Raw genomic sequence first — 72089 nt, 5'->3', positions numbered from 1 at the left:
CTTTTCCTTTTCATAGACTTAGAATTGAGAAGAAAGTTATTTTGTTTTCTTCGGTAGCACTAACCAATTTCATAGTCATTTCTTCTTATTTTCTTCCATCTATAAGAAAACAACATCCATTGACAATTATCATCACTTCAAACGTTCAATAGAATAGAAAGGAAATTAAAAAAAAAAAACTTTAATCATCCTTATATATGCTTTTACATATATTAAACTAAATCAAGTCCCACTTATAAGACGTACCCTTTTTGCCATATATCATGGCACCCATTACCGAATTCCATATGTTAAAAGTTATGTTATTCAACAACCTTGTTCCTCAATTGCCCTCCATTCATCAACTAACAACTAATAAGTCTTTTAAATTTTAAATATGATAGTGATACAAGATTTTGATGTTCCACCAAATCATGTGTCATTGTGTCCATAATCTAATCACCATGGTAAAAGACTAGCTCCAATATTAATATTAATATAAAATATTATGAAATTATTTATTTCAAAAATTAAACTAACAAAAAAATATATATAAATTAAATGATTATATTTCTAACATATTTTTTTAAGTAAGAATTTTTTTTTTGGATTTATATGAAATTTGCTTAGAAAAAATATAGAAAATTAATTTTTACTTAGTCAATATTAGCCAATTTTTTTGCCATTCTAAATATTTTTGTTTTTTTAGAGAATTTAAGATTTAAAGTTTATATTTTAAGAATTAGAGTTAAAATTTATGATTTAAGATTTAAAATTTAAAATAAATAATTCTTTTTAAAAAATTGAATGATATTAATTGAAATTAAAAAAATGGCTCTTTGGCATTATTCTTTTGCATAAGTATTTTTACTTTTATATTTGCCTAAAATTCTTTCTTTTAGGATTAACAAAGATTGAACTCAAACTTTTTTTAGTGATAAAAACTTTAATATAATATTATAAGATCACTTATTCTAAATTAATAAAAAAATATAAATAGTTATATTGTTAATATAAAGCAACATATTAAAAAACAGTTTATGATTTTTATAGATCCACATATACACATATGAAAAATTTTAATAGGGATTGAAGAAATATTCTTCACCCATTTACCTATATTCTAATCTAATTTCAAATCAACCTTTTCCATCATTTTGAATAAATAACAAACAATCAATCATCAAATTGAGATAGATGTGCTCCATTATTTTTAAGCTAACTTGGACTTTAATGAGTGTGGTCCTGCCTTCACACTGAGTTGAAGCGTCAAAAGATAAAGTTTAATCTTCTTCAAAAACAAGAAAACTAATCCACAAACCCCTTCGGACCCTTCTAAAGTTTTTGTTTTTCGATTTTCACATATGTACTATTAATTTACCCAAGATTATAATTAATTTAGCCTAAGGGAGTGGCTAATGGCCAAAACCTCTTGTCAACATATTATGGTCATGTGTGGTGTTATTAAATAATAATTATATTTATTTTCATATTTTTTGTTGTTGACATTAATTTGATGACCCCTTCTTAATTTTCCATGCGAAATCGTCGAATGTTTATGGATCATTATAATTAAATTATGCTTATCGTTATATTATATCATTTATTGATAAATTGGAATTTCAACTAATTAACATATAAGATAATACAACATTAATGTACAATAAAAAAGTGACTAATATTAATAATTAATTAAAATTTATTTTCTATATTTATTGATATAAAGTTGATTCATGGTTGAACAATTAACAATGTTGATTGCGATGAGAACGTCTTTGTCTATTTCTAGTTCCTTTGATTTGTAAACTTTACATCTGGATGCATATATATGGACATGGAGATTATTATTGAAGAACATGCAAATATACGTGGAGGATAGAAAACATTGTTGAAAGCAAAAAGCCAATATATCTTCGGATAACGCCAATATCTTTATATAAAAACAATTTTTAAAATTATTAGATAAAAATTACTTAACAAGTAGTTAACATAAAATAAGTATTAATTTTTAGTTATATCTTTATATGAAAATATTTCATGTAAATAGTTATTTATATGACTCTTTCAATGAGGATATTGTAGTTAATTGTTTATTCAATTTAATATATTTCTTTATTACAAATAGTTATTATACATGATACCTAGCTTTTCCTTTTTTGCAGATGGAAGAAACAAAAAGCATATATAGTTTCACATCCACGTATGCACTATATCAATTTATATCTACCATATATATTTGATTTGAACCAAATGAGAACAAATTAAACAAGTATAAATTATACAAGAAAAGAGGAAAATTAAAAAAATAAAAAAGGGATGAGCGAGTACCTGATTGCTATTTTTATATAATTTTAGGGACTTTTACATATAACTATATATATAACATTATTAAAAGAAGTTTGAATGTTTTTATAATTATTTCCATAATTATAAAACTATATCAAACTTATCCAGTTAACAGTTAACACCTTCTATCTTAGCTTCTATATGAATTATGATATTTTGATACTTCGAAGTAAAATATTTATGCACATCCTATCAAATCTAATAAATGAATAAAACACAAAAACTTAAAAATAAAATTAAACCAACTTGAATTAATCGAGTGGCAAATTAGTCTTTAACATATCGAATTAGAAGATATAATGAAAATTACAAAAAAAATATTAAAATATTTGTTAAGAATACAAGAATAATGGAGACTTTATATAAAATATTTTGGGTCATATAAGTTTTTAATTCCTACAATTTATTTTTTTTTTTGCTTTAGTCTCTATACTTTTTTGGTTGTTTGGTCAAGTAAAATTTAAAAATTGTATATTTTAATTTTTGCCATTATTTTGCTTCGTCAAGTGCTAAATTCTGTATTATTAATTAATTAAATATATCATGTCAGTATTTAACAAAATAAATTAACTAAAATGAATAATTTTTAATTTAAGTTTTTATTCGAAAAAAAAAATAGAATCCAAAACTAAAAGACAAGTAGTCTATAGAAAACAAATTCAAAATTATTTAAGCCAAAAAATTTAAGATTATTTTGATAATTCTTCAAGAAAATATAATAACGGATTACAATTAAAGTTTGGTGTATATATATATATATATATATATATATACAAAATTTGAAGAGTATTCTTATTATAGCAAAAACAAACCCTAATTAAAAATAATAATGTGCGGTATATCCTAATTAATTGGACAAAGTCTTCCTTTATTGAGTTATTCCTCGGATCCTCTCCTCTTATCCTTCTACTTCATGGCCTACCACTTCACTTTAACCCCTTTAACTCATCCACCGACAACTCCTTCCATTAAATAACATGTAATATAATCTAAACTAACAATTCAAAGATACATGGAATTATTATTAGCTAACCGATATAATATTTATTTGGCTTTTCCTTTAAATATTTTGGCTCCAGAAGATACAATATAATCATATGCATTTGGACCAAGTATACTATCATCTTTTAAAGTTATTTGCCACTTGCCAATAATTAAGGATATTGAGCTACTAATAAACTTGGTTTGAGGAGTGAAATACAACTTCCCTGATGTGATGGACAAATTTTGTGTATTGTAGAAATTAGTCTATTTATTAACTGAATTTTATAAAAAAAATTAAAAAAATAATAACATTTTTTAATGTTTAAAAAAATATTTTTTTATATTTTATTTAAAAAGAAAAAACTTTTTATTTATCGCCTAAAACTCATATTCTATAGATATGGTAAATTGATATCCACCTCAATCCACTCATATGTGAAAATAAAATGCAAATTATTATTAAAATAATTATCCAAATTCCCAAAATATAATTAAATAATTCACTATACACACATATATACTAACCAATCTTAGATTATTCACTATAATATATCAATAATCTTAAAATCTAACTGATATATTTACAATGTGTATATTATATTATGTTTGGAACATACATGAAAAATTATGAGACGAAACAACTATTGCCTATATTTATTTCATATCCGTACCAAAATTATCAAATTTTATTCATATTCCGTTCTCAAAGAGTAAAAAAAAAATTAATAAATTATAACTCAAATGATATAGTCTCTTATACTCTTCTAAAAAGTTGTGAGTTTGAGTCTCCTTATTTTTTGATAAAAAAAAATCTTGGATTTAATTGCCGCCCCTGGTGGTTATTTTTTTTTATTCGCCTTTAAACAGTTGGGGAACAAATAAAGAAGTTATAGCCAGTTCCAAAGTGTAACCACACCGTCATTTTATAATTAAGAATTGAAAAAATTAATTGTGAACCACCAATAATACAGAGTCAATCACGTCATAAGAAAAAACAAAAGATCAGTCCTCTCACCTTATTACTTTAATTTCGTGCAATGAATAATATATCCTCGGTAGAATAATGTCATTAAAAAGCAAATACAAAAATAATTACCTGTGTTCAAGTAAAATTATAATTACACATACATCACCATTCCAAATGTGTTCAAGTAAAATTACAAGCAAGCAGCAAATCGGTGTGCATTCTAAAATCAAACACATAATATATATGAGCATCATTCAAAGTACTAAAGCTTTTGTGTATAGTTTTCAAAACAGAAATACAAAGAAAAAAAATATATATATATATATATATATAAATAATTTGTCTTCATATGGTTTGTTTTATAATTTTTTTAAGTGACATGTAAAGATAATGAATAAAAATTATTAAATAATTAATTATTTAATTAAATTATTATCTAATAATCATTTATTATTATTTTCACACGTAAATAACTTCGAACCAGTAGTTATTGTTTTTTTAGAAAATTTTAACTTTATATAAAGTTAATAAATAAAAGCCGTTAGATAATATTTTAGTCAAATTTATCAAATTATTTAACGAACTCTTAACTATTAACCTCGGATGAAGTTTAGGGGAATCGAAACGCAATGAATAAAGCTACCTAGTGATCCTTCGAGAAGATGCTGATCCAGTCGCTCCACCAGATCCAAACATGTGTCCATGAGACTGATACTGATGCTGATGCTGATGCCCCATCATCATCATCATATGTGATGGCACAATCCCGCCACCACCAGCACCACCGTCGTTGGTCTGATCAGCACCAGCATGCTGCCTAGTACCTCCTCCAATCAAAGCAGTCCTCTCACCCTCCATCTCCCGATACTTGTGTAGATAGACCTTAAGAGGCTCCACGTACTCCTCAAATCCAAGGGTAGTCATGGCCCACAGCAGATCGTCGCCGTTGATGGTCTTGCGTTTCTCCTTTTGGCACTTATCGGAGGCTTCACCCGTTATGAAGCTTATGAACTCCGACACACACTCCTGCACCGTCTCCTTAGCCTCTTTCGAGATCTTCGCGTTCGCCGGCAGCGCCTTCTTCATGATCCTGCTCACGTTCGCTATCGGCAGGAACCTGTCCTGCTCCCTGAACTCGCTCGTGTTCCCTCCTTGTCCTCCTGACTCGTTGTCCGATTCCGCCATTGAAGCCCACAAAAAGCATCTATATATTAGGGGGAAATTTTAAATTAGGGTTCATGCTGTAGAATGTGTGCAAATATGTATATATAAGTAAGAAGTGAGATTAAATATTAAGCTTTTAAAATGGATAAAGCAAGGAAGGGAAGGTGAAAAAAATTGGCGGGTTGGACTTAAGAGTGCACAAGCCAAGTCACAAGTGAGTGGTTATGTAAATTAGATCATACTCTATAAATTACCGACCCGCACACGTAGTGAAATAAACATTTGATATATCTATTATTTATACTATTTAGTATTTTTATTATTTACTTATATTTTTTTTAAATTGATATATGTTGTGTTCAAGAATTTTCGGATCCAACACTTTACGTTCTAACAATTTTTTAAATATATTTATTGGATAAATTAATTTCTAGCAAATTTAATTATAAGTTAATTAAGTTAAAAAAATTATTTATTTATCTAACAAAAATAATTATCGATAATTTTTAAAAAATAAAAATTTATTAAAAATAAAAATGCCATGTCTAAAATTTTTTAAAAGTTAATTTTAATACATACTATTTAAGATTTAGTTATGTGTAATATTAACAGTATTAAAAGCATATTGCAAGAAAAAAGCATACATTGAAACAATAAAAGAAAAGAAAAAACTTCTATGAGTAGCTCTAGTTATTCTTTTTTTTTTTTTTGGGTGACTGCTCTCGTTATTCATTTGAAATAATTAAGATTTAACCTTTTAAGGTTGTTTGGGGATTCATAATTAATTATAGGTTTAATTATTCTGTTGATTTTTATAGTTTTGCGAAATTTTTAATTAGATTTCTATATTTTTTTTCTTTTTAATTGAGTTTTTACACCAATTTTTTTTTCAATTGAGTCCCTATAATTTTTCCTTTTATTTAGGTTTTTTCACTATTTTTTTTAGTTGAATTCCTATACAATAAAACCAGTTACTATAAAGAGGAATCTAATTAAAAAAATTAATATAGAGATCTAATTAAAAAAAATATAAAAATCTAATTAAAAATTTTATAAAATTATAGAGAATAGCTAATTAAACCTTAATTATATTGCAGCCTGTTGTTAAGAGCGATGTGGATTGTACCATGATTAAAGGTCTTTGAAATATGTAATAAGAAATTGGCATGTGTCCTTTTATGTTTAGTGTTTGATTAATAAGGTTAAAATTAATTAAGAATCAAAGCATCCGTGGTGGATCATTGTGCCATGGCCCAACTGGTTGATAGCTTAACAAAGTTTGATTATGGAGTATATGGAGTAAATTAAATGATGGTGCACTAGGCTTTAATTATGTAATAGGATACTCCAATGAAATTTTTATAGAAAAATTTTAAATGTATCGATATACTAATGTTTCAGTAAATTTTAACAGTTGATCTTAATTATAAAAAATATATATAATATATATAATTAAGATTAATAGTTAAAAAATATCGATATACTAATATATTTGAAAACTTTTTAATTTTATAATTGTCTTTATATAAAAATATTTTTTTTATCATTAAATAATGAATTAAAAAATTAGATTTTGATGTTATAAAAATATTATCTTTATTTAAAATATGACTAAATAAATAAGTTATACTTTTAAACAAAACATATTCATAAAAAGATGATTTTAAGTTTTTAACATCTTTATTTGAATAAATATCAATGTACCATTAATTTTTAATTATTTTTATGCAAACTTTGATGTTGTTACTCTGATGTCTTGCTTTCTTTTTGTTTTGATACTCACAAAAAATTAAACATTAATAAAAATGATCAAAATCAAATAAAAAATATATCGATAAATATTTATATTTAATTAATATCCTATCTTTACCTATTGAAAATGAACCTTGGTTTTTGAATAATAATAATAATAATAATAATAATAATAATAATAATAATAATAATAATAATAATAATAATAATAATAATAATAAAGAGAACAAAAGAAAATATTGGATTTGAAATAATAAGCCTTGTGTAATTGTGTTCGTCTTTGTTATTTGTAATGTTACTTATATATTACAAATAACATTAGTAATAATAAAATAATGAATAGTGAATAAAAAGAAGATTTTAAAAAGTGCAATAAAAGAAGTAGAAAAAAGAGACATATGTTGATGAGTGTGGTAGAGTATATGATTATGAAAACTCAACTTCCTTCTGTAAAACTCTTGCAATCTCAAGTAATTATAGCAAGTACTATTATTAGTTTTGACCAATCATGAGTACAAGTTATCATGACTTGTTCATAAGTTGTTAATCCTTATGTTTTATTTTCAGCTACTTCCTATTTTATAATCTTACAATTTCAATATTGAAAAAGTTTTTCTCTAGTTACATATGTCAATTTATATTTTAAAAATATTCTAAATAGTTTTTGTATAATATTTTTTATTTATTGATATCCTTAATCTTCTTTTATTCATTTGTTATTTATTGAAATTCTTAAAAATAAAATAAATATTTAAATTAATCTTTAAAAAATCGTAAATTAAATATTTTGATTTCTAACAATTTTTTGACAATCGTTTTTATCTGACAAATTAGTGCTTCTATCATTTTCAATCAAATTTTTTATATGGTATTGGATAATAAATAAATTATTAATAAATTTTATTATAGGATAATAAAATTTTTAAAATATTATTATAAAATAAATTACTCTCTTTTAAAACAATGACGAAATAATTTTTTAGAATTTTTAGAGAATAAAAATTTTAAAAAATAAAAATATTTCATCTGAAATTTTTTAAGAATTAATTTAATATACTATTGTTAAAACCATTATAATGGTGGAAAAATTATATAAAAATGTATTTAAAAAATGAGTAAAATGATAATTAGATCCTTAAAAATTTCGATTTCAAATTAATTAGTTCCTAAAAAAAGTATCAATTTAGTCCTTCAGATTAGCAAATGGTAGATACATAATATCCTTTTATTAATTCATTAACTAAAACTTAACGGTGATATTTATATGTACTGTTAATTACTTTCATGTGTCTATCTATGAAAGATAGGTATGTAGAATTATAGATTACAACTTTTGGAACGAAAATTAACTTGTTTTATATTAATAGCATTTGTGATAAATAGAGAATAATTGATAAATGGCATATGAAAATTTAAAAGATAATAAATATTTTACTCTTTAAAATTACATCGTTTTTATGCTCGTAACAGTAACAAAATATGCACTATTGTAAAATATGTGGACAATTTTATTTTGTTTCACACTATTCACTCATTGACAAAAGGATATACATGTATGTCCACGGTTTGCTATATTGGAGGACTAATTGGTATACTTTTTTCTCTTCAAGCACTAATTAATCCATGTTCAACATCTTTAAGGATCTAATTGTCACTTTACTCTAAATAATTATTAAAAAATTTTATATTAATAAAAAATATTATTCGTACACTAAAATTAAGCATCAATGTATTTATATATACGTGGTTTAAATTTATTTTTGGATAAAATATTGTTTTGGTTTCGGCTTATGAGATGAATCTTATTTTGGTTCCTAACATTTTAATTGTCTTATTTTTATCTTAAAATATTTAAAATGACATCAATATTATCCTACTATCAAATCTCTCACTAACAATTAACAGAATCGATGTATTGTTAATAATATTTTTGTTAAAATTACTTTAGATCAACCCTCTTCTCCTAGCTTCACCTTCTCAACAAGTTCAAATCTCATTCTTTTACTCTCTTCTTTCTCTCTTTTTTACACTATTAATTCTCTAAGAAAGGTTAAAGAAAAAAGAAAAAGGGAGAAGAAAAGTGAAGTTTGAATTTTTTGAGAGGATAAATATAGAAGGAATTGAACAAACATAATTTTAACAAAAATATTATTAATAGTACATCAATTTTTTTAAATGTTAGTGAAAAATTTAATAGTGAGATAACAATAATGTCATTTTAAATGTTTTAGGATAAAATTATGTCAATTAAAATATTAAGAACTAAAATAAAATTTATCCCAATTATTTAGAATTAAAATAATACTTTATTTTTTATTTTTAATGTGTATTTATATTTTAATATATATTTAATATTTATAATTAATTTTAGGTAAAAATTTAGTAGCAGTCAACTTCATATGAAATTGATAATTAAAAATCGGGTAAAGTATATTTTTTGTCCCTTAAGTTTAACAAAAGTTTCAAAATTACCTCTAAGTTTTATTTTGTTTCAATTTTATCCCAAAAGTTTTCGATTTGCATCAAATATATCCCTACCGCCTAAATTTTCAAAAAAATTAAGACAAATCTAACAATAATGCATGAAAATTATGCTTGATTGCTTGTGTTGATGGTTATTCTTATGAAATTGTTGTTGAATTGGTCTTAAATTTTTTAAAAAATTAGTCGTTAGGGATATATTTGATGCAAATCGAAAATTTTTTGGACAAAATTAAAACAAAATAAACTTAAGAATATTTTAAAAATTTTTGTCAAACTTCAGAAATAAAAAATATACTTTATCCTTAAAAATTATTTGATAATTTAACTAAATTTTTTTTAATAATTCTCAATTTACGTAAAATTAACTACATTTAAGTTTTTACTTTAATTTTAATAGTTTATTTTAATATACATGTAGTCAAATGGTATATTAATTGAGGGCTTATGAAGTTTGTATGACTGTCTGAGCGGAAGCGAACAGGGAAGGAGCTAAAGGGTCGTCAGCGTTACGAATTTGCGATAGATGAGAGGCATATGATGGCGAATGTGGGTCCCTCTCATTGATTACCGTGGATGCTTCGTCACTCAAATCCAACGGGCACTGTTCACTTGATTGCCACTAATTTTGATGGTCCTGATGTCAATACTTGATTCCCAGAACCACCTTATATTCCACAAATACCATTCCACCTGTCCCTATAATCATCTCAACGTGATAGTTTGGACCCCACTATTATTATTTTTTTTCTTTTAGGGTCACTGTTGATCTAAACCCCTTTCCCTACTAATTACTAATTACTACTCCTACTCGATTAGACCTCTTGATTAATTATAAAGTGTTGTAAAATAAACAAAAAAAAAGTAATAAAATAAAAGTATAAATAAAAAATATTATTATTAATATTTATTAATATTATTATACTACTATAAAGATAATATATTAATATTATATCAGTAGTGAAGAAAGAAAATAAAGAAATACTTTATATAAAAAAGAGAGAGAAAAAAAAAGTATTCACTTTTATTAATGAGTGTATATTTCATTTGCCTCGTTCATACTTAAGCAAACAAATACAACTTTCCACATTTCATTAATTGAGCTTTTGATGGGAATGGACATCTACGTCTCATTCTTATCACAACACTCTCCTTTGGATGCCCATTTAGGATTATTGCCTCATTAAAATTTTACTAAAGAAAAATTCTGTGGGAAAAACCTTAGTGAAGGAAAAAGAGTACAATATCCTTTGTGATGGGGACTGCCTCATTTAATAGAGTAATGTACTCAAAGGAGTTAGAATTCAGTTGAAAGCAGTTGCATAGCCTTTCAATTTGTTAGTCTGTTAGAGAAGTCTGTTGAGTATGCCAAGCTGGCTTTAGTTAGTTATAACCCTAATTTTCTGTTCTGTACCAATATATATACAGCAGAACACTCTAGCACTGTAACTGAAGTTCAATTCACAAGTTTAATTTCAGATTCAATCACAAAATTCTCTCTCTACTCTTCTTTCTCCCTTCTTCTCTATTCAGGCCTGGTACCTTTCATGGTATCAGAGCCAAGCACTTGCAATCATGGTTGAAGAACAAGCTGCGCTGCGACCAAGCTTCACATCCTCTCTGATCTCGATGAAGCTTGACGAGGACAATTTTCTACAGTGGAAAGATCAGGCTGAGTCCACCATCGAAGGACACAACTTGCTGAATCACATAACAGGAGACGGAATACCAGTAAGATTCAAAGAAAACGGTGAATTGAATCCAGAATTCTCGGCGTGGAAGAGACAGGATGCTCTGCTGAAGTCATGGCTCCTAGCCTCAATGACAAAGCCCTTCACCACCAGAATGGTAGGGTGTGTATATGCGTATGAGGTATGGAGACGCCTTGATGATCATTTTACCTCTCAAATCAAAACAAAAGTCATACAATTGAAGCACAAATTGAGCACCATCAAAATTGGAAGTTCTGTCAATGAATATGTACTTGCGTTGAAGAGCACCATAGATGCATTGGCGTCCATTGGAGAACCGATAAGAGAAAGCGATCATGTGAATGTAATTCTAAATGGCCTAACAGAAGAGTATGGATCTGTAATTACATCAGTGGTTGCAAGACCGGTTAGCATCACAGTCGGTGAACTAGAAGCACTCCTACTAACACATGAAAGCATGCTTGAGAGGTTTAGAAGACCAGAAGCGCTAGTCCAGGCTAATCTTGCTCACACAAGAGGAGGATTCAGAGGAGGAAGACCAGGCAAAGGAGGAAGATCCTCATACAATGACAACAACAGGTTTAAGTTAGGAGGACAATTTCAGAACAACAATTTTCAGAGGAACAACTTCCAGAAAAGTAATTTCCAAAATAACAATTTCCAGAATGGTGGCAATTTCCAGAATAACTCAAGATTCACTCAAAGAAGTCACAATGAAAATTCAAGATTCATACAGAATAGTGAGAGACCTGTGTGCCAAGTCTGTGATAAAATTGGCCACACTACCAAGAACTGCTGGTACATATATGAAAGAGACAACAATTATAGAGCTGACTCGAGGCCTGAGTATAGGTCTGAAATGCACAACTCACAAGAATCACAAGCTAGCCAATCCTCCTCCCACCCACCACATGCTCTACTTGCAACTCTAGCAACTATTCATGATTCAAACTGGTATTTGGACTCTGGAGCAACCAACCATATGACCTCAGATCAACAAAATCTGATGGAAAGACAGGCCTATGAAGGATCAGATCAAGTGATCGTAGGAAATGGTTCAAGTTTGCGAATCAACCTTGTTAGAAAATCTCTCTTTAAATCTGATTTGAGCAATAGAGAATTCATTCTACAAAAGTTACTACATGTGCCTGATATTACCAAAAACTATTGAGTGTATACCAATTTTGCTGTGACAATTCTGTCTATTTTGAGTTCCATTCTGACAAATATTGTGTGAAATCCCAGGGAACCAGTGAAGTAGTTATCCAGGGAGTAGTCAAAAATGGAATGTATCAATTTCTGCACTTCAAACCATCAATCAAGTCTGCTTGTGTCTCAACATTGTGCAGCAAGGACAACTTGCTTTGGCACAATAGGTTAGGGCATGCCTCAAATAGTGTAGTGTCCACTGTCCTCAAGTCTTGTAATGTCAATTTTAATTCTAATAAATCAGTATGTGAAGCTTGTTGTGTGGGCAAGTCTCACCAATTGCCTTTTCCTGTTTCTGATTCTGTATACACAGCACCTCTTGAATTAGTGTACTCTGACATTTGGGGTCCTGCTCCCACCCCTGACACTAATGAAAACTTCTATTTTGTTCTGTTCATTGATGCATTTTCCAAATTCTCCTGGTTGTATCTTATTAAAGCAAGGTCTCAGCTCAAATTAGTGTTTATTTCTTTTCAACGTATGGTTGAGTTGCAATTAAATACTAAGCTAAAAATGCTACAAATTGATAATGCTGCTGAATACACTAGTTTATCTAAAGAACTGCAGGCACAGGGAGTTATGCACAGGTTTTCATGCCCTTATGTACATCAACAAAACGGTAATGTTGAGAGAAAGAACAGGAATGTAGTGGAAAAAGGACTTGCAATGCTTGCTGGAGCTGGCATGTCCACAAAGTACTGGGGGGAAGCTTTCTCTTCAGCAGCAAACTTAATCAACCAGCTCCCTACACCAACTCTTGACAACCTCTCACCTATGGAGAAGCTTTTTGGAAAGAAGCCTAAATATGACACTTTAAGAGTCTTTGGCTGTCTTTGTTTTCCTCATCTAAGGCCTTACAACAAACATAAATTGGACTTTCGCTCTGCTCGATCAGTCTTCATAGGATACAGTTCGGTGCACAAGGGCTATAAATACCTCACACAAAGTGGCAAGGTAATAGTGACAAGAGATGTAGTCTTTGATGAAAGCAGATTCCCTTTTAAATAAGAAAATTTTCTTAGCAGCAACTCAAAAAAGGACAGCTCAGAATTCACCAATCATGCCTTACCAAGAATACCTCTTTTACCAAAATTCATGTCCCAAGGAGCCTATCCTTCTACACATCAAACACCTCCCCACATAACCACATCAAATGCCAGCCCAAATACAAATCCAACTATTTCACCTACCAACACAACCCTGCAACCTACCTCATACATACAACACTCAATCAGCCAATCAACATCACCTACACACCACAAACCACAACCTGAAAACCAAATACATCACCCTATGTCACAACCTGTAGCTCCATCTAGTATTCCAATTCCAATTCCCATCTCTGACTTGGAGGTTGATTTACCACCCCTTACAGATAACACTGCTCAATCCACCACCAGCAACATACATCCCATGATCACAAGGAGTAAACATGAAATTTTCAAACCTAAAGCACTACAAGCCACAGCTGAACCTAGAAGTGTCAAAGAGGCATTAGCTCTTCCTGAATGGAAGAGATCCATGAACAATGAATATGAAGCACTGATGAGGAATTCAACATGGAAGCTGGTGCCATTGCCACAAGGGAGAGAGGCTATTAGAAGCAAGTGGGTATTCAGAGCCAAGCACAATGCTGATGGCTCGTTGCAGAAATATAAGGCCAAATTGGTAGCACATGAGTTCTCTCAAAGACCTGGCTTTGACCTCAATGAAACTTTCAGTCCAATAGTGAAGCCAACCTCAATTAGAATAATCCTAACAGTGGCATTGGCAAATGAGTGGAGCATTAGGCAGCTTGATGTCAACAATGCCTTTCTTCATGGTGAGTTGAGTGAAGATGTTTACATGAGGCAGCCCCAAGGGTATGTAGTTGGAGATAGCAGCCTGGTCTGCAAACTTACAAAAGCACTATACGGCCTCAAACAAGCCCCCAGGGCCTGGTACCACAAGCTGTGCACAACACTCAACCACTTAGGATTCAATGCCACCAAATCAGATGTTTCAGTCTTCTCAAGATTCACCAAAGGGACTAGTCTCTTTGTTTTGGTGTATGTCGATGACATCATCATCACTGGAAGCTCAAACACTGAGATAAATCAGGTGATTGAACAATTAAATAGCAAGTTTGCACTCAAGAATTTGGGTGACCTGCATTACTTTCTGGGAATACAAGTCTCAAAAACGAGCGATGATGGACTGCTACTTACTCAGGAAAAGTATGGAAATGATCTACTCTTTAAGGCTGGAATGGATGGATGCAAGCCCTGCCAAAACCCTCTCCCTTCATCAGTCAGGATCTCAAAATTTGGAGGAGCAAATTTTGAAATCCCAAAATGTATCGGTCAGTAGTTGGAAGTTTGCAATACCTGACTATTACAAGACCCGAACTAGCCTATGCTGTAAGCAAAGTTTCACAGTTCCTCCACAATCCTCTCGTTGACCATTGGAAGCTAGTAAAAAGAATTCTGAGGTACATTAGTGGGACTTGCAACTATGGGCTGTATCTACATAGGAGCAAGTCCATGCAAATCACTGCATACAGTGATTCAGAATGGGGTGGTGATCCAGATGATAGAAAATCTACAGGGAGTTTCTATGTCTTCCTAGGCAAAAATCTCATCTCTTGGAGTGCAAAAAAGCAAACAGTTGTGGCAAGATTCATCACTGAGGCTGAATATAGAGCCTTAGCTGACCTGGCAGCTGAGTTAATATGGCTCAAAAACTTGATGATGGAACTAAAGGTAGATTTGCCAGCTCCACCCCTAATGTACTGTGACAACCTCAGTGCAGTTCTGCTAGCTGCAAATCCCATCCTGCACTCAAAATCAAAGTATTTTGAGACTGACCTCCACTTTGTCAGAGACTATGTAACAAAGAAAGTAGTAGCTGTTAGCCACATCCCGGGTTCAATGCAGATAGCGGATGTGCTCACAAAAGCACTACCTAGTGCTGCCTTTCTGCAATTTCGATCGTTGTTGAATATAGAAGAAAATGGGCCGAGTAGTGAAGAAGGAAAATAGAAGACAGGAGAATTCGAAAGAAGGAGTTATGCAGAGGATTCTAGTTGCAGCAACAAACACTCAAATCAAGTGGAAGAATCAAAAGAAGTTGAAAGCAGGGAGCATGATAGAGTAATGTACTCAAAGGAGTTAGAATTCAGTTGAAAGCAGTTGCATAGCCTTTCAGTTTGTTAGTCTGTTAGAGAAGTCTGTTGAGTATGTTAGGCTGGCTTTAGTTAGTTATAACCCTAATTCTCTGTTCTGTACCAATATATATACAACAGAAGACTCTAGCACTGTAACTGAAGTTCAATTCACAAGTTTAATCTCATATTCAATCACAAAATTCTCTCTCTACTCTTCTCTCTCTACTCCTGCTCGATCTGTAGGCCGAGACAAAATTTAGTTCTTCCAAGATCTTTCATCTCAAAATCTTCTTTTAGAATTTTTATAATTGTTGGAATCTCTTCAGGAGTTCCAATGATATTTAAATCATCAACGCACACAGCAATTATAATGAACCCAGATACAGATTTCTTTATGAAAACACATGGACAGATATCATCATTCTTGAATCCATTTTTGGCTAGATACTCAGTAAGATGATTATACCACATTCGTCCAGATTGTTTCAGACCATATAAAGATCTTTGCAATTTGACTAAGTATAACCCTTGCGAATATTCATTGGATGGTTTAGATATCTTTAGTCTTTCAAGAACTTTCATATAGATATCCCGATCTAATGATCCGTATAAATAGGCTGTTACCACATCCATTAAATGCATATGCAGTTTATGATATGCAGATAAACTGACCAAATAACGCAATGTTATCGCATCCACTACAGGAGAATACGTTTCTTCATAATCTATACCAGGCCTTTGTGAAAAACCTTGTGCCACAAATCGGGCTTTGTAGCGCACAACTTCATTTTTCTCATTTCGTTTTCTCACAAATTCCCACCTGTATCCAACAGGTTTTACATCCTCTGGTGTACGAACTACAGGTTCGAAGACTTCACATTTTGCAAGTGAGTCTAATTCAGCCTTCATGGCTTCTTTCTATTTTGGCTAATCATTCCTTTGTCGACATTCTTTGACTGATCTTGGCTCAAGATCCTTACTTTCATGCATGATATTTAATGCCACGTTATATACAAATATTTCATTGACAATTGTCTTATTTCGGTCTCATTTGTTTCCTATAAAGACATAATTTATCGAGATCTCGTCATTTTCACAATTTTCAGGTACCTGAACGTCTTCTGGCGTTAATACTATATGAGAATTTTGGACAGCTGCAGGTGTTTCTACTATGTCTTTTTCAACAGGAATATTATTTACCTCTTTTCTCTTTCGAGGATTTTTGTCTTTGGAATCGACAGGCCTGCCACGCTACTAGCGTGAATTTGCTTCAGTGGCTACTTGTCCTACTGGGACATCAATTCGAATTGGGGCATTTTCCGCTGGTATATAAGATTTAGTTATCCTCTTTGTATTGGAAAATGAATCAGGCAATTCATTTGCTATTCTTTGCAAATGTATAATCTTTTGAACTTCTAGTTCACATTGCCCTGATCGAGGATCTAAATGCATCAACGATGATGCATTCCAATTAAGTTCCTTTTCAGGAAGCTTATTCTCTCTCCCTAATGTTGGAAATTTTGATTCATCAAAATGACAATCCGCAAACCGGGCTTTAAATACATCTCCAGTTTGTATCTCAAGATATCTCACTATAGAGGGAGAATCATATCCAACATATATTCCTAATTTTCTTTGGGGTCCCATTTTGATGCAATTTGGTGGTGCATGGGAATATATATTGCACACCCAAATATTCTTAAATGGAAAATATTTGGCCGCTGGCCAAAAGCTAATTGCATAGGAGAGAACTGATGATAACTCATTGGCCTCAAACGAATAAGTGCTGCGGCATGTAAAATAGCATGCCCCCAAACCAAAGTTGGGAGATTTGTTCTCATAAGCAAGGGTCTAACAATTAATTGGATGCGCTTAATAAGTGATTATGCTAACCCGTTTTGTGTGTGAACATAAGCTATTGGATGTTCAACACTTATTCCATTAGCCATACAATAAGCGTCAAATGCTTGGGAAGTAAATTCACCAGCATTATCAAGACGAATTGCTTTTATTGGATTTTCTGAAAATTGTGCTTTTAATCGAATAATTTGAGCCAGTAATCTCGCAAACGCCAGGTTGCGAGAAGATAATAAGCACACATGTGACCATCTCGAAGATGCGTCTATAAGGACCATAAAATATCTAAAAGATCCACATGGTGGATGAATAGGTCCACGTATATCACCTTGAATCCTTTCTAGGAATTCAGGAGACTCAAATCCAATCTTTACTGGTGATGACTTTAAAATTAACTTCCCTTGAGAACATGCAGTACAACAAAATTCACTAGATTTAAGAATCTTCTGGTTCTTTAGTGAATGTCCATGGGAGTTTTCAATAATTCTCCTCATCATGGTTGTTCTCGAATGACCCAATCTATCATGCAAAGTTATGAATTCATTTGGGCTAGTAAACTTCTGGTTTACAGTGGCATGTGATTCAATTGCACTAATCTTGGTATAATACAACCCAGATGAAAGTGAGGGTAATTTTTCTAATATAACTTTTTTATTTGAATAATGAGTTGTGATACATAAATACTTATGATTTTCCTCATTCATAGTCTCAATATGATATCCATTTCAGCGAATATCTTTAAAGTTCAACAAGTTTCTTCGAGACTTGGTAGACAACAGTGCATTATTTATTATAAATTTTGTTTCTCCAGGAAACAAAATTATAGCTCGTCCGGAGCCTTCAATCACATTGCCTGAGCCAATAATAGTATTAACACATTCTTCTTTTGGCATAAGATGGGTAAAATATATATCACTTTTGAGAATAGTGTGCGAACTTGCACTATCCGCAAGGCATACATCTTCATTACATATCCTTGCCATTCTCTTCAAAGACAAATAATAATAATAAAATGAGTAGTATGCACAGTTAAATTGAATACTTGATTGGAATTATTTTTCTAAAAAATACTGCACATAAAATAATGTCATATACTAAAATTTTATTTTAAAACATGACACATTTAATGATTTCAAAAGTCATAAACATTAATATTTCATTATTTATATACATCATATTTGAAACCTAAATATATAGAAAATAAGACTTAATAATAAGTTCTTTACATTATTTATTTACATGGATACTTAACAGTCTCACATATTAAACTATTCCATCATTGATCAGATGACCAATATTCCCTTCAGGATCCTCAAAGAAATCAGATACATCATAATGGGTGGTGGAATTTTCAGCATCATTTGAAACAAAATTTGACTCTTTTTCTTTGTCGTCCTTTTTCAAAGATGCCTGGTAAAGATCGACTAGGTGCCTTGGGGTACGGCAGGTACGAGACCAATGGCCCTTTCCACCACAACGGAAACACTTATCCTCTGTTGATATATTCTGCCCGATATTTCTTTCTTTATCCAATTTCTAGTGAGATCCTCTCTTTTGAATATAATTCCTTTTCCTTCCATAATTTTTCTTGTAATTAAAACCTTGCCATTTACCTCTTCTAGGGTAATTTGCCACATTTACTTCAGGAAATGGGGCGGCGCCAGCTGGGCACGCTTCATGATTTTTCAAGAGCAACTCATTGTTGCGTTCAGCAACAAGAAGACAAGAAATTAACTCAGAATATTTTTTAAACCCTTTTTCTCGATACTGCTGCTGCAGGAGCACATTCGAGACATGGAAGGTTGAGAAAATTTTCTCCAACATATCATGATCAGTTATCTTTTTTCCACATAAATTTTATTCGTGAGGTGATTCGAAACATTGCAGAATTATATTCATTTATAGATTTAAAATCTTGTAGACGCAAGTGCGTCCATTCATATGGAGCTTGAGGAAGTATCACCGTTTTTTTATGATTGTACTTTTCTTCAAGGTCTTTCCAAAGATCTGCAGGATCTTTTTAATGTGAGATATTCATTTTTCAATCCTTCGTCAAGATGACGACGAAGAAAAATCATGGCTTTGGATTTATCATTCTGGGATGCATTATTTTCAGCCTTAATGGTATCTTCAAGATCCATTGAATCAAGATGAATTTCTGCATCTAGTATCCATGATAAATAATTGTTTCCAGATATATCAAGACCATTGAATTCAAGATGAGAGAGTTTCGACATAATAAAAATTTGTTACCTAAGTCTTCCTAAAAATTTGATCAGAGCCTCGTGCTGATAACGTGTTGTAAAATAAACAAGGAAGAAGTAATTAAATAAAAGTATAAATAGAAAATACTATTATTAGTATTTACCAATACTATTATACTACTATAAAGATAATATATTAATATTATATTAGTAGTATATATGAAGAAATAAAATAAAGAAATGCTTTATATAAGAAAGAGGAAAAAGAGAGAGAGAGGAAGTATTAACTTTTATTGTTGAGTGCATATTTCATTTGCCTCGTTGATGTTTTTATAGGCAAACAAATACAACTTTCCACATTTCATTAATTGAGCTTTTCATGGGAATAGGCATCACGTCCCATTCTTATCACAACATAAAGTGTGATTTCCATGTAATTTTATTATTGAATTTTATCCAATCCTTTTTAAAGTAACATATTATTTATTCTGTATAATATGTCATTTTTTAATTGGTTAATTAAGTTAATCATAATTATATTATTTTATAATTAAATTATTTTTTAAAATAAATAATTATGCAAATTTTTAAAATATTAAAAATTGAAACATTATTTTTTTTAAATTATTTTCAGAAGATGTTTCTTAACCTTCTGTAATAGCTTTTAGCCTTTAGCTCCTTTCCCATTTCTTCATCCTCGTCGCGCCTCCCAAACAGTACCGCCTCGTTGATTATAATCAAATTATAAGCCAACTGAATAATTAACAAAAAACTATTAGGAAATTTCAAGAACGCAGAGAAAAAAGAAAACCAACCTGTCTAAGCACGGCAAAGCAGACTTTGGCCAGAGATGACAGCAGCGACAGACGAGGATGCGACGACGAGAGACGTGTAACGACCCAATTCCCAGTAAGTCATGATCATACCAGAAATCAAGTGTCACCAACTTGTTCACATGAAATCTTTACTATGTATTATTAAACCTGTAATCGGGTTAGCGTACTATCGAGTTTTGGATAAACTTTTATAAGAAAACTTGCAAGGACAACTAATTAAACATACACAAGCATAAGCATACAGGTACTGTCGTATATATATATATATATATATATCATAAGTTAACATACCACCCTTTATAAATATTACTATGTACAAATCAACACTCCGGGCCCTGGTTCATACAGAAAACCTCTAAGCTGGCGCCCGAACTAGCCTAGTCAACTATGTACACCCTACTCTCTCAGTGAGTCTAATCAAAAGTGAGAGATTAACACAAAAGCTAGGCTAATACAAAAAAAACTATCAAAAGGCACAACCGCAGCTCCCAGGCCTCCGGTATCATCGTCAGAGGAGATCACAACCACATCAGAACACTCCTCAGGGGTCCTCGTCCTCGTCATCGGAAATCTCTATAATCTCAGGAGGGGCGCTGGCACTCGTGCTATTGGTCTGACCAGCACTCGCCGGTCCACTAATAGAGGCGGTAAGCGGCTCCTCAGAAGATGGCTCGGATGAAGATACTGAGATCTGCTCCACTGGGATGTCCTCCTCCGGTACATGCTCTGGAAAATGCTCCTCCATGGGCTCAGGCTCAGGGTCCGCCTGATCCGCAGGCTGATCGGGATGCTGGTGAGGCACCGGTCCATCATGAAACGGGTGAAATGGAGCATCCGGGTGGAGCCACTGCAGTGGGAACTCATAGGGCATGTCGGGGTTAAACTGTGGAGTGTCAATCGGGTGATGGAAAGGATGATCACGCAGAATGTACATACGAGTCCTAATCTCCGCAGCTACTACATAAAACCTATGCTGTACAATATCCTCGTATATATAAGGAGGGTCCATCTCGTAAAATATAACTCCGGTCTCCATCTGAAGGGGAGGAAGAAAAGGGGTAAGAACTGGGGGGTTCTTAGTAGGGTCGAGGGTAGTTAGTTTAGTCAGGGTTACCACAATTCAAGTAATTCATAATGAACTATACAAGAATTACAGAGAAGCATCTAATTACCACAATTCAGAGTAACAGTGAGGAATGCATAAACACAGGAAGGCAATCACAGATAATTTTACCATATCAAATAAAATGCAAATGCACAACAAGGATGATGCATGTCTGGTCCTATCGCAGGTAATGAGCTCATTTGTCGGTTTCGACCCGCGTCCGACGCAAACTCGCAAGTCAGATAAGGCATTCCAGCGGCATAACCTCTGCAGGTTTCTACTCCTTGCAGGCGCTGATTCTCCAGCTGAAGTATGCCGAACATGACCTCTGCAAGTACTTGCAGGCGCTGATTCTCCAGCTGAAGCATGTGCCACTTTCTCTTGGAAGCCATTCCATATACACGGGATTTCCGTACAATTACTCACACATCAAGCCCACGGCTTAACTTTTTCACAAACGACACTATAACTATTTACTCTCCGTCACCCTCTTGTGACCTTTTAATTATTTCATAATCACACGTGCCGGTTTGTCTTCTCTCTTTCTTTTAAAACCAAAACTAATCCCCCTTTTTATTTTCAAATCAAACTTAAACATAGTAATTTTTTAAAAATAAATCAAAAATCAAATAATACCATTTCTCAAATCCAATCTTTTTCTTCTAAATAAATTTCAAATCAATTCTTAAGATTTATAGCAAAATTTCGGCGGCACCTCCCCCTAAAATCCGGACTCTGCCACCCTTCTCGGGTTCCATCCAAACCATTTTCCACACTCTTTTCAAATCATTTTCAATAAATCAAACCGACAACTTTTAACATTTTCAAATTATCCTACCGTAATCCAGAAATCACAATCATCAGAATAACTCAGTTCCTGGCTGCACTTAAACCCTCCAAACCTCAAACTTATCACAAATATCAATATAAATTCAACTGACAAGTAATCACTACATCAAATATCAATTTAACCGATGAAAATTTATCAAAACCCTACCTTCGTACGTAATCGAAATACTCGAAACTCTAGAGAAACTTTCTGACCGTGCTGCTGAAGGGAAAAACGTCCGGAATCCTCTATACCTCCTAGAACTCCAGTTGGCCAAGCTCAAGGGATAGGGGAGCTACGTCACCGTCGATTTCCACCAGACAAAAGTAACGCCAACACGTAGAGGAGGAAGATACGAACACTTTTACCGGATTAGATTTTTTATTGGAGTTTCGGATCGCAAGAAATCGAAACCAAAAGTTTTACGGTGCCATGGTTCCTCTCGTTCTCTCTCACGGTTTTCTTTCTCTCTCGGTGCTTTCTTTCTTTTTCTTTCTTAACGCTAAAAGGGAGAAATGAGATGCTGAAGATGATGATTAATGAAAATTAGGAAGCTTAGGTGTCGTTAGATTATACATATATAAACAAATATGTGTCATGAAAGAAAATATCATTGGTTTTATAATATAGATGCATGCATGCATAAGCCATGTGTTGGCTTTTCTTAACTTTACTTTCTTAATGGCTTCGGTCATTAATATAATAATAACAACAACGGTAAAAGATTAACTTAATTTTTGCCTATCAAAATAGTTTTTAATAAATAGTTCAAACTAATAAAATAAGTTATATTTAAATTAAACTTCAATAATCATAAAATTTTATTTAATTATCTTTGTTAAAAAAAATAGATTTCTTAAAAACAAAATCTCAATATAATATGATAACTTATAAATAACTAATTACTTAATTTTCAAAAAAAAATCCGAGATGTTATAAGACGCACCAGAGCAAGGAGACGCGACGAAACAGAGCAAGAGAGCCACAGACGCGACGACGCAGTGTTGGAGATGCACGGAGCTGGCGAGATGAATCAAAGGAGCCGACGATCGTGACTTTTGGATTATGGAATTCGGAAGAGACTGACCGGTGAGGAAGAGTTGCTTAGTGACATTGAGAGAGAACGAGAAAGAAGAATTTAGGATTAGGACCACCGTTAACGTAATTTGGAAAATAAAAAAAATTAATTTCTAATCTTTTAATAAATTATACATTTACCTTTTTTTAAAAAATTTAATTACAATATAATCTGGTTAAGATAGTAATTCAAATTAAAAGCAAATATCCAATTAAAATATGACACATTATAAAAAATAATTTACATATTATTTTAGAAAGAGTTAGGTAGAATAAATTCACCAATTTTATTTTGATATTTAACTGGATTTAATTAAATCTAATTATGTAAATTAAAATAATTTAGATAATAAGTATAATATTTGATTGATTTTATTTTTATATAATAGTGCAAGATTGAATGTTAACAGAAAATAATTAAATATATATTAATTATAATTGTTATTGGTTAGTACTTAGTAGTATAGTATTAAGGTAGGAGATTCTCATGTAATTATTTTTATACGAAATTAATAATTAAAAATTATTAGATAGTTTAATAAATTTAAATTATTTTTAATTATCAATTTTACATAAAAATAAATTACATATGAGTTTTTGCATAGTACTAATTAGTACCTGCTTATGGTGGTTTTTAATGTTGGAAATAAGGCAGGGTGTCTCGACTTTCACAACTTATACACAAAAAATTAACTAATAAATTATTTATTTATATAAAAAAAATAAAATATAAAATATATATTTAAAATTAATTTTTTTTAGACAAAGGAGAATAAAAAAATCTAAAAGGTAATATTTTCTCTTACAATTCAGATGAATAAGCAGGTCCAAAAATGGATTGGTATTGGTGTGGGTCTGCTGCCAAAGTCTATGACTCACGCAATGGTTACTTATGGTTATGTAAGCAACTGCTTGGTTAGGAGGAGCAGAAGAATTGGCTTTGACTTTGGCGTCAGCTTGTTCCGGAAAAGCATAAGTTTTTGGCTTGGTTGTGTCTTAAGGAGACTCTTCTTACTGCAAGTTTTCGTTTTAGAAGAGGGATGTCGTCATCGGATAGATGTCCAAGATGTCTTTCTAGCCAGGAATCGGTTTTACATTGTATTCGGAATTGTCCAAAAGCTCAGCTTGTCTGACATAGGTTGGATATTTCTTGTCATCCTTTGGATTTGAAGAACTGGTTCTTGTATCATAGCAGAGAGCATCCGTTCAAGTTTTTTTCGGGACTTTGATGGATATGGCGAGTAAGGAATAATGACATCTTTAATCCTCATGAAATTTGGCCTCCAAAAAAAGTGATTTGTCTGGCATTAACTTCAGAAAATGAGTTTAGAAATATTTTTGAATTACAACGTATGTCCCTTCCCTCTACTCTAAATGGTTTTTGGAATCCCCCATCCATTAGTATTTTTAAGATTAATTGTGATACTAGTTATTTTGGTTCGGGTGATAGTGTTGGTTTTGCTTGTGTTATTAGAGATTGTAATGGGAGTTGCCAAATGGGGTGTTTGAAAATGATTGAAAGTAATAGTATTATTCAAGGAGAATTGTTTGCTATTTGGAGAGGATATCTCTTAACTTGTGATGTGGGTCAACGAGATGTTATTTGTGAGACGGATTGTGTGGAAGCATTTAATCTTGTTACTTAAGATGGTTTTGGGTTTATTGATCCATTGGTGCTTAAAATAAGAGATATCTGTTGGGTTTTTTTTCTCTCCTTTGTGAGGCCCAAGCCCAACATTTTAGGGGTGTATTCTTGCATCCTAGTGTCACAACCCTAATTCAGTTTTTTGAGGTTTTTTGAGAGAGAGAGAATAGCCACCAAGTGAGAGAGAATAGGGAAAAACAGAATTCCCGTTTTTGCCCAAAGCAGTAAATTTCAAATGGTAGTTTCTCAGTTGTTCACCGTTGGATCGGCTTGAAATTTAAACTACGTGTTCTTATCATCTTGTTCTTCATTCGGATCGGTGGAGATATTGATTGGAGGTTTGCAGTAGGAGAAATTGGTTTCGCAAGAGAGAAATTAGGTTTCCCGTTTTTACACAGAGGAGAAATTTTGGAACGACAGTTTCTCATTCTTTCACCGTTGGATCGACGTGAAATTTGAACTGTAGATTTTTCACATCTTGTTCTTCATTCTGAACAGTGGAGATTTTAATTGGAGGTCTATAGAGGGAGAAATTGGCTTCGACATCAGCTCTGTTTTTTGGGTATATTTCATCTTCTTGCCTATTATTTGTGAGCTTTGGTGCATTGATGTTTTGGCTGGTTATATGCACATCTTTGTGCTTTGTTTGAGACTCTCTTGTACCTCATTTGATTATAGTGGAGCTATTTCATTGGTCTGGACGACCCGTGATTTTTACCTCTCACATTGAGGGGGTTTTCTACGTTAAAATCTTAGTGTGTTCTTATTATTGCTTTACTTGCTATATTTGCTTGTTATAGTTGCTGCCATATTGTATTGTGAGTGCTTCCATATTATTCTTGTATTGGACATTTGTGTCGTTTCCGCTGCTAGGCTCTTTCATACTGGCATCAGAGCTTGTTGGTATTTTTCTGGGCTTGCGATTCTGTGAACAATGGAAGCTAATACTAATACTAGTAGGATGATCACTCTTAATGGTCCTAATTATGATTTGTGGAAGTCAAAGATGGAAGATTTGCTTTATGTCAAAAAATTTTATCAACCAGTTTTTGGTACAGAGAAGCCTAATGATAAGTCTGATGATGATTGGACTTTGTTGCATAGACAAGTCTGTGGATATATTAGGCAGTGGGTTGACGATAATGTGTTGAACCATATTATTGGAGAGACACATGCTCGAACCCTTTGGATTAAGCTTGAACAGTTGTATGCTCGAAAAACTGGGAATAACAAGATGTTTTTGATCAAGCAGTTGTTGGCTTTGAAGTATACAGATGGGACATCAATGACAGATCACTTGAACAATTTCCAAGGAATTATGAATCAGTTATCTTTCATGGGCATCAAGTTTGATGAAGAGGTTCAAGGATTGTTACTTCTTGGCTCCTTACCAGACTCGTGGGAAATTCTCAGAATGTCATTGTCCAATTCTGCTCCTGATGGTGTAATATCTATGGATCTTGCCAAGAGCAGTATTTTGAATGAAGAGATGAGAAGAAAGTCACAAGGTACATCGACTACACATTCAGATGTTCTTGTTTCTGAGTCTAGGGGGAGAAGCAAAAGTCGAGGTCCTAAAGGTAGAGATCAAAGCAGAAGCAAGTCTCGAGGAAAGTATAAGAATATTGAGTGTCATCATTGTGGTCAAAAGGGACATGTGAAGAGATTTTGTTGGCAGCTAAAGAAGGAGAAAGCCAAGGCAAGTAAAGACAAGAGCACAAATAAAGATGATGGTAGCAAGGAAGACAAGGTTAATGTAACTCATGATGATTTTCTTGTTGTTGAGGAGTTTGAATCTGTTAACCTTGTTGATAATAGCACTAGTTGGGTGATTGATAGCGGTGCTTCTATTCATGTTACATCTAGGAGGGATTTGTTTACATCTTATACTCCTGGTGATTTTGGTGATGTGAAAATGGCTCATCAAGGTGTTGCAAAATGTGCTGGTGTTGGACAGGTTTGCTTAGAAACCTCCAACGGTACCAAGTTAACTTTGAAGCGTGTGAAGCATGTTCCAGATATTTGGTTGAACTTACTTTCTGTTGGTAAGTTGTGTGATGAAGACTTGGATAGCTCATTTTCTTGTGATAGCTGGAAGCTCACCAAGGGTTCCATGGTTGTTGCTAGAGGTACAAGACACTCTACTCTTTATTTAACTCAAGCAAAGATTATGAAAGATGTTGTTAATGCTGCTGAGTTTGTTGATGAAACTGATTTATGGCATAAGAGATTATGTTATATGAGTGAGAAAGGTATGAATATGTTATCCAAGAAGAATCTTTTATCTGGTTGTAAGGTTGCTTTGCAAAAGTGCAATCATTGCTTTGCTAGGAAACAAAACAGGGTTTCTTTCAAGAGCCATCCACCTTCAAGGAAGCCGGAGATACTTGATTTGGTGCATTCTGATGTATGTGGGCCGATGAAGACAAGAACACTTGGAGGGTCTATCTATTTTGTAACCTTTATTGATGATCATTCTAGGAAATTATGGGTTTACACTTTGAAGACCAAAGATCAAGTTTTGAATGTGTTCAAGCAATTTCAAGCTTCTGTTGAAAGAGAAACTGGGAAGAAGTTGAAATGCATTCGTACTAACAATGGTGGTGAGTACTCAGGTCCATTTGATGCTTATTGTAAAGAGCATGGTATAAGACATCAGAAGACTCCTCCAAAGACTCCTTAGTTGAATGGCTTGGCTGAAAGAATGAACAGAACACTGGTTGAAAGAGTTAGGTGCTTGTTGTCACAATCTGGATTGGCAAAATCCTTTTGGGGTGAAGCTTTGAGCACTGTTGTTCATGTCTTGAACCGGACACCATGTGTTCCCTTGCAATTTGAAGTGCCAGAGAAGGTATTGTCAGGTAAAGATATTTCTTATGATCATTTAAGAGTCTTTGGATGTAAAGCTTTTGTTCATATTCCCAAAGATGAGAGATCTAAGCTTGATGTAAAGACTAGGCAGTGTATTTTTATTGGCTATGGCATGGATGAGTTTGGTTACAAGTTTTATGATCCTGTTAACAAGAAGGTGATTCGGAGTAGAGATGTTGTCTTTGTTGAAGACCAAACATTGAAGGATGTTGATCAAAAGGAGAAGCCAATGGTTCAGCCTAGTGATGATTTTTCTGACTTGGATATTACTCCCTCTATGCCTATGGTAGAAGATGGTAGAGTTGAAGCTCAAAATAATGAGCATGATACAAGTGCAGGTAAAGATGGAACAGTTGATCCGATACTTGATGAAGTTGGTGATGATGATCAAGATGAAGAACCAGCTTTGGAAATTCCTGCAAATGCACTCAGAAGGTCTACAAGAGAGAGAAAGCCTTCGTCAAGGTATTTGATAAACGAAATTTAGCATGCCGATTTAGAATTCAATGATGAATATGATCGTGAGTATAGTCTAATCGACACTTAAACTTCGCACCAAATAATCATACAATCTATAACCGATAGTACTAGTCTCCCGAGTCGTCCTCCCTTGGAATCGCTAAAGTATGCATCTTATTGATTAGAAAGCCTTGTTATGATTTCTTGAAGGTTTAGCAAAATAATAGGAAACAAACAATCAATCCTTGAAAGACTTGGCTTAGGGTTGGCATTAGAAACTCTATCCTTATAGTTCCTTCAATGATGACAACAATTAGGCCTTGCTTCATTTAGTTAACCCCTAGGCATAGAGGAAAGTTGGTGGACGAAATTGTGATCACTGTTCTTTGATCTGATTCATTGTAATTGGATTTATTCAATAATTGTCCTTATTTGAAGTCACAACTCCGTTCAACTAACCAGCAAGTGTACTGGGTCGTCCAAGTAATAACCTTACGTGAGTAAGGGTCGAATCCACAGAGATTGTTGGTATGAAGCAAGCTATGGTCACCTTGCTAATCTCAGTCAGGCGAATTTAAACATGATATTTTATTGGATTAAATAATAAATAAAAGGAATAATAAAAAGGATAGAATACTTATGCAGATTTATTGGTAGGAATTTCAGATAAGCGGAATGGAGGTGCTGTAGAGCTCTAGGACGCCTGCTCTCCTATTCCTTCTACCCAATCCTTCTTACTCCGCTCCATGGCAAGCTTTGTATAGGGGTTCACTATCAGCTGTGGCTACTTTCATTCCTCTCGGGGAAATAACCTGCACGGCTGTCACTCGCACAGCTAACCAGTCTGGAGGCATCACCCATGGTTGATAGCTACATCCCATCCTCGCAGTGAAAGCTAATGCACGCACTCTGTCACAGTACGGCCAATCACCGGTTGGTTCCCGCTCCTACTGGAATAGAATCCCTCTTTTGCGTTTGTCACTAACGCCCAGCAGGTTAAAGTTTGAAGCACGTCACAGTCATTCATGAACGGAATCCTACTCGGAATACCACAGACAAGGTGAGACTTTCCGGATTCCCAGGATCCTACTCGGAACACCACAGACAAGGTTGGACTTTCCGGATCCAGATGAATGCCGCCATCTATCTAGCTTATACCACGAAGATTCTGTTGGGGAATCTAAGAGATACACATTCAAGCTTTGTTGCATGTAGAACGGAAGTGGTTGTCAATCACGCGCGTTCATGAGTGAGAATGATGATGAGAGTTATTAGCTCATCACATTCATCATGTTCTTGGGTACGAATGAATATCTTGGAATAAGAATAAGATAGAGAATTGAATAAAAGAAAATAGAACTTCATTAATCTTTGAGGTACAGCAGAGCTCCACACCCTTAATCTATGGTGTGCAGAAACTCCACCGTTGAAAATACATAAGTAAAGAAGGTTCAGGCATGGCCGAATGGCCAGCCCCCTAAACGTGATCAATGATCTCCTAAGATGAAGAATAAAATAAAACTGAGACCAAAGATGATTGATACATTAGTAGATCATCCTATTTATAATAAACTAGCTCCTAGGGTTACATGAGTAAGTAATTGATGCATAAATCCACTTCCGGGGCCCACTTGGTGTGTGCTTGGGCTGAGCTTGATTTATCCACGAGCAGAGGCTCCTCTTGGAGTTGAATTTCGAGTTTGATGTGCTTTGGGCGTTCAACTCCGGATTATGACGTTTTTCTGGCGTTTAACTCCAGAAAGGAGCGTGTACTTGGCGTTCAACGCCAGTTTGCGTCGTCATTCTTCGAATAAAGTATGGACTATTATATATTGCTGGAAAGCCTGGATGTCTACTTTCCAACGCCGTTGAGAGCGCGCCAATTGGAGTTCTGTAGCTCCAGAAATCCATTTCGAGTGCAGGGAGGTCAGAATCCAACAGCATCAGCAGTCCTTTTGTCAGCCTTTTTCAGAGTTTTGCTCAAATCCCTTAATTTCAGTCAGAATTTACCTGAATCACAGAAAAACACACAAACTCATAGTAAAGTCCAGAAATGTGAATTTAACATAAAAACTAATGAAAACATCCCTAAAAGTAGCTCAAACTTACTAAAACTATATAAAACAATGCCAAAAAGCGTATAAATTATCCGCTCATCACAACACCAAACTTAAATTGTTGCTTGTCCCCAAGCAACTGAAAATCAAATAGGATAAAAAAGAGATATACTATAAAGTCCAAAATATCAATGAATATTAATTTAATTACATGAGCGGGACTTGTAGCTTTTTGCTTCTGAACAGTTTTGGCATCTCACTTTTTCCTTTGAAGTTCAGAGTGATTGGCATCTTTAGGAACTTAGAATTTCAGATAGTGTTATTGACTTTCCTAGTTAAGCATGTTGATTCTTGAACACAGCTACTTTTGAGTCTTGGCCGTGGCCCTAAGCACTTTGTCTTCCAGTATTACCACCGGATACATAAATGCCACAGACACATAACTGGGTGAACCTTTTCAGATTGTGACTCAGCTTTGCTAGAGTCCCCAGTTAGTGGTGTCCAGAGCTCTTAAGCACACTCTTTTGCCTTGGATCACGACTTTAACCACTCAGTCTCAAGCTTTTCACTTGGACCTTCATGACACAAGCACATGGTTAGGGACAGCTTGGTTTAGCCGCTTAGGCCTGGATTTAATTTCCTTGGGCCCTCCTATCCATTGATGCTCAAAGCCTTGGATCCTTTTTATCCTTGCCTTTTGGTTTTAAGGGCTATTGGCTTTTTCTACTGCTCCTTTTTTTTTTTTTTTTTTTTTTTTCGCCATTTTTTTTTTTCTTTCTTTTTTTTTTTTCGCAAGCTTTCTTTTTCACTGCTTTTTCTTGCTTCAAGAATCAATTTCATGATTTTTCAGATTCTCAATAACATTTCTCTTTGTTCATCATTCTTTCAAGAGCCAACAATTTTAACATTCATAAACAACAAGATCCAAAGACATATGCACTGTTCATTCATTCATTCAGAAAACAAAAGCATTGTCACCACATCAATATAATTAAACTAAATTCACTAATAATTTCGAAATTATGCACTTCTTGTTCTTTTGAATTAAAACATTTTTCTTTTAAGAGAGGTGAAGGACTAATGGATTTTATTCATAGCTTTAAGGCATGGTTACACACTAATGATCATGAAATAAAGACACAAAACATAGATAAACATAATAATTAAAAACCGAAAACAGAAAGAATAAAGAACAAGGAATGAATCCACCTCTAGTGGCGTCTTCTTCTTGAAGGACCAATGATGTTCTTTAACTCTTCTATGTCCCTTCCTTGCCTTTGTTGCTCCTCCCTCATTGCTCTTTGATCTTCTCTTATTTCTTGAAGAGTGAGGGCGTGTTCATGGTGTTCCACCCTTAGTTGTTCCACATTATGGCTCAAATCTTCCAAGGAGGTGCTAAGTTGCTCCCAATAGTTGTTGGGAGGAAAGTGCATTCCATGAGGCATTTGTTGATGATGCACTTCCTCTTGTTCTCCTTGAGGGCCGTGAGGAACTTCCCTTGTTTGCTCCATCCTTTTCTTGGTGATGGGCTTGTCTTCTTCTATGGAGGCATCTCCATCTATGATAACTCCGGCTGAATAACATAGATGGCATATGAGGTGAGGGAATGCTAGCCGTGCCATGTATGAAGGTTTGTCAGCTATTTTGTAGAGTTCATTGGCTATGACTTCATGAACCTCTATTTCTTCACCAATCATGATGCTATGAACCATGATGGCCCGATCCACAGTAACTTCAGATCGGTTGCTTGTGGGGATGATGGATCTTTGAATGAACTCCAACCATCCTCTAGCTACAGGCTTGAGGTCCAGTCTTCTTAGTTGGACTGGCTTGCCTTTGGAGTCAACTCTCCATTGGGCGCCTTCCACACAAATGTCCCTAAGGACTTGGTCCAACCTTTGATCAAAGTTGACCCTTCTAGTGTAGGGGTGTTCATCACCTTGCATCATAGGCAAATGAAACGCCAACCTCACATTCTCCGGACTAAAATCCAAGTATTTCCCCCTAACCATTGTGAGATAATTCTTTGGGCTTGGGTTCATACTTTGGTCATGGTTTCTAGTGATCCATGCATTGGCATAGAACTCTTGAACCATTAAAATTCCAACTTGTTGTATGGGGTTGGCTATGACTTCCCAACCTCTTCTTTGAATTTCAAGTCGGATTTCCGGATACTCATTCTTCTTGAGTTTGAAAGGGACCTCATGGATCACTTTCTTCTTTGCCACAACATTATAGAAGTGGTCTTGGTGGCTCTTGGAGATGAATCTCTCCTTCTCCCATGACTCGGAAGTGGAAGCTTTTGCCTTCCCTTTTCCTTTTCTTGAGGAAATTCCGGCCTTGGGTGCCATTGATGGTGAATGAAAAATAAAAAGCTTAGGCTTTTTTTACCACACCAAACTTAAAATTTGCTTGTCCCCAAGCAAAAAGAAAAGAAGAGTAGAAGAAGAAGAAGAAAATATGGAGAGAGGGAGAAGAGAGGGTTCGGTTATGTGGGAGAATGTGGGTTTGTGTTGTGTGAAAATGTAAAAGAAAAGAAGGGTATTTATAGGGAGGGGGGAGGGTATAGGTTCGGCCATGTTGGGTGGGAAAGGGTGGGAAATTGAATTTGAAAGTAGTGGGGGTAGGTGGGGTGTATGGGGAAGAGGGGTTGATGTGCATGGTGAATGGGGTAATTGGGAAGAGGAATTGAGGTGATAGGTGAAGGTTTTTGGGAAGTGTGACATTGAGAATGAGATTTGGATTAGAAGAGTGTGATTAGGATTAAAAGAAATGTGGTAGGTGGGGATCCTGTGGGGTCCACAGATCCTGAGGTGAGGATCCTGTGGGGTCCACAGATCCTGGGGTGAAAACAAATACCATTCTTTCACCATATAGGCATGTAACATGCCTTGATGCATCATTCTGGCGTTCAAACGCCCATTGATGCTAGTTCTGGGCGTTAAACGCCCATGTTATGCACGTTTCTGGCGTTGAACGCCAGTTTCATGCTTGTTTCTGGCGTTCAGCGCCAGATTGTCCTCTGTGTGCGCATCCTGGCGTTAAACGCCAGGTTGTTGCTTGTTTTGGGCGTTCAACGCCAGAAAGATGCTCTGTTCTGGCGTTGAACGCCAGAAAGATGCTCCTTCTGGGCGTTGAACGCCAGCCCGTGCGCCTCCAGGGTGAAAAATTTTTTTTCTTCTGTTTTTGACTCTGTTTTTAATTTTTTTGATTTTTTCGTGACTCCTCATGATCATGTACCTAATAAAACACAAAAATAACAAAGAAACAAAATAAAATAGAATTAGATAAATAAAATTGGGTTGCCTCCCAACAAGCGCTTCTTTAATGTCAATAGCTTGACAGTGGCTCTCATGGAGCCACATGGTGATCAGGTCAATTTAGTGTGTAGTGTTCCCAACACCAAACTTAGAGTTTGGATATGGGGTTTGAACACCAAACTTAGAGTTTGACTGTGTGGGCTCTTCTTGACTCTGAACTGAGAGAAGCTCTTCATGCTTACTCTCTTTTGTCATAGAGGGATGGTCATGTGCTTGAAACACAAGGTAGTCCCCATTCAATTGAAGGACTAACTCACCTCTGTTGACATCTATCACAGCTCCTGCTGTGGCTAGGAAAGGTCTTCCTAGGATGATGCATTCATCATCTTCCTTCCTAGTATCTAGGATTATGAAATCAGTAGGGATGTAAAGGCCTTCAACCTTTACTAGCACGTCCTCTACTAATCCATAAGCTTGTCTTATGGACTTATCTGCCAATTGTAATGAGAACAAGGCAGGCTGTACCTCAATGATTCCCAGCTTCTCCATCACAGAGAGTGGCATAAGATTTATTCCTGACCCCAGATCACATAGAGCTTTTTCAAAGCTCATGGTGCCAATGGTGCAAGGTATTAAGAACTTGCCAGGATCTTGTTTCTTTTGAGGTAGAGTTCTCTGAATCCAAGTATCTAGTTCACTAATGAGCAAGGGAGGTTCACTTTCCCAAGTCTCATTACCGAACAGTTTGGCATTCAGCTTCATGATAGCTCCTAAGTATAGAGCAGCTTGCTCTCCAGTCACATCTTCATCCTCTTCAGAGGGTGAATATTCTTCAGAGCTCATGAATGGCAGAAGGAGATTTAAAGGAATCTCTATGGTCTCTAGATGAACCTCAGATTCCTCATGATCCTTAATAGAAAGCTCCTTCTTGCTTGAGGGACGTCCCAGGAGGTCTTTCTCACTGGGATTTTCGTCCTCCTCCTCCTTGGTGCATTCGGCCACTTTGATTAAATCAATGGCCTTGCATTCTCCTTTTGGATTTTCTTCTGTATTGCTTGGGAGAGTACTGGGAGGAGTTTCAATAACTTTCTTACTCAGCTGGCCCACTTGTGCCTCCAAATTTCTAATGGAGGATCTTGTTTCATTCATGAAACTGAAAGTGGCCTTTGACAGATCAGAGACTATATTGGCTAAATTAGAAGTGTTTTGTTCAGAGTTCTCTGTCTGTTGCTGAGAAGATGATGGATATGGCTTACTATTGTTCAGCCTGTTGCGTCCACCATTGTTAAAACCTTGTTGAGGTTTTTGTTGATCCTTCCAGGAGAAATTTGGATGATTTCTCCATGAGGAGTTATAGGTGTTTCCATAAGGTTCACCTAAGTAATTAACCTCTGCCATGGCAGGGTTCTCAGGATCATAAGCTTCTTCAGAAGCTACCTCTCTAGGACTGTTGGATGCATGTTGCAATCCATTCAGATTTTGAGAGATCATGTTGACCTGTTGAGTCAACACTTTGTTCTGAGCCAATATGGCATTCAGAGCATCAATTTCAAGAACTCCTTTCTTCTGAGGTACCCCATTGTTCACGGAATTCCTCTCAGAGGTGTACATAAACTGGTTGTTTGCAACCATGTCAATGAGTTCTTGAGCCTCTTCAGGCGTTTTCTTCAGGTGAATAGATCCACCTGCAGAATGGTCCAATGACATTTTCGAAAATTCAGAGAGACCATAATAGAATATATCTAATATGGTCCATTCTGAGAACATGTCAGATGGACATCTCTTGGTCAGCTGCTTGTATCTTTCCCAAGCTTCATAGAGGGATTCACCATCTTTTTGTTTGAAGGTTTGAACATCCACTCTCAGCTTGCTCAGCTTTTGAGGAGGAAAGAACTTATCTAAGAATGCAGTGACAAGCTTATCCCATGAGTCCAGGCTATCCTTGGGTTGTGAATCCAACCATACTCTAGCTCTGTCTCTTACAGCAAAAGGGAAAAGCAAGAGTCTGTAGACTTCAGGATTAACTCCATTTGTCTTAACAGTGTCACAGATCTGCAAGAACTCAGTTAAAAACTGGTAAGGATCTTCAGATGGAAGTCCATAAAACTTGCAGTTTTGTTGCATTAAAGCAACTAGTTGAGGCTTAAGCTCAAAGTTATTGGCTCCAATGGCAGGGATGGAGATGCTTCTTCCATCAAACTTGGACGTTGGCTTTGTGAAGTCCCCAAGCATTCTCCTTGCATTATTATTATTTTCGGCCATCACCTCTTGTTCTAATGTTTCTGAAAGGTTGTTTCTGGATTGCTGTGATTTAGCTTCTCTTAATTTTCTCTTCAGAGTCCTTTCAGGTTCTTGGATCAATTTCAACAAGAGTGCCTTTATCCTTGTTCCTGCTCATATGAAAGAGAAGAAAACAAGAAAAGAAAAAGGAATCCTCTATGTCACAGTATAGAGATTCCTTTATGTTAGTAGAAAAAGAAAGGGGTAGAAGAAGAGGAATGGATTCGGATTTTTGATGAAGAGGGGTGAAGAGAAGTGTTAGTAATTAAATAATTAAATAGAAGAGGAAGAGAGAAGAGAAATTTCGAAAATAATTTTGAAAAGGAGTTAGTGATTTTCGAAAATTAGAGATAAAATGTAATTAAAATTAAAACATGAAATAATTAATTAATTAAAAAGAACTTTTTGAAAAATAGAGAGATATTTTCGAAAATAGAAGAGGAAAAAGTAGTTAGGTGGTTTTGAAAAAGATAAGAAACAAACAAAAAGTTAGTTAGTTGATTGAAAAAGATTTGAAATCAAAATTTAAAAAGATAAGAAGATAGTAAGTTGGATAAGATATTTTAAAATCAAATTTTGAAAAAGATAAAATTTTTGAAAAAGATAAAATTTTTTTTTTTTTTTTTTTTTTTGAAAAAGATAAGATAAAAGATAAAAAGATTTAATTCAAAAAAAATTTTGAAATTATTTACTTCACTAACAAGAAACTACAAGATAAGATTCTAGAACTTAAAGATTGAACCTTTCTTAACAAGAAAGTAACAAACTTCAAATTTTTGAACCAATCACATTAATTATTAGTGAATTTTCGAAAATTACATATAAAGATAAGAAAAAGAATTTGAAAATATTTGAAAAATATTTTTGAAATTTTCGAAAATAAATAAAAAATTTTGAAAAAGATATAATTTTGAAAAAGATTTTGAAAAGATAAGATTTTTAAAATTGAAATTTTGACTTGACTTGTAAGAAACAACTAATTTTGAAAATTTTTGACCAAGTCAACCCAAAATTTCGAAATCTTGGAGGGAAATAAGGAAAAGATATTTTTGATTTTTTGAATTTTTAATTATGAAAGAGAAAAACAACAAAAATACTTTTATGCATGAAATTTTTAGATCAAAATAATGAATGCATGCAAGAATGCTATGAATGTCAAGATGAACACCAAGAACACTTTGAAGATCATGATAAACATCAAGAACATAATTTTGAAAAATTTTTGATGCAAAGAAAACATGCAAGACACCAAACTTAGAAATCTTTAATGCATGGAAAATATGAATGCAAAAATGCACATGAAAAACAAGAAAAAACACAAAACAAGAAATCATCAAGATCAAACAAGAGGACTTATCAAGAACAACTTGAAGATCATGAAGAACACTATGAATGCATGGATTTTCGAAAAAAATGCAAGAAAAATTTTAAAAGCATGCAATTGACACCAAACTTAAAAATTGACTCAAGACTCAAACAAGAAACACAAAATATTTTTTTATTTTTATGATTTTCTAATTTTTTTGGATTTTTATTAATTATTTTCGAAAATAATGTTTAAAAACACGAAAAATTTAAAAGAAAAATTTTGAAAAAGATTTTTGAAAAGAAAATTACCTAATCTGAGCAACAAGATGAACCGTCAGTTGTCCATACTCGAACAATCCCCGGCAACGGCGCCAAAAACTTGGTGATGTTGCCGGAATCTTGAATAATAGCTGGCTTCAAACTCGAACAATCCCCGGCAACGGCGCCAAAAACTTGGTGGACGAAATTGTGATCACTGTTCTTTGATCTGATTCATTGTAATTGGATTTATTCAATAATTGTCCTTATTTGAAGTCACAACTCCGTTCAACTAACCAGCAAGTGTACTGGGTCGTCCAAGTAATAACCTTACGTGAGTAAGGGTCGAATCCACAGAGATTGTTGGTATGAAGCAAGCTATGGTCACCTTGCTAATCTCAGTCAGGCGAATTTAAACATGATATTTTATTGGATTAAATAATAAATAAAAGGAATAATAAAAAGGATAGAATACTTATGCAGATTTATTGGTAGGAATTTCAGATAAGCGGAATGGAGGTGCTGTAGAGCTCTAGGACGCCTGCTCTCCTATTCCTTCTACCCAATCCTTCTTACTCCGCTCCATGGCAAGCTTTGTATAGGGGTTCACTATCAGCTGTGGCTACTTTCATTCCTCTCGGGGAAATAACCTGCACGGCTGTCACTCGCACAGCTAACCAGTCTGGAGGCATCACCCATGGTTGATAGCTACATCCCATCCTCGCAGTGAAAGCTAATGCACGCACTCTGTCACAGTACGGCCAATCACCGGTTGGTTCCCGCTCCTACTGGAATAGAATCCCTCTTTTGCGTTTGTCACTAACGCCCAGCAGGTTAAAGTTTGAAGCACGTCACAGTCATTCATGAACGGAATCCTACTCGGAATACCACAGACAAGGTGAGACTTTCCGGATTCCCAGGATCCTACTCGGAACACCACAGACAAGGTTGGACTTTCCGGATCCAGATGAATGCCGCCATCTATCTAGCTTATACCACGAAGATTCTGTTGGGGAATCTAAGAGATACACATTCAAGCTTTGTTGCATGTAGAACGGAAGTGGTTGTCAATCACGCGCGTTCATGAGTGAGAATGATGATGAGAGTTATTAGCTCATCACATTCATCATGTTCTTGGGTACGAATGAATATCTTGGAATAAGAATAAGATAGAGAATTGAATAAAAGAAAATAGAACTTCATTAATCTTTGAGGTACAGCAGAGCTCCACACCCTTAATCTATGGTGTGCAGAAACTCCACCGTTGAAAATACATAAGTAAAAGAAGGTTCAGGCATGGCCGAATGGCCAGCCCCCTAAACGTGATCAATGATCTCCTAAGATGAAGAATAAAATAAAACTGAGACCAAAGATGATTGATACATTAGTAGATCATCCTATTTATAATAAACTAGCTCCTAGGGTTTACATGAGTAAGTAATTGATGCATAAATCCACTTCCGGGGCCCACTTGGTGTGTGCTTGGGCTGAGCTTGATTTATCCACGAGCAGAGGCTCCTCTTGGAGTTGAATTTCGAGTTATGATGTGCTTTGGGCGTTCAACTCCGGATTATGACGTTTTTCTGGCGTTTAACTCCAGAAAGGAGCGTGTACTTGGCGTTCAACGCCAGTTTGCGTCGTCATTCTTCGAATAAAGTATGGACTATTATATATTGCTGGAAAGCCCTGGATGTCTACTTTCCAACGCCGTTGAGAGCGCGCCAATTGGAGTTCTGTAGCTCCAGAAAATCCATTTCGAGTGCAGGGAGGTCAGAATCCAACAGCATCAGCAGTCCTTTTGTCAGCCTTTTTCAGAGTTTTGCTCAAATCCCTTAATTTCAGTCAGAATTTACCTGAAATCACAGAAAAACACACAAACTCATAGTAAAGTCCAGAAATGTGAATTTAACATAAAAACTAATGAAAACATCCCTAAAAGTAGCTCAAACTTACTAAAAACTATATAAAAACAATGCCAAAAAGCGTATAAATTATCCGCTCATCAAAAGTCAAATGAGAGTAATCAACTTGAGTCACAAGTCCTAGCTTCACCTTATGGAAATCTAGCTTTAGTGCACTCCAAGTCAATTAGCAATCCCTAATTCCAAATCAATAATTGACACAACTATTCAACTTCTTCTAATGGCCCAAACCCTATGCCAAGTAAGAAATTTCTACTCCATAACTAGTGTTGACATTTTATCAAACATTTGATGAGCAAGAATGAAAGTCATAGTAAAAATGAGAAGAAAATAGAATTAAAAGTATTGCAACACAAGAAACTAACAACAATTATCAAAGAACAACAATGAAAATCAAATTCTCAAGGAATTGATAAAATCCAAAACTACAAAGTTGAATCCTAGATCTATGAGAATTGAGCAATTACAAGTACTACTTGAGATTGGAGAAGAAGATCTATGACATGAACAAAGTGAATTGAGACATGCAATGGATCTCACCAAAGAGTAATTGAAAATTCAGAAATTGGATGAAGATGAACCCTAGTGAGAGCTTTGAAATCTCTCTCTTCTTCTCCAAGAGTGTAACTAACTATCTTCAAAAAATCTAAAATCTAGAAAATGAGCTAAAAGTCCCTTAACCCTTGTTCCTTTGGTCTTCTTAAGCTTTTCCCGCCAAGGCACTTCCCCAAAATGGGATTCCCAACTGCCTCCACGCCCAAGTCACGTGGCTCTTAAAAAAAATCACATTCGAACATCGGCGCGCACGCGCAATGTACGCATGCGCGCCACCGAAGCATCTTGTAATGTGCGCGGAGGCGTGATGTACGCGTGCGCGCCACGGAAGATCATGGCCTAGCCGCTACGCAAGCCGGCTTGTGTCTTGGCTCTTGGCTTCGACTTCTAGCTGCTCAATCCACGCGGACGCGTCAAGTGCGCGCACGCGCCCATGCTGAAATTTCCAAAGCTCAATTCTCATGCTCCCTTCCTTTGCACCCGTCCTCCTTCTCTCTTCCGGTCCATCCCTGCCCTATATTCTGAAACCACTTAACACACCGGTCACGGCATCGAATGGCACCAATAGAAGATTAGAAATGTATCTAATTTAGTGCAAAATAAGCGTGTTTTCATCCATGAGGCAAAATTAGGAAAGGAACACAAAGTCTTGTATTTTCATATAGAAAGCGTGTGGAATCATTGATAAAACCTCTGAAATCAACACAAGATAAACCCTCAAAATGGGGTTTATCAACCTCCCCACACTTTGATTCTAGCATGTCCTCATGCTTAGAGAAATGCAAAAGAAACACAGAAGACCGAGGGATCATAAAGGTATAAGACTCATGAAATGCAACCTACTTATATGGATGCAACTGTGACTAGTGCTATTATCTACTTGGTTAGGAACAAATCAACCTTCCTATGATATATGCAAGCATATGGGATACGATGGTGGTCAATATATAGGACTTACCAATTTTAAGCATCAAATGCAATATATGCAACCTTGCATGAGGAACGCTCGTGAGAGCCGGGAATCAAGGAATTGAGCATCGAACCCTCACCGGAAGTGTTTGCACTCTAGTCGCTCGGTGTTTGGGGTTGATTCACTCAATTCTCCCCTAATCATGCTTTCCAAGATTTGTTTTTCATCTAACAATCAACAATTATTCAATGTATGCATACAATTATCATGAGGTCTTTTCTTTAGGTTGTAATGGGGCTAGGGTTAAGGTAGGATGCATATTTGGTCAAGTGAGCTTGAAGTTTGAATCTTCGATAGGCTTAGACTTCCCACCTAACCTATGACATCCTATACAATTAAGCACTAATCTAACTACCCATTCCTCACTTTTTCACATACTCATGCATTTTCTTTTCATTTCACAACACTCATGCATTGATTCTTATTGAGCTTCGCTTTGGGGCATTTTGTCCCCCCTTTTTTTTATTATTTTTCTTCTTTTTTTTTCTTTTCTTCCTTTTTTCTATTTTTTTCTTTTTTTTCCATGTTATTTCATTTATATATATATATATATATATATATATATATATATATATATATATATATTTTTTTCTATGTACAAGAACATCAATGCATAAAGTTTTACATTTGATCAATACATGAGTATGTATCCAATTCCCAATATTTTCAATAACATTTCAAAATACCCTTTTATTCACCCAATGTCCCAAAGTTCCCACACTTGATCAATATACTCACACACACTAGCCTAAGCTAATCAAAGATCCAAATTAAGGACATTTATTATTTTTCGCTTTAAGGCTTGTAATGTGCTAAGATAAGAATAAGTGGGTTAAGCGTAGGCTCAAAGTTGGCTAACAAAGGAGGATAAAGGGTGAGGCCATTTGGGTAGGTGAGCTAACGAAATGATGGCCTCAATCATATAAATGCATAAATACACAAAATAATGGATATAAAGAATCAAACAAATCAAGGATCACACTCATAAAGAGAAAACAATTGCACACAAGAAGGACAGTAGGTGACTATAAGATGTAGCCACACACAAGGCTCAAAGCTCACTAGCTTGTGTTCTTAACTCAAAATCCATGTTCTAAAATATAATTTTTCATGCAAATTTGGCATCAAAGTATTTAAAATTGGCAATGCCACGGTTGCCCCAAAGTATTGGTTTCCTAAGAAAGAGTTTCATTGTTCCAACCAAGTAAACTTATCATGCAAATGGTGTCAACTAAGACCTAATCATGCAACCTATCCTAATTACAAAGGAGTTCAAAGAACAAGAATTTATTCGGATGTTACCTACGGAGATCGGTCGGCCGACCTCCCCACACTTAAAACTTAGCACGATCCTCCGTGCTATAGGTTAGGCGCAATGGGTGGTCGAGTCCCGAGTGTCCTTCATCTCCAATATCATCGCTATCGCCGCTTGAAGTTGCGGTGGATGTGGAGATATCTGGTTCCTCCATAGGTGGGGTGACTACGCTTAGAAGTTTCTTCACGTGAGCATATCGGCGTTGGTTACGCCTCTCATAACGGTCCAACTTCTTGTGAAGGTCTTCAAGGCGTTGGGTGGCTGATTTTTGTGGTGTAGATGATGTGGTAGTGTTGCGAGTTAGTGTGGGTAGTCCAATGTCCTTGGTGAATTCCGGAGGCTTGAGGCACCTCTTGGTCGGAATAACATCGCCCTCGACCGGAATTGAGGTTCTCCTATCCTTAGCCTCCCGGTTGACGCCGGTCATTGCAACTAATTCGGTCACCATAGCAGGGAATGGTAGATTTCCCTTGGCATGAATGCGCCCCATGGATTGGCGAATGGCATGCGAAATGTCGACAGGTTTCTCGGTTAAGATGCACCATATCAATAATGCAAGCTCGGCGGTAATGGATGACCCATGGGTGCTTGGGAGCACGTAGTGAGCTAGAATTTGGGCCCATGCCGTGGCTTCTTGAGTGAGGTGGCGGACATCTAAACCCTTTGGTCTTTGCTTTATGGTCCCCCGAATCCAATATGCGTCGGGTAAAGCAATTACGCGGAGGATCGCGCTCCAATCGAACGCACGGTCATCGCATGTAGTCAAGACTTCTTGGTAGGCATCATATCCATCCGTCAACGGCCCAATCCCAAGGACTCCTCGGATGGTTTCCACTGTGACTGACACTTGCTTCCGGCGCACAAATATTGATGTGAGAAGGGGTGAGTGGTAGTTGGAGTAGAATTCCACCACCCAAGATAGATTGGCCTCCTTTGGTTGCCTCAAGAGGAACCTCCATTGCCTCCGGTCAATGTGTGGCATCACAACCGGAGTGAGGTGAGCCGGTAGGACTAGAAGGGGCTCCGGGTGATAATTCCTTTCAATCATTCTTGAGTAAACAAGTTCGCAGTAGCGGTTAGGGAACTTATTTGAATCCTTTGGAGGGTTGTCCTTCTCTAGAACATCAACGGGGCCCTTAGCCTTCTTCAGGAGTGGCTTGGCCGTTAGTTCTTGGTGCGCTCTATTGGAAGCTGACTTCTTCGGGGCTTTCCCTTTGTTCTTTTTGATGACCATCCTGTGATAGCAAAGAAAGGGGATAACATCAAACCCAAAGAAGCGTAATTGAATGCGATTATGCAATGAAAGGTTATGCCATAGAATATGGGTATCATTATTACATGACAGCTGCAACATGTAACTAAGATAACATGTGAAGAGTAAGGCAAATCATTTGCATGTGGTGCAAGGGTGGTTTAGGCATGCAAGTAAGAAGCATGAGAAGCATACACCCTCAAATACTAAAAGTGGGAAGCAAGTTATGAAAAGGTGAGTGGATGGATTGGAGAATGTGGGGATGCACCCAAAAGTGATTAGTTGAGAGGCAATTAGTCAAAATGAGCTCAAAACTCAAGTATGCCTTTTGTCGAACACTTGGCGTGCATCCTTTTTGTAGTATGTAATTAGATGAAGGTGAAAGCAATGTAACATTTCACAATCCATTATTAATGACTACAGTGCACAGTGGTTGTAAGAAAATCAAGCAACACATCTCATCTACCAATGCAAGAGAAGTTAGGACCCAAATGCCTATGAAGAGTTAAATGGAAAAAAACAAAAACACCCCAAAGAAGTAACTAAAAAGAGGGAGGAGAAAAGGAAAGAGACTACCTAAAAGAAAATGAAACTAAATGATTAAGAATCAAAAAGAGAGAGGTGGAGCAAGAGGGGGAGCTTAGTATAGTACCTTGAGAGATGGAAGAGGATATGGAAGAAGAAGTTGTAGAGTGGAGTGATGGAGAGTGGAGGGGTAATGTGGGGCCACCGGAGGTAGGTGGTAGGAGGTGGTTGACTGGAAGAAGAAATGGTAGTAGGTGGATGGGTAGTAGAGAGAGTGAGAAGAAGAGGGAAAGGAGAAAAAGAATGAAGGGGGCAAGTGTGCTCCCTATTAAGTTGGCGTCGATCACCCACGCGTGCGCGCACGGTGTGCGCTCGCGCAAGGGAGCGAGGTGGAGTGGGGGCGCGCGCGTGCACGTTGCGCGCACGCGCCCATGCGCTTGGGCTGGTAGCACAAGGGTGGCTTAGAGGTGGCACAACTCTCTGGACGAGGTACCAGAAGTTGGCTGCAGGGCTGTTGGCGCGCGCGCGCACAGTGCGCGCGCGCGTCAACGTGGTTATGCCCCAGGTATGAGATGGGCCTGGGGTGGGCCTAACTCTCTGTGGAATAGCCTAGAGAAGGATGCAGGGCGAGTGGCGCGTGCGCGGCCTAGGCGCGCGCGCACTTCGTGTTGCGAGCATATGGACGCGTGCGCGCCAGGTGCGCGCACGCGGTAGAGGTGCTGGGCTGGTGGCTTAGGACAGGCCCGAGAGTGGCCTAACTCTCTGGAATATATACCAGGAGTGCAAAAAGGGTGATCGGCGCGGACGCGCACGGTGCGCTAGCGCGCCGATCTGCAGATTTGTAAAAAGCGTGCATACGCGCCATGTGCGCGCACGCGTGATTGGCCTGTGCCTCAAGCATGGGGCTGGCGTGGTGTGGGCTCAACTCTCTGGAAAATGTATGGAGGGTTGGTTTTGTCGATCCACGCGTCCGCGCACGGTGCGCGTCCGCGCGGATGGTCGATAAATGCTTCAAGGACGCGCACGCGCCAGGTGCGCGCACGCGCAGAAAGGTGCCTTCCTCAAAGTTTGCATGTTTCCGCACCACTTTTAGCATTCCAACCCTCCAATCAACCACTTAAGCACTATAGAAGGACGTTTTAACTTGATAAACTACCAATGAACTCAACAAATGAAGCAGAATTAGAATTGAAATCTAGCTAACAACTACATCTATTACCTAGCTACCAAACATGAAGTTAAGTGTTAAGCAAGTGTCAATCAAAGAATGATGCAATGGCTATGTACAAAGGAAGATCTTACCATGGTGGGGTGTCTCCCACCTAGCACTTTTGTTTACCGTCCTTAAGTTGGACTTTCACTAGCTCAAAGTTCTTGTTCAAGAGGTGCATCCCTCAAGAGGAATACTTCAAATTCCTTGGAGTTCTTTCTTTGCTCACCATGGTACAATTTGAGACGGTGCCCATTTACCTTAAAAATGTCCGGACTTGATGGGTGGCGCAAGTGGTAGACCCCATAAGGTTCTACTTTCTCCACTCGGTAGGGTCCATCCCACCTTGATCTAAGCTTTCCGGGTAGTAATCTCAACCTTGAGTTGTAAAGAAGGACTAGTTCACCTGGTCGGAATTCCCTTCTCCTAATGTTCTTGTCATGGATGGCTTTCATCTTTTCCTTGTAAAGTCTAGAGTTGTCATAAGCTTCTAATCTTAAGCATTCCAATTTCGCTAATTGAAGCTTTCTCTCTACTCCGGCTCCACCCAAGCTCATATTACATTCCCTTATGGCCCAATAAGCTTTGTGTTCGATTTCTACCGGTAAGTGGCATGCTTTACCATATACAAGCCTAAAGGGGCTCATGCCAATGGGTGTTTTGTAAGCCGTTCGATAAGCCCAAAGTGCATCGGAGAGTTTAGTGCTCCAATCCTTCCGATTCGGCTTCACAATCCTTTCCAACACATGTTTGATTTCTCGGTTAGAAACTTCGGCTTGGCCATTTGTCTGAGGGTGGTAAGCCGTGGCGACTTTGTGTATGATGCCATACTTCCTCATGAGGCCGTCCATTTTTTTGTTGCAAAAGTGGGATCCTTGGTCACTTATGATTGCTCTTGGGGAGCCAAAGCGACAAATGATATTGTTCCTCACAAAAGAATAAACAACATGAGCGTCATCCGTTCGGGTGGGGATTGCCTCCACCCATTTTGACACATAATCGACGGCTAACAAGATGTAGAGAAAGCCATTGGAATTTGAAAATGGTCCCATGAAGTCGATTCCCCATATATCAAAGATTTCACAAAAAAACATATTTTGTTGGGGGATTTCGTCCTTCTTAGAAATATTTCCAAACCGAATGCATTGGGGACAAGATTTGCAATAGAGAGAAGAATCTTTGAGAAGGGTTGGCCACCAAAATCCGCAATCAAGGACCTTTCTTGCCGTTCTTTGGGGGCCGTAGTGGCCACCTCCTTCAGAAGCATGGCAAGCGTCCAAGATTGCTTGAAATTCAGTTTGAGGTATGCACCGTCGCACTATTTGGTCCGCTCCACACCTCCACAAATAGGGATCGTCCCAAACATAGTATTTGGATTCGCTTTTCAGCTTATCCTTTTGGTGTTTGTTGAGATTGGGAGGGAAAGTGCGTGAAACCAAGTAGTTTGCTATTGGGGCATACCAAGGAACTACTTCCGAGATTGTGTGCAAAGCATCTAAAGGAAAGGAGTCATTGATAGGAGTGGTGTCGCCTTTTGTGTGTTCGAGGCGACTTAGATGGTCCGCCACTAGGTTTTGGGAACCACTCCTATCCTTGATCTCCAAGTCAAATTCTTGTAACAAAAGCACCCAACGAATTAATCTCGGTTTTGATTCCTTTTTGGCCAACAAATACTTTAGTGCCGCGTGATCCGAGTACACTACAACCTTGGAACCAAGAAGATAGGCTCGGAACTTGTCCAAAGCAAAAACAATAGCTAGGAGTTCCTTTTCGGTAGTAGTGTAGTTGGATTGGGCTCTGTCTAGTGTTTTGGAAGCATAAGCTATAACATAGGGAGTCTTACCCTCGCGTTGTGCTAACGCGGCTCCTATCGCATAATTCGAAGCATCACACATGATTTCAAATGGTTGAGTCCAATTCGGTCCTCGCACAATAGGAGCTTGTATCAATGCTACTTTAAGTTTGTCATATGCTTCCATACATTCCTTGCTCAGTTCAAATTCAGTGTCCTTTTGTAGTAGTCGAGAGAGAGGTAAGGCCACCTTGCTAAAGTCTTTGATGAATCTCCGGTAGAATCCTGCATGTCCAAGAAAAGAGCAGACTTCCCTCTCGGAGGAGGGGTAAGGTAAACTAGATATGACATTTATTTTTGCCGGATCTACGGAGATGCCTTCTTTTGAGACTATGTGTCCCAAAACAATGCCTTGTTTGACCATGAAATGACATTTTTCAAAATTTAAGACAAGGTTTGTTTTGGTGCATCTCTCTAAGACTTTTTCAAGGTTACCTAAGCAATGCTCAAATGAATCACCGTACACACTAAAGTCGTCCATGAAAACTTCCATACATTGCTCTAGAAAGTCCGCAAATAAGCTCATCATGCATCTTTGAAACGTTGCCGGTGCATTGCATAGGCCAAATGGCATACGCTTGTAAGCATACATTCCAAAGGGGCAAGTAAATGTGGTTTTTTCTTGGTCTTCTAGAGCAATGTGAATTTGGAAGTATCCGGAGTAACCATCAAGAAAGCAATAATATGATTTACCGGCTAATCGATCAAGCATTTGATCAATGAATGGTAGTGGGAAGTGATCTTTTCTTGTGGCTGCATTCAACCTTCGGTAGTCTATGCATACTCTCCAAGAATTTTGCACTCTTGTTACTATAAGTTCACCACTTTCATTTTTGATTGTTGTCACCCCGGACTTCTTTGGCACCACTTGGACCGGGCTTACCCACTCGCTATCCGAGATAGGATAGATGATGTCCGCTTCAAGTAGCTTAGTGACTTCTTTTTTCACAACCTCAAGAATGGTTGGATTAAGTCTCCTTTGAGGTTGTCGGACCGGTTTTGCTCCTTCTTCATGAAATATGCGATGCTCGCATACTTGGGGGCTTATTCCCACTAGATCCGCCAAACTCCACCCAATTGCCCTTTTGTTTTTCCTCAATACATCTAGCAATTTTTCTTCTTGTTGAGGAGTTAACTCTTTTGCAATTATTACGGGGAGCTTTTGGGCTTCATCAAGATATGAGTACCTTAAGTGGGGTGGTAGTGGCTTCAATTCCATATTTTTGTCATTCTTTGAAGTTTGAGTTTTCGGATGGTTTGTGTGGTGTGTGGTGTTTAGTTTGCTTGGACCATCATTTGCTTCTTCAATCATGTACTTCTCATCTAACTTTGCAAGGTGCACTTCGGTAACCATGTTGTCAATTGGGTCACACCGGAATAGAGAGTGATTCTCCGGTGGATGCTTCATTGCTTCTTCTAGGCTAAAACTTACGACTCTCCCATCTATTTCAAATGAGTAGGTCCCCGAGTAGGCATCTAACTTAAATCTAGAAGTTCTCAAAAATGGTCTTCCAAGTAGGATAGATGATGCTCTCTCGGTTTCGCTTGATGGCATTTCAAGGATATAGAAGTCAATCGGAAACACCAACCCTTTGATATTCACCAATACGTCTTCCGCGACACCCGTCACGGTTATTATGCTTTTATCCGCTAGGACAAATCTTGCCGTCGACCTTTTTAGTGGTGGCAACTTCAATACCCGGTAGACGGAGAGCGGCATGATGCTAACACATGCTCCGATGTCACACATACAATCTATAAATTGAACTCCATTAACGGTGCAAGTGACCATACAAGGGCCCGGATCATCACACTTCTCGGGCAATGCTCCCATTAAAGCGGAAATAGAACTCCCCAATGGGATGGTTTCCAATTCAAGAATTCTATCCTTGTTCATGCATAGATCTTTAAGGAATTTTGCATATCTAGGAACTTGATGGATAGCATCAAAGAGCGGGATGGTTACCTCAACTTTCTTGAACATTTCTACCATTTTGGGGTCGAGTTCTATGCGCTTTCTAGCTTTCTTTGCAAGTGTTAGAAATGGGAGTGGTTGAGCAATTTCTTCTTCCAAGGTTCTCTTGGCCTTGGGGGTCTCCTTTGTTGGTTGAGCTTCATCCTTAACTATGACTTGTGGTGTCTCCTCTTCCACTACCTCTTCTATATCTATTCCCTCCTCCCCTTGAGCGATTGTGATAGGATTTGAGTCCTTTGCTCCCTTCTCTTTTAATTGTGTTCCGGATCTAAGGGTGATGGCATTGATGCCCCCCTTAGGATTGGGTTGAGGTTGAGAAGGAATGACGCTTTGGATTGGGGGTTAAGGAGTGGGATTTGTGGGTGTGTCCATTCGTGCAAGAAGAGCTTGTAGTGTAGAGGTAAGGCCGGTGAGACCGGAAGCAAGTGTGTTTTGTAGTTCCTTTTGGCCTTGGATGATGGTCCGGAGTGTTTCGTCTTGGTTGGAGGGGGTGGTTGCATATGTGAGTTGAGGAGTTTGTGATTGGTTGGGTGGTGGTCTTTGATGTGGTGGTTGGTATGTTTGGTAGTTTCTTTGTGGGTTTTGTTGGTTGTATGGTTGATTTTGTAGGTTGTATGGTCGGTTTTGTGAGAAATTTTGTGAGTTGTTGCTCCATCTTTGACCTCCTCCATTGTTGTTGTTGTCCCTATTCCCTTGTTGATGATTGTCTCTCCAATTTTGACTATGGTACCCACTCCCTTGATTGTAGCTTCCTCCTTGATAAGGGTGCCCTTGGTTAGGATTACCGCCTTGGTAGTACCCTTGATTTGGGCGGTCATAGAAATTATGGATAGCCGCCAAGGTGTTATCTTCTTGAAGGCTCGGGCACTCATCCGTGTAGTGGTAGTAGCAAGAACAAATGCCACACACTTTTTGAGGAACCAATTGTTGGTTGTGTTGTTGAGGTGGTGGGGAGTGTTGTTGGTATGATTGAGGTTGTTGTGGTTGTTGTTGGTTCAATTGGAGTTGCCTCAAGATGGATGTCATTTCGCTCAAGGATTGAGTTAGAGCGGTGGTTTCACTACTAGTTGATACCTCATTCATGGTTCTTGGACGGTTGACTCTTCGTCGCATATGTTGATTGGATTCGGCTAAGTCAATGATAAGTTGCCATGCCTCATCCGCTATTTTATATTTGGATAAAGAACCATTGCTAGAGGTGTCCAAGAGAGTTCTATCTTGCTCTCGCATCCCTTGACATATGTATCCAAGCAGTACTTGAGTGTCAAGCATGTGATTAGGGCATGCGTCTAGTAGCTTACGAAACCGTTCCCAATACTCGTATAGTGGTTCCGTTTTACCTTGCAAAATACAAGACATTTCCTTCCTTAGCCTATCCATCTTCTCCGGGGGCAAGAATTTATCCAAGAATCCTCTTCTAAGTAAGTCCCAATCGGAGGTGACTTCACTAGATAGAGTGTAGAACCATTCTTTAGCCTTGTCCTCAAGAGAGAAAGGAAAAGCAAACAACCATATAGCAACTTCATCGGATCCTTCCCGTCTAGTGGTTGAGCATATACGATGAAAGTCTTTGAGATGTTGAATAGGGTCTTGTGCGGGAAGCCCGGGAAACTTAGGTAGGAGGTTGATCAAAGCGGTCTTCAATTCAAAGTTTGCATTCAAGTTGGGGTGAGTTACATGAAGGGGTTGAAGGACATAATCCGGTGCACCCGCTTCCTTGATGGTAACTCTCCTCGGAGCATCCATGGTGTTAGTACCTAAAACAAAAGAAGAGTTGTTAGTGATATTGATGGAAGTATGACTAATGCCTTCTTTGAGTGACGGTTCAATGTTCACTTTTAGTAAGGTGGTTGAGGTGGTGAAAACCTCTTCACCTTTCCCAAACTTTAGCCGCCTCCGAGCTTGTCTAATATGAAACAAAGTTCGTTCTATTTCCGGATCAAAGGGGACTAAGCTCGGGTTCGGTTGTGAATGCGTCATGCAATGAAGGGAAAATGAGATTCATGGTAACGATAAGGGGTTAGTCACTTGAACAATTTACAATGAAATGCAACTATGTACATATACATTTATTCCAAACAATAACATGGCACACTAAGCAAGATCCCCGGCAACGGCGCCATTTTGATAAACGAAATTTAGCATGCCGATTTAGAATTCAATGATGAATATGATCGTGAGTATAGTCTAATCGACACTTAAACTTCGCACCAAACAATCCTACAATCTATAACCGAGAGTACTAGTCTCCCGAGTCGTCCTCCCTTGGAATCGCTAAAGTATGCATCTTATTGATTAGAAAGCCTTGTTATGATTTCTTGAAGGTTTAGCAAAATAATAGGAAACAAACAATCAATCCTTGAAAGACTTGGCTTAGGGTTGGCATTAGAAACTCTATCCTTATAGTTCCTTCAATGATGACAACAATTAGGCCTTGCTTCATTTAGTTAACCCCTAGGCATAGAGGAAAGTCAAATGAGAGTAATCAACTTGAGTCACAAGTCCTAGCTTCACCTTATGGAAATCTAGCTTTAGTGCACTCCAAGTCAATTAGCAATCCCTAATTCCAAATCAACAATTGACACAACTATTCAACTTCTTCTAATGGCCCAAACCCTATGCCAAGTAAGAAATTTCTACTCCATAACTAGTGTTGACATTTTATCAAACATTTGATGAGCAAGAATGAAAGTCATAGTAAAAATGAGAAGAAAATAGAATTAAAAGTATTGCAACACAAGGAACTAACAACAATTATCAAAGAACAACAATGAAAATCAAATTCTCAAGGAATTGATAAAATCCAAAACTACAAAGTTGAATCCTAGATCTATGAGAATTGAGCAATTACAAGTACTACTTGAGATTGGAGAAGAAGATCTATGACATGAACAAAGTGAATTGAGACTTGCAATGGATCTCACCAAAGAGTAATTGAAAATTCAGAAATTGGATGAAGATGAACCCTAGTGAGAGCTTTGAAATCTCTCTCTTCTTCTCCAAGAGTGTAACTAACTATCTTCAAAAAATCTAAAATCTAGAAAATGAGCTAAAAGTCCCTTAACCCTTGTTCCTTTGGTCTTCTTAAGCTTTTCCCGCCAAGGCACTTCCCCAAAATAGGATTCCCAACTGCCTCCACGCCCAAGTCACGTGGCTCTTAAAAAAATCACATTCGAACATCGGCGCGCACGCGCAATGTACGCGTGCGCGCCACCGAAGCATCTTGTAATGTGCGCGGAGGCGTGATGTACGCGTGCGCGCCACGGAAGATCATGGCCTAGCCGCTACGCAAGCCGGCTCGTGGCTTGGCTCTTGGCTTCGACTTCTAGCTGCTCAATCCACGCGGACGCGTCAAGTGCGCGCACGCGCCCATGCTGAAATTTCCAAAGCTCAATTCTCATGCTCCCTTCTTTTCCACCCGTCCTCCTTCTCTCTTCCGGTCCATCCCTGCCCTATATTCTGAAACCACTTAACACACCGGTCACGGCATCGAATGGCACCAAGAGAAGATTAGAAATGTATCTAATTTAGTGCAAAATAAGCGTGTTTTCATCCATGAGGCAAAATTAGGAAAGGAACACAAAGTCTTGTATTTTCATATAGAAAGCGTGTGGAATCATTGATAAAACCCTTAAAATCAACACAAGATAAACCCTCAAAATGGGGTTTATCAGTATTCTCCACATGAGTTTGTTTTGTTGACTGATGGGGGAGAACCTGAATGCTTTGGAGAGGCTATTGAAGATGAAAGCAAAGCTCAATGGCTTAAAGCTATGCAAGAAGAAATGAAGTCCTTGCTTGAGAATGATACCTATGAGTTGGTGAAGCTACCGAAGGGTATGCGAGTTTTGAAGAACAAATGGGTATTCAGAATCAAGAATGAAGAACACAATTCTATGCTTCGGTATAAGGCTAGATTGGTTGTTAGAGGCTTTAGCTAGAGAAAAGGTGTTGATTATGAGGAGATATTTTCTCCTGTTGTAAGGATGTCATCCATTCGTGCTGTGCTTGGATTAGCAGCATCTCTTGATTTGGAGATTGAGCAAATGGATGTGAAGACAACTTTTCTTCATGGTGATTTAGATAAGGAGATCTACATGGAGCAACCGGAGGGTTTTGTTGTTAAAGGAAAGGAAGATTTTGTGTGCAAGCTTAAAAAGAGTCTTTATGGGTTGAAGCAAGCTCCAAGACAGTGGTACAAGAAGTTTGAATCTGTTATGGGGAAGCATGATTACCGTAAGACAACTTCAGATCATTGTGTATTTGTGCAAAAATTTTCTGATGATGATTTTATCATTCTTTTGCTTTATGTGGATGATATTTTGATTGTGGGCAAGAATGCTTTGAGGATTAATGAGTTGAAGAAACAGTTGAGCAGGTTCTTTGCTATGAAGGATTTGGGTCCTTCCAAACAGATTTTGGGCATGACTATTACTCGTTATAGAGATTCCAAGAAGCTTTATTTGTCACAGGAGAAGTACATAAAGAAGGTGCTTCAAAGGTTTGGCATGAATGATGTCAAATGTGTTGCTAGTTCTTTTGCTCCTCATTTTAAGTTGAGTACCAAGCAGTGTCCAACCACTGATGAGGAGAAACAAGCAATGAATGAAATTCCTTATGCTTCAGCTGTTGGAAGCTTGATGTATGCTATGGTGTGTACTAGACCAGACATTGCTCATGCGGTTGGTACAGTGAGTCGTTTTTTCTCTAATCCAGGTAAAGAACATTGGAATGCTGTTAAATGGATTATGAGATATCTCAAAGGTACAACTAACTTGAGTTTGAGTTTTGGTGGTGAGAAACCTTTGCTAGTTGGCTTTACTGATGCAGACATGGCAGGAGATATTGATTCTCGAAAGTCTACTTCAGGTTATTTGGTCAAGTTTGCAGGGGGAGCTATTTCATGGCAGTCAAGGTTACAGAAGTGTGTTGCACTTTCTACCACAGAGGCAGAGTTTATTGCAGCAACTGAAGCATGTAAAGAGTTGTTGTGGATGAAAAAGTTTCTTGCAGCACTTGGTTTTAAGCAAGACCGTTATGTCTTGTTGTGTGATAGCCAAAGTGCTATTCATCTTGCCAAGAATTCTACTTTTCATCCAAGATCTAAACATATTGATGTTAGGTATCACTGGATACGGGATGTGTTAGATTCCAAGTTGTTAGAACTTGAGAAAGTTCACACTGATGACAATGGTGCTGATATGATGACAAAAGCATTGTCAAGAGAAAAGTTTGAAACATGTTGTTTGATCGCCGGAATAGCGAGGGCCTCCACCTAGTCGAGAAGGGGGAGATTTGTTGGGGTTTTTTTTTCTCCTTTGTGAGGCCCAAGCCCAATATTTTGGGGGTGTATTCTTGCATCCTAGTGTCACAACTCTAATTCAGTTTTTTGAGGTTTTTTGAGAGAGAGAGAATAGCCACCAAGTGAGAGAGAAGAGGGAAAAACAGAATTTCTGTTTTTGCCCAAAGCAGTAAATTTCAAATGGTAGTTTCTCAGTTGTTCACCGTTGGATCGGCTTGAAATTTAAACTGCGTGTTCTTATCATCTTGTTCTTCATTCTGATTGGTGGAGATGTTGATTGGAGGTTTGCAGTAGGAGAAATTAGTTTCGCAAGAGAGAAATTAGGTTTCCCGTTTTTACATCAGAGCAGAAATTTTGAAACGGCAGTTTCTCATTCTTTCACCGTTGGATCGACGTGAAATTTGAACTTTAGATTCTTCACATCTTGTTCTTCATTCTGAACGGTGGAGATTTTAATTGGAGGTCTACAGAGGGAGAAATTGGCTTCGACATCAGCTCTGTTTTTTGGGTATATTTCATCTTCTTGCCTATTATTTGTGAGCTTTGGTGCATTGATGTTTTGACTGGTTATATGCACATCTTTGTGCTTTGTTTGAGACTCTCTTGTACCTCATTTGATTATAGTGGAGCTATTTCATTGGTCTGGACGACCCGTGATTTTTACCTCTCACATTGAGGGGGTTTTCCACGTTAAAATCTTGGTGTGTTCTTGTTATTGCTTTACTTGCTATATTTGCTTGTTATAGTTGCTGCCATATTGTGTTGTGAGTGCTTCCATATTGTTCTTGTGTTGGACATTTGTGTCGTTTCCGCTGCTAGGCTCTTTCATACTATATCATGCATTGAAATTGGCGTGTTGACTTTCGTTTGATTATGAGAGATACAAATACGATGGCAGATACTATGACAAAGATGGCGATGAAGTTACAACTTTTGGATGAAGCTTCTTTCACTTTGGGAGGAGTTTAAAAATAGTTTTAAATGGACTGTCCCTCTATTTAAGCAGTTCTTTATTTTGTTTCTTTGTTTAGTTTATTTCAGTCACAAAAAAAAAAAAATCAATTTTTTCTAATTTTAAGACAATATTTAGATGATGATTATAAAGGAGTTATTTTACTCTAAAATATTGTAGTATTGTAATTTTGGACGTTAGTTTCGATTTTCTAAAAAAATATAAAAAATTATATTAAAAATAAGTTAAATAATATATATATATATATTTATATTAATTTAATAATTAATTTTTAGTATACATGTAGTATCTTTAAAATCGACTAGAAAGGTAGATGTGTAATTCAACTCGGGATTAGGTAGTATAATTCCTCGTCCCAGTTCTTTTTATTATAGGTCATCGAGAAAGTATAAGTAGTACGTATAAACTATACCTTGAATTAGTCACACACAAAAAACTATACCTTGAATTATGGTCAGAATAAAATCGATAATAGATGGGGGTATATCAGTAAAAGATATTCCGACTTACAAATTTGAAATGAATTATAATATTAAGACCAACAAAATCAAGATATAACTCTTAACAGTATAACGGATTGTACCCATATTAAGACATTGATGTCTTTTTTTTTTTTTTAACTGGGACTAAATAATTAATTTCTTAATTTTAGGGGGTTAAAGTGAAGTGTGCATACAATTCTATAAAATCAAGTGAATATTTAGCCGTTATTATTATATAGTAATAGATTCTTAAAAACACCTCAGCATGCAATTTATATTTTCTTCTGGTTTATTGCCCTGCTTATTTATTTTTAGGTCAACGGATAATATAGTACCTCTATGCTCTATCCCCAAATAATTATCATTTTGACCTTACCAAATTGATACTTTCAAAATATTTCTGCAGGGGATGGAAGTAGTAGTAATTGTGTTTGTTGCCTATCTGCTTGTTCTGTGTTGACAGTTACCCGGTGTGAATACTGATTCAAAGATAAAGAGAAAAATAATGTCTCTACAGAATCTCAAACAATTCGAACATAATTATCAACAAGGTTAGTGAATTTTCATAATTAGGTCACTAGGATGCGGCATTGAGTGATGATTCAAATCATAAAATGAGAGTAGAATTTGAAAATTTTGTTGAGCTCAATGGCGTCACTTAATCCATTTAGCCGTCTCCACCTAGTAGGATAAGGCTTTGTGGTTGTTGCTCAAATTAAACCACGAATAGTTGATCATATACAAAACTAAGAATGATCATACAAGTGTTCAATATTAGCTAAGATCAATTATTTGGTATTCTTCAAACCAATTAAGGCATTCCCATATGAAGCACACTATTAAGTAAACTAACATCAAGTAATACATGCTACTAAGCATACTTAACATAGGTTCATATATCACAATCAAGGAAAAAGTAAACTCAGAATACCACATCCTAAGAGAATAACAGAGTGAAGTTTCAGGGCCTTTCCCCAATCTTCTGGTCAGCTTTAGCCGAGGCTATGTATTTCGCAACATCAGCGCAGCAGGCAAGCTTATCCGCTTTCTCATCCGGGATTTCGACTGAAAACTCTTCTTCAAGAGCCATAATGAGTTCCACGCGGTCCAAGCTGTCCAGGTTCAAGTCCTTTTGAAAATCAGCTGTTTCAGTAACCTACACAATGGACAAGTAGAAAAATGTAGAACAGTAAGCTCCCCACAATGTTATCCCTCAGCACAAGAAACAATTCAGCAATATCTTGAGGTATTCATATATAAATACAAGATTTTCATATTGATCATTAATTGTTTTTTTCTAATACCTTTGAGGCATTAATTTTATCATAGTTCTTGGCAAGTGCAATTACTCTGTCCAGTATCAAATCAGAGCCCGATCCTGTTGAAGAGCACAAGTATCTGAATTGCATATTGGCACACTCATTCCCAGAAAAGAACCATCTTTCAATTGACCTCCTCAAGTTCACATGACTCAAGATAGATTTCCTTATGCTTTGCATATTCAAGATACCTAACAATGCAAGTATATATAACCTGGTTAGTTTCAAACCATAGAGCAACAATCTAGAGCTATGAGGTTTCCACTCAATAGGGACCCAGTTTTGCAGACGCAAGCCGAGAAACTGTTTCCAAAATTTGAACCTTGCTAGGCTCATCAACAAATTTGAGCTACTTCAAAAGAGTGCTAATTTTTTTTACACAATTAAAATAAAGGTACTTGTCCTGCCCCCTACATAATGCTGACACACCCCTCCCCTATATTATTGGATGGGGATATGGAACACTAGAATCTGATATAAATTTTGTAGGACCAATACCTGAAAAAGAGTCCTACATGGAGGGGCTAACATTTGGAAAAAAAACTTATAAGATCTTAGGACTCTCTTACCATAATAGCTAGCTTTTGTGGTGATGGTTTTTCCAAGTTCTTTCGGCTCGTTAAAGAATCCAAATCGGATAAATCCTACACTCTGCTCGACTTAGTATACTAGACAGACAGTGCATGAAGAGAATTGGTTAATTATTTAGTATGGTCCTTCAAAATCAAAACATATGCAGATAAGGTAAAATAAACTTCACAGGATCACTATTTTACAGGCTAGCAAGATATGAAACACCAACACCCACACCCACACCCCTTCATTTGTTTTCAAAGATATCACCATTAAGAAACTATGGTAGATTTTGTCTTGTAGCTATTTACACTAAGATATCACTGGTGGTTGGTCATCACATAGTTGACAGTAAGCAGCATGTAATAGTTACATCAACAAGTTTTCCTTTGAGCCTTATTGAAAGAGACACTTGCAATATGATATCATTTGCTCACACATACCTCACCCATATTATTACCTGTCAACTTTAATTTCAAAATCAATATCATTCATTGATTTTTCAACGAATTAATCTAATTAAAACGACGAAACAACCAACTTTTTTTTTCTTCCCACGGTATCTTTCAACTCGGTAGGCCAAGGACTAATCCATTACAGATCGAAGCTCCATTTAAGAGATGAGTTACTACATGTACAAGGCGGGATTCAAACCCCGACACTTGTTTAAGCAGACTAATGAGCTAACCACTAGACTAACTCAACTTAGTTAAAGGAAACAACCAACTAAACTAGCAAGAATGACTAATACACTTAACCTGGTAGTAACAAAAGAAATTGGCAAACCTAAGAGCTACCGAAAACTCCATCTATGTTACATAGCCGGATCAAGGTCTAGATAAACGAAGACGGTTGTGTTAGGTCATCGACAGTTAATATAAAAGCTTTGTCGAATCTTCGAGTCTTCACATCTAAGAGCTATTGAAAGTGACAAACAGTAATTATGGCAGGCACCAAATAAAAATATAATATTATTATTAGCACGAGTGCGGTGAAAGCTTGAAATGAGACAGAAGAGAGAAGTGGGCACTCACGAGATTCTCCGCAGGGACTGGGATTTGATCAGATGTATGTATATAGTGACAAAGGTGTTTGATAAAATGCCACAGAGAGAGCTAAATGCTTGATATGATATGATATGCACTTGTTATTTCTCTGCCTCAAATCATTTTAATTTTCATTGTCTCCTATTCCTCTTATATGCACATATCCTAGCATGTATAGCATAGCATCTAGGTCTTGTTTTCTTAAGGCACCACAATATTTCCAGTGATGCGTTTGAATTGTGAAATCTCATATTTAGGCACGATATATAATACAATACTATATCTTCTAATATTATTTGTTGTATGGTTAGTGCATTGTATAAACTTATTTATTATCAATCTTGTTAGGTATATACAAAAAAATTAGTTATCACATCAACTACTCGTATAAAATATATACCTTAAAAATAAATTAAATACCACATATATTTATACGTAAATATAAAAAGACTAATTTAATGACTCAATAATTTCTAATCTTTTTGCTGCATTTTCGTTTTAATGTTAAAAGTTCTCTCTTTTTTCATTTTTTTATATGGTATTAGAGTTGGATAGCGAAAATTGTTGATTGGTAATTAGTAAAAAGAATTATTATTGCAAAATTTGTTTGACAATAAAATTGAAAGAGGTTTTGCAAATAGTGCAGTGGAGGTTGATGATAATAATAGTGCGAGATTATTTATTTTTTTTTTGTTGATTAAGTATTGATTAGATTTTAATAAAAATGTTGAGATTTAAATTTTTTCTCTCAATTATTTATACACTGCTTTAGTTAATTCGGACTTTTAGAAAAAAGACTCTAAAAATAACATAATTAACTCTAATAGTTAAAATAGAATCTTGTAAAATCAAGAAACTCACATTAATTTTGAGATACTACTAGTGCTATATATGCTAATATAAAAAAATTAATAAGAAGTAAATTATTCAAGAATTGTTTGATGTATAATTATTCGTATTTTTTTATTAATTAAATTTTTTATAATAAATAATTTTATAATATAGCATCAAAATTTATAAAATATTGATACTATATTATTATAATATCTTATAAATAATATTATATTTCATAATATCTTATAAATTTTAGGACTTCTTAAAATTCAAAAAGATAAAAAGAAAGTAATGAAAGGTAAATATCAAATATGTGAACTTTTTCTTTTTAATATTATATTATTAGGAATAAAATCTTTCATGATGAATCAAATTGTGTGTCAAACACTATTATAGTCATATACAAAATATCAATGACATTTTATATTTTTTTAATTAAAATAATATTTTTTAATAAAACGTCAATAATATTTTGTGTTTTAATAATTAAAATAATATATTGACGTTTTGTGTTTTAATAATTAAAATAATATTTTTTATTATAAAACATCAAAATGCTAGTGACATTTTGTTCTTTAAAAATTAAAAAAAAAAATTATTACACTTTCACCACAATTCTATAGAACACTAAAATGATCAAATATTTTTATATTTCATATTAAAATTATTTATATATAAAATTTTAGCCCAAATATATTCCTCCATTTCTTTCTTTCTTTCTTTAAATAATATCACTGAAACTCATACTTAGGACCGTCCAAAGAAAAGCCATGGTATAATACTAGAGTGGTGATTTTTTAGTCGTCACATCAAATCAAATGATGAACTAATTAATTAGTCCTTTGAAACTAACTAACAATTTCTAAAATACAAGAGAATCTCAATCTATGAGGTCAAATTAGATTAACCAAAAACACTAAACAAACAAAAATTTCTTAATTATTTAAACAATCACAAAATAATTGTACCTAACAAGTAACAAACATGTTTAGTAAGCAATCATAAAGTCGTCACAATCAAATGGGAAAATGATGGGAGGGAAGATGGTAAACACCTCCCCCTCATAAGTAACGTACTGCCTCCTCCATTCTTTAATTGGAAGAAGAAACAACAAACAAAAACACAAACCTGAAAACAAGGCACACCCATAATCACGTAGACGGCATGTTCAAAAGTTTGAGGAAAAATAAATATACTTATGAACATATCAAAATGCCTAAATTATTATTATTATTATTATTATTATTATTTTACAAACTATAGGGTTTTAGGATTGAGTTAATTAGATGCACTCAAATTATGAGAAGTTGTTAATAATCAATAATATGATGATGTAACCAGCATCCCCAACAGAGTCACAAGTCTTCATCCCATTTCACTCACAAGTCACAACCCCATTCCTCTCCCTTCCTCCCTTTTCTTCTTCCTAACTCATCGGACAAAATTATTATAATCCCACTCACACTCTTTGCTTTTCTTCTCATTCACTTACTCCCTTATTATTATTTTTATTTATTTTCCTTAAATCATACAATCACTAGTTAAAAAGATTAAAAAAAAAAACTCTTATGATCTTTGACTATTTGTTTAAAAAGATAAAATATCCTTTTACAATTCCAAAATTTTTAATCGATCTTTAACTATTTAAATAATTGATTGAAGTGGTTTTTTTTTTTAAAAAACTCAGGTGCAATTAATTTTACGTAAAATTGATATCTAAGAATTATTAGATAATTTGACTGATTTGACTCTACCTTGAGTTTTCATTTTTTTTTTTAACTCTAAGTAGCCTCTAATACACAAGGCCATGGGCATGTCATGATTTAAAGGAGTTGTTAGATAGTTGAAAATTGATTACGAATTTTTAAATTATAAAAAAATTGTGTATTTTAGACAAATAATTAGAGTATAAAAATGATATTTATAAAAAAGAATTACATAAACAAACTTAAAAATATGAATAAGGATAGCTTTATATTTTTTAATTTATTTATTTTTGTGTATGAGTTATAATATAAATTAAAATGATTATAAGTTATTATTTATTAATACATAAAATTATTGATATTCTCTTAATTATTCTTGACTTGGGTAGTCTTATTCAAATACAAAAATTTAAATATTAAGAAAATTAAATTTAAAGAAATATTTTTAGATGATATTTATAAATTTTAAAAAATCTTTATTAATTGTTTCTAATAAACTATATTTTTTACCACAAAAACTAATGATATAAAAATTAAATATATAAGTATGAAAATAAAAAGTTGATTGGGTGGTTTACTGAATTGTGGTGAATATATATTTTGTTTTTGGACACATAGTATTCCCCTTTTTATTGTTACTCATTTTCTATTTTTTCTTACAGCTTCACCCCATTTTCCTTCTCCCAAATGGAAGCATCTTCTGTTTTCTGCTGAATCCTGTGTTTGCTGCTTGTGGGAATCAGCATCACATTTGAATATTTCTCTCTCTCTCTCTCTCTCTCTCTCTCTCAATGGGAAATGTGAATGAGAGAGAAGAGATGAATGGAACTCACACAGGTGCAGAAGAAGAAGAACAAGAAGGTGCTGAGAGTGTTGTGAGTGATGGAGCTGCCAACCTTCCCCCTTCTGAGTTAATGGGTCACTCCCCACCTGCTAGCCCTAGAGCCACCCATTCTCCATTGATGTTCACTCCTCAAGTGAGTTCTTCAATTTCCCACTCTTTCTTCTTTTTACCATTAATGGCTTTATGGAGTTCAATTTTTTTTTGGGGGTTGGGGGGGGGGGGGGGGTTCTATTTTACTGCAGATTGTAAATAATAATAAAAAAGGTTCTTTTTTTGGGGGGTGGTGGTTCTTCTTTTTGTTTGCTCCCTTTTTTGTTGAGTGGAGTATGTCTAAATCAAATAATCAAAAGCAACTATGAGGTCAGATTGCATTTTGGAAGGTGAATGGTGATATCACCCTACAATATAATTTCTTTAAAAGAAAATTTCTGGGGATATTTTTGGGGGCAAAAATTTAACCACCATTGATGCACACTAGGTGTTTGATGCAAAGCCACAAGGTAGATGAGGATGTTTTCAATCAAACATCTCCAGCTCTTTCTTCTGCTGCTGCTTCTTTTTTTATTCATATGCTACTTTAGAGTTGTATGCTTTGAAGTTGTGGGTTTTGGTAATTGCCTCACTGAATCATAGCTAGTTCACAACATGCTGACCTATGAGTATGACTAAGACTAACGACTTTGGCTTTCATCAATCAGTGTGTATGAGAACGTGGTTTGGTATAGCTGTAATTAATTGTGAAGGAACCAAGTTGCTTGTGGTATTGGGATTATTGAAAGGAACTATATTCGAATCTTTATAGGTTCTTGTCCATTTCAAACCATATCCTACTAACTCCTTTCTATCTCCGTGTTGATTATGGAAAGTACTGAATGAGACATTTGAGCCTCACGGAAACCTTGTTGTCAATCATATTGGATGTGCTATTTGTTCTCTTTTAGAGTTTGGTTCTGAATTTGTTCTTTTGGTTATATACCTTTGGCTGTGGCCTGTTTTATTCACCGCTTTTGTGGAATCTCTTTTTGTTAGTTGTCACTTGTCAATCACCCCCTTTTCTTGTGTTTAGGTCCCGGTGGTTCCACTTCAAAGACCTGATGAGATGCAAGTTCCAAGTCCTTCCTGGATGCAAACTACTTCAGGGTATGAAGATGTGGACAGTGAACTTGGTATTCCAACAATGATTACTTGGATTTATGATGGCAAAGAAGTAGCTGTGGAGGGATCATGGGATAATTGGAAAACAAGGTTTGAGAAAATATGGTTTCTTGTTTATTTGTCTTCAAAGGATGCTATTATGTGATTCATATTCTGATATTCCTTGTTCATCAGAATGCCTTTGCAGAGATCGGGGAAGGACTTCACAATTATGAAGGTACTGCCTTCCGGTGTTTATCAATTCAGATTTATTGTGGATGGACAGTGGAGGTATGCACCTGACTTGCCTTGGGCTCAAGATGATGCTGGGATTACTTACAATGTTTTAGACTTACAGGTACTATCTTTTTACATATTTTGTATGTGATCCAAATTATGTAATTGTGATTATATGCTTAATAATTGATAGTTGTTTCTTTCAAGTTTAAAAAAGAAAGTGATGATGCTCTGAGTAACTAACATATACTGGTGATTACTTTATCTCTAGTCCAGTCTTGTTCACTATATGAACCCTGTATGAGTGAATTGGAGAGTACCTCATATTTTGTTTGTTTTACTTTTTATTTCTTTCTTTAAGGTGAAACACTATTTCGGTCTAATTTACCCCTTCCATGCAATTATCTCCTCTGGATGCCATTTATTTTATTTTTATTATTTTTTTCATTCACTTCTTGCTTTTTGTTTCAATTATGTTTTTGCAAGAACTTTGTTCTGAATGCACATGATAGATAACTCATTTCAGCAATGCCTCTTTCCACTTGAGGGAAAGTACTGGCAAGCAGTGAGACTATAAACTGCTTTCTACTGTTTCTTTTGTATGCTGGTACTGCTTGATGGTGCTCATGATAATAGATGTGATTCTTTTAACTTGTACTGTTTGTGTGTCTGAGCTTGCATTGAGGGCCGAAAGCGTTTAGTCCTTTTTATAAACGTCATTGATAGACAACTAGAACTAGATTCATTGGAACAGAAGTCATTACAAATTGAAGTTCTGATATTTGTAATTTGTAGGCTCATATGCTATCACGCTGCCTAATGGACTACAGTTTCCCGAGTCTGGCTGTATGGAAATACAATTTTTAAGGGGGAAAAAAGGGTAGAGTAAAAGAAACTTAAATGCTAAAAACTTTATGTTGCTATGGAAGCTGTATTATTTATCTAGGATAAGATATGATATTGCTAGTTATACAATGTGTGGTCCATGCTACTCAATTTTGTCTTGAGAGTTTACGTCATTTTGGGATAATCATTCTTATCGCGTGTGAAATTGATTATTGTGATACCTCACATTCAGAAACTTTTCTCATGGCACCCTACTAAAACATACATGGTGATAGGGAAGATAGAATGATGATAACATACTAAAATTGATTGAGTTGTGGTTCTTGTATGACAGAGTAATGTTGGCATTATTTATGTTCTACTGCTAGAAGGGATTGAAATCTAAACTGAGACTAACAATGTTATTGATTATATGCAGGATTATGTTCCTGAAGACATTGGAAGCATTTCTGGTTTTGAACCTCCTAAATCACCAGACTCTAGTTATAACAACTTACAACTTAGTTCCGAAGATTATGCGAAGGAACCGCCATTGGTTCCTCCATTCTTGCAAATGACACTTCTTAATGTTCCTTCAACAAATATGGAAATCCAACCTCCTATATCAAGACCTCAGCATGTAGTGCTCAATCATCTGTACATGCAGAAAGGAAAGGGCAGCCCTTCAGTAGTTGCGCTCGGTACAACTCATCGGTTTCTCGCCAAATATGTCACTGTAGTGCTGTACAAGTCTTTGCAGAGGTAGACATAAAATGAAAAGCTTTGTGTAGCCTTTTGAAGCCTTTTTATGAGTTAATATAGCTTCCTGTAGTACAGTTATAAGGGAGAGAAATTGTGAGCTCCATGAGGATCATTGCATTAAAGTCATGATTATCTTACACATAATGCAATTTCTTGCTGATCAATCATCAGGCAAATTTGCCCCCCACCACCCAAAAATTTTTAGCTCTATATATTCTTTATGAATATTGATTGATTTAGCCTCTAAAATAAAAAAAAAAAGTTAAAAAATAAAAAACAATTTTATGACAAACTGTTTGATCAGTCATTTTGCACTCGTAATCACCACACCACTTAGTTTTGTGATATGTAATTTTCTAAGATTTATTGTTTCTCAATTGTTGGGTTCAGATTTCAAGCTTAAGCACATGTCTTTGTAACTTATAAGTAGTCATGTTCCTTATGCATCCTTGAGAGTTGGTGGTAGAAGGTGGCATGTAGTTGGTGGTAATAAGATGTCAATCTGATAAGTAGTTGGATTTTGTGAAATGTTATAGGCTTGATTTATATGTTTGGGAAATTGTTTTAGTGAAAAATAGAATCACTAAAAAAGAAGAAATTAATTTAAAAAAATAATTTTCATATTCTAGAAAAATATATTGTCTACAACAATTAAAAAATGTTAATAAAGGAGTGACAAGTTTTATTTATATCCTAGAATCTAACTCAAATGATGTTGAATTTTGTGAATGAAAAAGAAAAAAAAAACTCTACTAGTCTTCCCCTGCATATTGAAATATTAAGTTCAATTAAAAAAAAAAGGTGACAATTTATTAATAATGAATCTGTTTCCACTTCCATAAAATGAAAAAAAAAAAAAAAAACCCCATAAATTTACCCCTTTTAAAAATTCATCATTTATCATAGTGAACATCTCTTACTTTATAATTATAGGTAGGTCAAAACAACCATGATCTATGAATCTCCATAAATTGTTGATAGAAGTGGAGCTGACAGCAAAGCTAATTCAAGCATTCATGTAGTTTCACTTTCAATGCATCAATGCATTGTCATCAAGATTAGTCATTCATTTCATAATGAATTAACTTGAATTGTCCACAATACACAACTTACATTCATAAATGTTTTTTTGCAAAGAAAGGCATAGTTTTCTCATATGGTGTCTTATCAACAAATTATCATGCAATGAAATATAAGCTAGTCACTAGTTTTTTTTATTTTATTTTTCCCTCCAAAATTTTTTACTATCTAGTCAAATCATTTAATAATGATACTCCAAAATCCAAATCCATGGCATCATTAGAAAGTAGAAAAATCTGAAGCACTAGCTAGAAATTTTTGAATGAAGATCTGGAATCAGGGATCTGAAGTAGTGAGTGGCTCTTTAATGATTCAAGTTGGTTAGACACAAAGTACAATGAGATGTACACAAGGCCTAAATTTGCCTTTAGCACTATTCAATATTCATCTTTTGGTATATGGTACCACTACTCCAATATCTATCTCTCTGTTTATAAACCCTAATAATCAAACCTCCTCCACCCTTTGTTTTCTTCTTCTGTATGTAAGCATGTGTTTGTCCCCACTATATATACCAAGCAACTTTCATTTTCCATTATCAAATATTGTTCCTCAATGCCCTTGTGGTCCAAATTATTGCACATGCCACACCCTTAAACGTGCTCCACTACATTATTAGTCTAAATTTTATTTTGGACTAAGATACAGATACAAATATAAATAAAAAGAGACACAAAAATGTGTTTAGACTTTAGATTTGAAGACAAGTATAAGACATGATGTTCTATGTTATAACTTTAATATTTTTTTTATATACATTTTTAAACTTAGGACCAAGAGACATTTTTTTTAAACTTATGATAGAAGAAAATATCAAAACTGATGTTATTTAAACATCATGATTAAATAAGAAAATAATATTGTCACTCCTATTTTTTATAATGTCACTCCACACATACTTTATACATAATTTTTTAGATTGCATATTTACATAAATTTATATATAAAAAATAAGTGACATTACCAAAATAGGAGTGATAATATGAGTTCTCTATTAAATATGATCAGAACTTCATTTGCTTCATACAGAAGTATTTGCAGCCTATGAATACTTAAAATGGCTACTGCTAAATGGCAGAACAAATTCTAAAGTTGGAAGATGCAGGTGAAGTGGGATTCTCAAAGTGCAGAAATCATAGGCCAAAATTCAGTGATACATGTTAATTGTTAAACACATACATTTAGCTAAAGGTCCATAATTTTCAACAACTGACATTACATTATATATATTATATAATGTTATTGATGACCATAGCTCTAAAAACATGATGCCTAAAAATACATACATACAAATAGTAGAGAAAGAAAAACCAAACTTTGTCTACATTACAGAACATGCATTTGGGTTCTCATCACTGAAAATTTGAGGAGCATATGCATAGTCAACAAAGGATCTTGATGGCCAATATTCACTCCTCTTGATGTCAAACTTATTATGATCATCATCATCTTCTTCTTCTTCTTTCTTTCCTTCTCCTTCACCTTCTTTTTTCTCTTGTTCTTCTTTATCTTCTTTTTTCTTCTCCTCCTCTTTCTTCTCTTCTTCCTTCTTTACCTCGTCTTCAGTCTTCACAACAGAAGCATGCTTCTTGGTCCTCTTGTACACTTCATCAACAAGCTTTGCAGCTTCAATCACACCCTTTACTATCACTTGATCTTTTCCTAATTCTGTTTCCACCGACTCAACTCCTGCACTTACAAAATACAATTCTCAATTACTTCCCTTTCTCTATACAACCGTTCTTTTTTATGACTATTTATGCAATCAATGTAAAAAATAGTTATTTTTGTTAATACGGCGTTATGTGATTGAATGCACGTATAATACGGTTTTAGTTTTATACTATAATGCATCAAAATTAAATTCTATTTTTAGAGTTTAATTTTGATATGTTTTACACAGTTATGCAATCACAATCGTCCTTTTTCGATGACCATTATACGGTTAATGTAAAAAGTAATTATTTTTGTTAATGTGGCGTTATATCATTAAATGCACGATAAAATAATTTTACACTAACAGTATATTAAAATTAAATTCTTATTATTATATAAAAAATAAGAAACAACTCAAATAAAACCGTCTGAAAATCAAATCGGTTATTGAATTAATAAAATTAAAGGTTTAAAAATTTAAAGATTCAACTGAGATCGAGTCAGATATAATAAAATAATATGTGAGTTATAATTTTTTACTATTATTGTGAATGTATGTAAAGACCCTTTTTGATAGACGGTTTTATGAATTTCTAGAAAGTGGTCTTTGAATGATCATAGAAAGATGATTGATAAGAAATCTACTAGTTACTATACATGAATGTAGGCCTCTAGGGTTGGTATGTTCCTCGAGATCCCATAAAAGTGATGAATAATGATCAAATCAGTCAAAAGATTGTGCGGTAAAACATCTAAAAGAGACGACATTAATTAGTGCCATAGATTATGATTATTAATAAAAATAAAAAGTATATAGAAAGACATAATTAAAGTAGTGAATTAATAATATTGTTACCTTGAATCTTACGGATACGCTTTTGTATACCTTGAGCACATGCTTCACAATGCATACGCACTTTGAGGACTATTGTTACCACAGGAGGGGGCTGAAATAATCAAAATAAAATGTAGCATAACCAAAAGGAATGTTGGAGATTAGCGTATAATAAGGAGGAGAAAGTGAGTGGTGTTACTATTGGTGACAACACATTCAAAGAAGAAATGGGGCCAGGATTGTAGACCAAAGAGGGAGGAGGGACCATGCTGATTTCATATCCAATGTATCAACATGATTCAGAGCTTCACCTTCCCCACATCACATGCTCATACTTTTTATATATACATTTAGTATTTAACATTAGTTACATTAGCTATACACTTATATCAAATTGTGGGACGGTAAATAAAACTCTAAGAGCCCGTGACCCCATTGTGGTAGGGTCAAAGGCTTCTTAATTGTCACCATAATTTGGGCCTCGTTACATGTGCCCTTATTGGATTGCCATCATATTTTTCCTGACTCTGTTTCGTTACTTTCATGCCAGCATCCTCCATTCAAACACAATTCAAGGACTATATCGTCATTTCATTACTATCTCATGCCCCATGCTCTCTATTTGCATCCATACAATAAGTGTTGTTGTAGTAATGTACCTCTATATATCCCATTTAATTTGTTGGATCTTCTTACTTTTGTTCTTATTAATTCTAACTTTCAAACAACTTATTACCTTCATAAATATTAAAAATCAATCACTAAATTGGTTTATATATACATAGTTTAACTCATTTTTAATATATATTTCATATCTCATCGATACTGATAGTTAATTTTAAGAGTTAAATTTTGATGCAATAATAGGATTAAACCATTTTACACCGTCATTCAATCATAATTGTTCCTTTAAATGTCCATTCACGTGTTGATTGTTAAAAATAGTTATTTTTTCTAACCTGATGATATGTAATTAGATGGACGTGTAAAACTCTTTTAATGACAAATTTTAGTATACACCTAATATGATTATTTATATAATAATTAGAATTTAGCTAATATCTGTCTTAGAATATTTATTAAAATTATTATTAATAAAGAATTATTTTTTTAACAAATACATAACAAATATATTTAAAAAAATAAATTTTAAATATTTTTTATTGAAAAATTCAATTGATAATCTTAACATATATTTTAGTAACAATATTAGCATCATAGAGAAAGGTTAGTAGGTGACAAAGAGAATGAAAAAATTGAAGTACCTGATCTTTGTTCTCTTGAGGTGGCGGCTGAGGTTCTTCTTTTTTGGGTGGTTCTTCCTTTTTGCCCTGTTCTTCTTGTTGAGGTTTAGGCAAAGGTGAAATGAGCTCCACTTTTTTACCACTTTTCTTTTGAAGCCTCTCAACCACTTTCATGGGGTCTGCTTCCTTTCCTTTCACCACCACTTTGCTCCCCTTGCTATCTGCACTCACCTCCTCCACTCCTGTTTTCTCCAAACATTTTATCCAAATCATTTCAAGTATTTTAGAAATATCGGTGTTCCAGTAATTTTAATCGTTAATTTCAATTATTCTTGAAAGTAATGACTAAAACTACTGAAAAACAGTATTTTTTTTTTTTTAAAAAAAATTTTCTATTTTATTTTGAGACATTTAACTAATTTGATTTAGTTTGATTGAAATTCTAGAAAAAGATGAGTGATGTTTCTTTTTTCAAAATTCAAATCAGTAAAGCATTTATAATATAAGATACTACTTTCTTTTTCTTTTTTCTTTTTTTTTTTTTTACTATTATTGATCTTTTCCACCACCTTAGCTTAATCTTTAGATATGGATATCCTTTGATCATTCCTTTGCTAACCATGAATCTAAATGCAATGATGAACATTGACTTTATTTGAATGAATAAAACATGTGAAAATTGAAAATCAATCATGGAAAGTAGATCCCCTCTTAACAAGTAAATTAAAGAAAGAGGTAAAAAAGAAACATACAACTGTGAAAAAAAAAGTACTAGCAAGCTGACACAAACCTATTAAAAAACCACAGCAGAATAATGCTCCACTTTAATTTGTTCATCCATATAGTAAATTAATTAATAAAGAAATAACTGAATTCAAATATTTTTGCTTATAATTGCAAAATAAGAAGAAAATGAGTGACCTTGAAAGCCTTTCAATGCTTTAGCAACTTTCCTTGCACAAGCTTCACAATGCATATCAACCTTAAGTATTATTTCTTCTGCTGGAGACTCTTCTTCCTTCTTTTCTTCATTCTTCTTCTCCTCTTCCTCTTTTTTGCTCTCTTCTTTCTTTTCCTCCTCCTCCTCCTTCTTCTTCTCTTCACCCATTTCTGTGGTTCTGCTTCAAAACTATTTGCAACTAAGAAGATATTATTTATTATTATAATGGAAGGTAGGGATAGTAGCAATGGAAGTTGGGTCTTGTTTTTTTATTTTTGAACTTTGCTCTCTCTGTGTGTGTTGTTAGTGGCTTGGATCTTAGAGAAGAAAACATTTATGTAAGGTGGTGGGTGGGATTCTCAAAAATCTGAGGTGGACCAACTTATTGAGAAATAATATTTCAATTATTTATTTTACATAATCTTTTTATAATTTTTTTCATTATATAAAAAATATTTTTTTGTTTTTATTAATTTTTACATTAAAATTAAGAATAATATTATATAGTTAATAAATATTATTATTTTTTATTAATATTTAATAAACAATAATTTACACATATATTTATAAATGTTTTACACATAAAAATATATAATTTATATTTATATTTACTATAATTTTATATAAATAAATTAATATAGTCTGTATTTATATTTTTTAGAATTTATATATATAAATTAGTAAAATTTATTTATTAAAAATAATTTAATATTTATATTGATTAAATAATAATTAAAAATTACTAAATCTGTTTTTTTTTTAAAATATATATATAAGTGATATAAAAAAATGGTACATTGCTCTACATTGGATGTACCACACCCTTTAATTTATTATTCTTCGTTTTAATTGCTTATTTCTCTTTGTTTTTCTTTTTTATAAAGAGTTTATCTATCATGTATTTTAAGAGTATAGATTAATATTATAAATTAAAAT

The 72089-nt window shown here is 35.1% G+C and overlaps 4 protein-coding genes across 9 annotated transcripts; 1 reads left to right on the top strand and 3 right to left on the bottom strand.

The window, feature by feature from the left end:
- Positions 1-4291: 4291 nt before the first annotated feature.
- On the bottom strand, positions 4292-5641 carry LOC130973266 (nuclear transcription factor Y subunit B-3-like). 2 transcript variants are annotated; one of them, XM_057897718.1, is made up of 2 exons: positions 4920-5640; positions 4292-4405 (listed from the first exon to the last, which is right to left on the bottom strand). In XM_057897718.1, exons 1-2 carry the CDS (start codon positions 5459-5461, stop codon positions 4402-4404), a joined length of 546 nt encoding a protein of 181 aa, XP_057753701.1. In that variant the 5' UTR covers positions 5462-5640; the 3' UTR covers positions 4292-4401. The 2 variants fall into 2 exon arrangements, with proteins under 2 accessions (XP_057753701.1, XP_057753700.1); XM_057897717.1 differs by having other exon boundaries at positions 4405-4496; positions 4920-5641.
- A 50823-nt stretch (positions 5642-56464) lies between these two features.
- On the bottom strand, positions 56465-59260 carry LOC130976581 (acyl carrier protein 3, mitochondrial). Of its 3 annotated transcripts, XM_057901482.1 has the most exons (4): positions 59045-59260; positions 57423-57628; positions 57050-57274; positions 56465-56597 (listed from the first exon to the last, which is right to left on the bottom strand). In XM_057901482.1, the coding sequence occupies exons 2-3, from the start codon at positions 57615-57617 to the stop codon at positions 57080-57082; spliced, it is 390 nt and encodes a 129-aa protein (XP_057757465.1). In that variant the 5' UTR covers positions 57618-57628; positions 59045-59260; the 3' UTR covers positions 56465-56597; positions 57050-57079. The 3 variants fall into 3 exon arrangements, with proteins under 3 accessions (XP_057757465.1, XP_057757466.1, XP_057757464.1); XM_057901483.1 differs by lacking the exons at positions 56465-56597; positions 59045-59260 and adding an exon at positions 58007-58024 and having other exon boundaries at positions 56754-57274; XM_057901481.1 differs by lacking the exon at positions 56465-56597 and having other exon boundaries at positions 56758-57274; positions 59045-59259.
- A 2980-nt stretch (positions 59261-62240) lies between these two features.
- Positions 62241-65565, top strand: LOC130973429 (SNF1-related protein kinase regulatory subunit beta-2-like). 3 transcript variants are annotated; one of them, XM_057897931.1, is made up of 4 exons: positions 62241-62573; positions 63507-63685; positions 63770-63932; positions 65076-65565. In XM_057897931.1, exons 1-4 carry the CDS (start codon positions 62388-62390, stop codon positions 65400-65402), a joined length of 855 nt encoding a protein of 284 aa, XP_057753914.1. In that variant the 5' UTR covers positions 62241-62387; the 3' UTR covers positions 65403-65565. The 3 variants fall into 3 exon arrangements, with proteins under 3 accessions (XP_057753914.1, XP_057753915.1, XP_057753916.1); XM_057897932.1 differs by lacking the exon at positions 62241-62573 and adding an exon at positions 62869-62940; XM_057897933.1 differs by lacking the exon at positions 62241-62573 and adding an exon at positions 62964-63382.
- Positions 65566-67603: 2038 nt separating this feature from the next.
- Positions 67604-71481, bottom strand: LOC130973366 (heavy metal-associated isoprenylated plant protein 7-like). The gene is made up of 4 exons (XM_057897851.1): positions 71135-71481; positions 70235-70455; positions 68991-69081; positions 67604-68167 (listed from the first exon to the last, which is right to left on the bottom strand). Exons 1-4 carry the CDS (start codon positions 71319-71321, stop codon positions 67800-67802), a joined length of 867 nt encoding a protein of 288 aa, XP_057753834.1. The 5' UTR covers positions 71322-71481; the 3' UTR covers positions 67604-67799.
- Positions 71482-72089: the final 608 nt, after the last annotated feature.

Source organism: Arachis stenosperma, chromosome 4 (genome assembly GCF_014773155.1).
Source record: "Arachis stenosperma cultivar V10309 chromosome 4, arast.V10309.gnm1.PFL2, whole genome shotgun sequence".
NCBI classification, from domain to species: Eukaryota; Viridiplantae; Streptophyta; class Magnoliopsida; order Fabales; family Fabaceae; genus Arachis; species Arachis stenosperma.
Note: the sequence above shows the minus strand (reverse complement) of the source record. Positions and strands in the feature narration are given on the sequence as shown.

Coding starts and splice junctions, on each gene's coding strand:
- LOC130973266 (XM_057897717.1), bottom strand. CDS start 5,461: ATGGCGGAATCGGACAACGAGTCAGGAGGACAAGGAGGGAACACGAGC. Junction 4,497..4,919: donor TCTTCTCGAAGGATCACTAG/GTAGCTTTATTC, acceptor GTTTGATTTTAG/AATGCACACCGATTTGCTGC.
- LOC130976581 (XM_057901482.1), bottom strand. CDS start 57,617: ATGCAAAGCATAAGGAAATCTATCTTGAGTCATGTGAACTTGAGGAGG. Junction 57,275..57,422: donor ATAAAATTAATGCCTCAAAG/GTATTAGAAAAA, acceptor TCCATTGTGTAG/GTTACTGAAACAGCTGATTT.
- LOC130973429 (XM_057897931.1), top strand. CDS start 62,388: ATGGGAAATGTGAATGAGAGAGAAGAGATGAATGGAACTCACACAGGT. Junction 62,574..63,506: donor CATTGATGTTCACTCCTCAA/GTGAGTTCTTCA, acceptor TCTTGTGTTTAG/GTCCCGGTGGTTCCACTTCA. Junction 63,933..65,075: donor ACAATGTTTTAGACTTACAG/GTACTATCTTTT, acceptor GATTATATGCAG/GATTATGTTCCTGAAGACAT.
- LOC130973366 (XM_057897851.1), bottom strand. CDS start 71,321: ATGGGTGAAGAGAAGAAGAAGGAGGAGGAGGAGGAAAAGAAAGAAGAG. Junction 70,456..71,134: donor AGCATTGAAAGGCTTTCAAG/GTCACTCATTTT, acceptor TGGAGAAAACAG/GAGTGGAGGAGGTGAGTGCA. Junction 68,168..68,990: donor GCGTATCCGTAAGATTCAAG/GTAACAATATTA, acceptor TTGTAAGTGCAG/GAGTTGAGTCGGTGGAAACA.